This window comes from Triticum aestivum, chromosome 6B, assembly GCF_018294505.1.
Source record: "Triticum aestivum cultivar Chinese Spring chromosome 6B, IWGSC CS RefSeq v2.1, whole genome shotgun sequence".
Classification (NCBI taxonomy): domain Eukaryota; kingdom Viridiplantae; phylum Streptophyta; class Magnoliopsida; order Poales; family Poaceae; genus Triticum; species Triticum aestivum.
Window position 1 is genome coordinate 693,692,901 of NC_057810.1, and position 71,395 is coordinate 693,764,295.

At 43.6% G+C, this 71,395-nt stretch overlaps 4 protein-coding genes across 6 annotated transcripts; all 4 read right to left on the reverse strand.

Moving 5' to 3' along the window:
• Positions 1-2,953: 2,953 nt before the first annotated feature.
• LOC123139366 (poly [ADP-ribose] polymerase 2-like) lies at positions 2,954-4,558 on the reverse strand. The gene is made up of 5 exons (XM_044559176.1): positions 4,335-4,558; positions 4,131-4,239; positions 3,512-3,567; positions 3,152-3,239; positions 2,954-3,068 (listed from the first exon to the last, which is right to left on the reverse strand). Exons 1-4 carry the CDS (start codon positions 4,479-4,481, stop codon positions 3,216-3,218), a joined length of 336 nt encoding a protein of 111 aa, XP_044415111.1. The 5' UTR covers positions 4,482-4,558; the 3' UTR covers positions 2,954-3,068; positions 3,152-3,215.
• A 317-nt stretch (positions 4,559-4,875) lies between these two features.
• LOC123139651 (poly [ADP-ribose] polymerase 2-like) lies at positions 4,876-6,124 on the reverse strand. Its single transcript, XM_044559392.1, has 3 exons — positions 5,439-6,124; positions 5,270-5,351; positions 4,876-4,892 (listed from the first exon to the last, which is right to left on the reverse strand). The coding sequence occupies exons 1-3, from the start codon at positions 5,928-5,930 to the stop codon at positions 4,876-4,878; spliced, it is 591 nt and encodes a 196-aa protein (XP_044415327.1). The 5' UTR covers positions 5,931-6,124.
• A 3,399-nt stretch (positions 6,125-9,523) lies between these two features.
• On the reverse strand, positions 9,524-16,461 carry LOC123139369 (aspartic proteinase oryzasin-1). The gene is made up of 13 exons (XM_044559180.1): positions 16,023-16,461; positions 15,851-15,911; positions 15,442-15,536; positions 15,231-15,343; positions 14,797-14,965; positions 14,645-14,684; positions 14,474-14,538; positions 13,834-13,947; positions 13,683-13,747; positions 11,385-11,529; positions 11,178-11,297; positions 10,538-10,626; positions 9,524-9,762 (listed from the first exon to the last, which is right to left on the reverse strand). Exons 1-13 carry the CDS (start codon positions 16,380-16,382, stop codon positions 9,678-9,680), a joined length of 1,521 nt encoding a protein of 506 aa, XP_044415115.1. The 5' UTR covers positions 16,383-16,461; the 3' UTR covers positions 9,524-9,677.
• Positions 16,462-29,988: 13,527 nt separating this feature from the next.
• On the reverse strand, positions 29,989-31,594 carry LOC123139371 (uncharacterized protein C24B11.05). Of its 3 annotated transcripts, none has more exons than XM_044559183.1 (7): positions 31,355-31,413; positions 31,169-31,266; positions 31,047-31,084; positions 30,861-30,963; positions 30,509-30,784; positions 30,369-30,434; positions 29,989-30,285 (listed from the first exon to the last, which is right to left on the reverse strand). In XM_044559183.1, the coding sequence occupies exons 2-7, from the start codon at positions 31,259-31,261 to the stop codon at positions 30,199-30,201; spliced, it is 663 nt and encodes a 220-aa protein (XP_044415118.1). In that variant the 5' UTR covers positions 31,262-31,266; positions 31,355-31,413; the 3' UTR covers positions 29,989-30,198. The 3 variants fall into 3 exon arrangements, with proteins under 3 accessions (XP_044415118.1, XP_044415116.1, XP_044415117.1); XM_044559181.1 differs by adding an exon at positions 31,477-31,594 and having other exon boundaries at positions 30,006-30,285; positions 30,509-30,963; positions 31,355-31,419; XM_044559182.1 differs by having other exon boundaries at positions 30,010-30,285; positions 30,509-30,948; positions 31,355-31,573.
• Positions 31,595-71,395: the final 39,801 nt, after the last annotated feature.

A 71,395-nucleotide genomic window follows, 5' to 3' on the forward strand; every position in this document is an offset into this window, starting at 1 on the left:
GGATCTTGACGGTGTGGCGCAGTGCAGATTCGGCGTTCAATGTGCGAGGATGGACTCGCGCAGGAGGACGACGTTGTCTGGCGTCATGGTGGCGTCGATGGCAGAGAGACCTGGCACGGTAGATGCAACAGTACAACTCTGAAGATGGATTGGTGGCAGGTGGCTGCGGCGGCCTCATACCCGGCAGGCGTCCTGGTTGAGGAATGCGCCGGACTGGTAGGTTCCCCATACCCGGCAGGCGTCCTGGTTGGGACCTCAGGTCTGAGATGTTTAGGTTTGGCTGCAAGGTCTGTTTGGTATTAGGCCCAGACTATCAGTATCCTTTCATCAACTGGATAGGAGTAGCAATAGATGTTGCCTAGACGGTGGCTTTAGTCTTATTGTTGTATGACTTTGTAAGGTCTTGTGCGAATAATTAATAAAGTAGCCGCATGCATCCTCCAAGGCCGGGGTCCCCCTCCATTTCTAAAAAAAGCTAGAGTGGATTGACACTGTATTTCAGTAGGAGTACTCTTTTTAGTCCCTCCCGTCCTTTTTACTCTACACATACAAGAATTGACTTCAAACTTCATAAAGTTTGACCATATTTATATGAAAAAATATCAATACCTACCATATGCTGAAGTTATACAATATGAAATTTTAAGTCATGACACATCTACTGATATTGATTCCACATTGTGAATGTTGATTTTTTTTATAAAATTGGTCAAACTTTACGAGGCTTGATTTTAGACAAATCTTATATGCAAACTAAAAAGAATAGGAGGGAGTACAAGGGCCACACCGCCACATAACACCACTTGTTTTCACTGAAGAAAATGGAGTCTGAGAACACATACGCCCACCCGTGTTTATCGAGAAATCGAGAAATGCTACATACACGGGCTGCTTTTTACGGAATCAACGGAGAGGCTGAGCTGGGATTTTCTTATTGGGTAGAAATCAGGTGAAGGGCCTACCCCAACTGAGAATCAGGGGGGCGATGAGATTAGTTATAAAGCAGGTCCCGTAAAACCTCCGTAGTTAGCCCGTGCGTCTAGAATTATCGGTGTTCATCTCCGGCTCACAAAAACCGCGCTGTGAGATGGTTTTATCAGCCACTATTAACTTTCTTACTGCCAACTTCCAACCAGAAGAAGCTAACAAAGCAGCAACCTAAAGCAGCATAAGTCGAAAGTCGCGACAGATGAACTTGGCATATACAGGGGCACGCCGGGCGACCACGAGCAGGCTTCCTACAGCATCAGCCTTTGCAGAGCCTCCTAATCTCAAGTGTCCAGCCGTGCACGCGTCCAAACCGCGTGTCACTTGAGCTGATCTCTTAGACACCAGCCGTAGAGCTTGTTGCACCCTGCTTCTTTCTAGGACTGCCAAGGAATCCAACAAGCAACAGAGAAAAGACCACATTAGTAAGATCTCTCGACATGGTTCTTTGAAATTAGGCATCAATCTTTGTTTTCTAAATCGCCCGTGCTACAATGATCTGCTCTCGCGACACCATCAAATCAAATCCTACGCGTTTGGCCCCTGCCTTTTCCCAAAAAAGTGTTGGTGCCGTGGCCTTCCTCTTCCTCTCTCTCGCTGCACCTCCCTCTCGCTCTCTCTCTAACACAACAAAGAAGAAGGAGGAAGAGGAGGAAGAAAGGAGACAGCGGACACCAGAAGTTTTTCGGCGCACGTACGCCACCCGCAGCACGAACTGCGTTCCTTCTTTCCTGAGCACGTACTCAGTCCCGGCCACACGATACACAGAGACCTTCGCGGCTTTATACACGCGCTCGTACGCACGCACTCGCCCACGCCCTGCGCCCCACGCCGTACCTGGCTCGCGCTCCCGTCGCGCTCATACGCGGACGACGCGGCCACCAACGGCCTGGACGCGGTCATTCCTCCGGCTCCATCGCCAGCAGTCCAACGAACGCCCGCACACTCCCTACACCGGCTACTACGTACTCTACCTAGTCCAACTACACACACGCACTAACTACCTGCTAACTACATGCATGCACTAACTAATCTGGCCGGTGCACTCGCGCACCGACGCGCCCTGGCCGCAGCCGCGGCTTATTCGTCTAACAAAACGAGCCTCTCTTTTGATCTTACTAAACACGCATGGTTTTCACTTTCTGTGAGATTTCAATGAAATTCATTGAATTCAGTTATTTCAGTAGATACTGAAATATTTACTTTTTGGTCAAAATATTTTAGAAATTTCAGTAGTGCACAGGACTTCAATAATTTTTAAAAAATATTCAAATATTTAGTTGAATTCAAGTGAATATTTTGGTCCTTTGACCGAAATACAAACTGAAATCACCGAGATTCACTGAATTTCGGCGATTTCGGTTGCTGCTGATTTTTTCTGAAACTGAACGGCATGGATGAATAATTTCTAAAGACCCGGTAGTTTCTCTCGCACCAAATCTTCCACACCGAAGTTGCTTGTATCGAGCATACAATGGATTGTCCTAGATCACAAAATGAAACGAACTTGCAAGTCCAGAGTTTTCATGTGTGCACACCACATTTCTTTACCGATGTCTTACCTAGCTAACCGCTTGAATGGTCTTCCAGAAGACTGGTCGCAGTCTCAATCTTACCAAGAGCTTCGACCTTCGAAAGAGCAAGACAAGTGGTAATATTAGATATGAAGGTGGAATTAGTATAGGCAATATGAAATGATGAAGGTGGATTTAGTATAGGCAATACGAAACTATGATGAAGTTATGGATATGAATGCTCTTATTTTTTTTGTCAATATTCAATGCACTTCAAACTTTTATAGGAAGGACAAGCACATATTACAGTGGACAAAAGGAGACTCTGGTTCTGAATCTCTTCAGAACAATCATTGTTCTACATTATCCTTGAAAATAGCCAGAAAGATAGTATCCTATTACCATTTCCAGCTTAGCTTTTAGTTTCTCAGGAGTGTCAATGATAAATTCGCCTGCCACATAAAATTTTGTTAGAAGATCATGACTGTGGGGTGAATTAAGCAGAAAGTTTGAAACTTACGCATTTTTTTGAAACCAAAGTTGTGAGGAATCAGAGTGTAGAATTCCCTGAAACCAAGAGTAATCGAGGAATATCTCAGTAAGTAAAAGACATATTCGAAGGCACATAAAAGGAAATAATTTGGACTCACCCACTCAATTGTTCTAGCTGTATCCTGTGACTGTTAGCCTTTGAAATAGCATTAGAGATCCTCTTTAAAATGTCATAGCCCTATGGAACTATAGAAAAGTCATCATCATAAGAGAGAAAGATAAGACGAATGGAATATGAAACCAAGACCTCGATATCCAAGCTTTTACTGCATACAACACTGGATGTGCATCCAACAGAACTTTTAGATTGCACGGTAAAATGCAGCCTGATGTAAATTGTTTGCTATAGCTTGATAGATAAATAAGCCCAAGTTAATTATGTACAATGTCCCTCAACCTGTAATCTTATATCCACATTGAATTGATAATCCTCATCAGAGAAGCACCAAATAACTCACCTTCAGTATGGTAGACTTGCTTATCTTTCCAAGAGGAAGTTTATCGGCATCATAACCTAATTGGATAGCCAAAGATGAATGAATTAGTAAAAGTAAATGATACATGAGTAGTCAACAGGAATTTACAAAAACAAAAAAATAGCACTAAACAATCTAAATATACTTTTCAAATGAGTTAATCCAAGTTCTTCATTTGAGCAGATCGTGAGTATCTGCCTCTTTGGCCATGAACTATGTTCAGTCCCTTGGTGTATTCTCGATTTCTTTATATAATTAAGTCATACATTACCCACATTATACGATCTCTAAATCAAAATATTGCAGTTCAATTTATTTCAAAAACTTCATCCATATTCATGTTTGAATACTAGGTGTACTTCTATGCAAAAACAAAAATGGCACACATAAAGTTGCTATAGGCGCTCTCCATTCTTGTATTTTTTTTTGCAGGACACAACAAACATAATTCACACAGATTACAGGTGCACTAAAACCTTTTGTGGTTTTTTAAATTAAATTTTATTTGGAAGTGCTCACAAAATCCACATGTAGACTTTGAATATGCTAATACTATGATGCTCAAATCAGTTGAAAAAGCGACATTAATCAAGTAGCTTACCGGTTTCCACCATTTGCTGCTTCAGCATGTTAATATCGCGGATGACGGATATGGAATGCGCAGTTTGAGTCTCAAGCTTTGTCTCTTGATTGGCGACAAATTCTTTCTTCTGAAAAGAATAAAAAAAATACAAGACCAAAGCATTAATTAAGAAGATTTAGAAAGGTGCTAAATTAATTGCAATGAAGTCACTGACTATCTTACTGTTTCCTTGTCACCTCTACCATAGTCAATTTCAAGCCAGGTGTATTTCTTTGAGTGACACCTGAAGTTCTTGCGATTGGACCATTCATTATTAGTTTTCTGCCAAAACTTGAATTTAAATGCACAAATCGCTTCGTGTCGTGGCATGGGGCCGAGTAGCTCAGTCCGACCTCCAGAGCCTACTCTCCCATATCTGCAGTAAACCCGGAAGCTTCGACCATCGTCAGATTCTAGAATTAACAGGCACCGGTTAGTGTTTCATATAATAATATGATCGAACGATCATAAACCGAGCACATGAACCTGACTTTGGAAAGGTACATTTAACTCGATGTATGCGGTGTGTTTCAAAAAGACGATATTGGTGAATTACATGGTAGCAAAAAGCAGTGTCCAAGAAATCAGGGGGAGATTTGTGTGAGATCTCACATTAGATGAGATCAATGAGATCGATTTTTTTTTTTGGAAAAAAAATACATGTTCAAACATTCTCAAAAAATTTGTAGACACGTCAATGTTTGATGTACAACCTCAAAAAGTTTCAGCTCCTAATTTGACCTACATTAATAGAAACAAAAAAGACAAAATCGAATGTGAATAGTGTCAAAGTACTATTCACCCAAAGATGTCACTATTCACATTTTTATTTTTATTTTTTGAATCTCTAAACGTACATCGAGTTTTGAGCTGATATTTTTCAGAGTTGTAGACGTACCTACAGGGATCTTGTCAAATAATTTCAGATTTTTTCAAAATGTATAAATATGAATTTTTGAGGTTGATCTCAGGCTAATGTGAGATCTCATGCAAGTCTCTCCCGGCCCAACCATGACATTCTTGTGCATCAAATTCCTATAAATAAACTCAGATGTGCCCAACGTATCTGGAAGTACTGTATGAAATCATATAAACTCAAATTTTTGTGCGTGACAAACCTAGAGCTTGGATGATGAAGAACTTATTGTTGTTGGCCCCGACGTTGGTCTGGTTCAAGGTTGCGTCATAGATCTCATCATCCTGCGTGGAACACGAATAGCATATTTTACCCGACGTACGTACGTATGTGTTTCTGCTCTGAGCTCAAGCAGGATGATGGATGCGTACCAGTTGCAGGACGTGCCAGGACTTCTTTATGTCGTCGGGGATGTGCGGATCCAGCACCGCCGCGCCCTTCTTCGTGGTCGTCACCATCTTCGCGGCCTCGGCCTTCTTCCCATCGCTGACGCCGTCGCCGTCGCCTCTCGCTGCAAGGGCAGCGGCATCAGGGGTCGTCGAAAGCGGCGTGCCGCCTATGGCAGCTGTGGCGTCCATCTTGTTCTTGCTCGCTCTCGCGGCGAGCCCCCGCGCCGGCATGAAGAAGCTGGCATGATGAGTAGGAGGAGGGGGGAGAGGAGGGGGCCTCCTCATGTGCGGGACGCCGCCGGGGTGCAGAGTCAGGCGGCACCTGAGCATCGTGCGCAGGATCGCATGGAGATGCGCGGCCATCGTTGAGGCGTGCTTCGCAGACCCACCTACGTATACGTACCAGATGGAGCTATACCTACAGGGGCGGCAGGCAGGCCAGGATCTCTGCTTGATCTTGATGCATGCATGCATGCTCGCAGCATAGGCATCAGGAATTCAGTCAGGATGCCATGCATGGCAAGATCGGAGTAATAATAATTCCTCAATGTCCTGTTCAAAATCTAGTAAGTTGATTCTTTTTTTAGGGAAAAAATCTAGCAAAAGGCAGGATCGAGATAATGGAACAAGGGATCGGTTTTGAAAGGAGATTCTGCGTGCACGCCAGATTCGATCGAGGGCCAAGTTTCTTTTGAGTAAATTGCAGAAACCATCACTTTGAAGGCTAGGTTTGTAGAAAACACTACGTTATAAGTTTTTTTCTTCAGAAAACACCACGTCTTGTGTATTTTTTTTTTTGAAAAACCACTGATCGGCGGATCTTGCTCTGTTAAGAAAGATTATGACAGATGGGTTCTTTTTTTCGCTGACATGGCATAACGTTTTACCAAAGACAACGCTAGACGGGTAAAAAAAAGCGGAAACACTCGCAAGTTTTTTCCCGTGCTGCCAAGGCCCTTGTCCTGTCCTGCCATCACAGTTAGCCGCCAGAGGAGAGGAGCCGCCCATCCCGCGTGCGTCGCATGTAGCAGCCCGCCGGAGCTCCAACCCTCGACCTCGCCTGCCCCCCCCTCTCTCTCTCTCTCTCTCTCTCTCTCTCTTTCTCTCTCTCTCTCTCTCTCTCTCCCAGCGCTGCCACCTCCCTTCTCCGGGCGAGGGTTGCCAGGGAGAAGACAAAGCCAGCGAACTGCATGCCGGCCGCCGCCTTCCTCGGCCTCGATGGCGCCGGTCACCACCATGCGCCAGCCGCCGCTGCCTTCCTCGCCCTCGATGGCGCCGGTCACCACCATGCGCCAGCCACCGCCGTGCTCACCTCCCTACCCTGCAACACTCCTGCCTCTGCGGCCGTGCTCGCCTCTGCTCGGCCGCGCGCCCGCCGCCATGCCAGCCACGCCACCGCCGCCCTGCTCCGCCCGCGCCCGCCGCCCTGCCAGCCGCATCACCGCTGCCCTGCTCTGCTCGCCGCCGCCGCGCTCCTAGGAGGGAGATGGAGAGAGGAGGTCGCGCTCCGCGGCCACCAAAGACGGAGAAGGAGAGAGGAAGATGCGGTGTCTCGTGCGAGGGAGCGGCTGCCCGGCCTCCTATGTGTCGGCGCCGGGGGGGGGGGGGGATCTGGCGGGGGAGATGGGGATCGAAGGGAGCGAAGGGAGTGGGCTAATTGCGTTTTTTCTTTTTGATTAAGGGGTTTCAGTGTCAAAACTAAGGGCTAGTTTGTAAATTCAGAATAAAAGTGATCTGACACGAAATGTTATGCCAAGTAGGGAAAAGGGGCCCCAGTTGTCATAAGCATGCTCAGTGGAGCCAAATCCGCTGATCAGTGTTATTTGCAAAAAGATTACTGAAGATATGGTGTTTTTTGCAAAAAAAAAATATTGTAGTGTTTTTCGTAAACTAACCTTCAAACTGGTGATTTTCTGCAATTTAATCTTCAGACCAGGGATGGGTGGGGTCCACCTACACAGAAGTTTCTTTCTCGACGAAGACATCCAACATTGCTTGTTTACGTGCAAATGGGTGAAGGAAGTATGGACTGAATTGGATTTGCAGGAAATCATCTCGGATGCAGTTGCCCAGGATCGCTCAGGTTCGATTACAGTCAAGGTTCTTAGCCAAATTAAAACGGTCAGGGGGGTCTACTCACTATATAATTTATTATGGTGGCTTCTTAGTACTTGTGATGGCAACGCCGCCAACACATGAAGGGGGAAGTGATCCAAACTGCGGACAGAGCTGCTACATCGATCAGAGTTTTAGCTACAAATTTCGTTAGAGCATACACAAACAATCAGCCAGATAGAAGCCATGATCACATGTGGAAGCGTCCGCTCAGCGACGTGACTAAAATCAATGTCGACGCGGCCTTCCAAGCTGAAACTTTGTCAGGAGCAATAGGTGCGATCGCCCGCGACAGTCCAGGGAAGTTTATCGCTGCTGCAACTTGATACATCCCTCAGGTTAGCACTGTTCACTCAGCGGAGACAGCGGCAATCCGTAATGGCCTATACTTAGCGGGAAAGATCGGATGCAATAAGTTCCTAATTGAATCAGACTACTGCTTTGTGGTTGAATCAGTACAAAAACGGGATGCTCATGCTGGACTTGATACGGTCATGGTGGCAGAGCTAGCTCTGGATTTTGCTAGCGTCGATTACTCACATTGCTTCCGCGAGGCAAATGAGGTGGCATACACATTAGCGCAAAAATCCTTTAGTGATAAATCTTTTATTTTTTGGGAATCGTTTATCCCTGATTTTATTTCTCATTCCATTGTAAATGACCTGGCTATTATTTGAGAAATAAAGTTCTATTGGTTCAAAAAAGAGCTGAAAAGATTTTTCTTTTGATTTTTTTGGCTGAAAAGATTCCATCTGTGACTAGAATCGATCGGCACTATATTTCAGTAATAATTTTTGTTACATGTGCCACACAGGACACAACCCCATTTTCATATTGAAGAAAGTGGAGTCTTTTTTCCCCCATCAAATTTGGATTGTCTACCACGTGTGCCGTTAACAAACCGCGTTGTGAGATGATTTTTAGCAGCTATTATAACTTCCAACCAGAAGCTAACAAAGAGCGCTTTCCAATGCATGTATAGAGGCAATGGGATCGATACCTTTCATCTCCATTTCAACACATCTGTTGTTGAACGCTCTTTTCTTCCCCGCAGAGGCCCGTTCATGTACGCTCACCTACAGGTAAAGGGCCCATGAACTAGGATGCATTTGGTTCATGGGTTGTCCTTGGGGCAGGTATAGCCACTAAAAATCGGACGATCAGATTTGCCATACGAAAACAAATAAATTACCATGCTTTGTGTACATGATTTGCCATGTTCTACTGTGAAAATTTTCATGTAGCATTAAAAATCAACATAAAACTTGCCATGATGCAATGATTAATTGCCATGCGTTCGATCTGACCGACCTACCTAAGGGCATCAAATTTTTAGCCCTAAAAATCTGACATCAGATTTATCTTGAAGTCCCAGTTTTTGGGTGGTTACCACGTGTTAGGTTAGGAACGGAAAGAGATAGGGAAAGCCAATATTCTTAGAATATTCCACAAAATAGTGGTTGTGCCCGTACGCCAGTGTGTCGGATGAGAGTAGCCACTCTCGGTTCTGCATGATAGCCTCACACAGTGTGTTCTTCTGGCTTGTTACCTACCCATCTCATTTTTCTCTCACCGACATGTGGCAATAGTAGTGGGAGATCAAGATGAGGGCGGCCGTGACCGGAACTAAGCCAATGACACGCGACAACCTAGGTAGGTCCTTCCCTCCCCCTCTCTCTCTGCATCCACCCTCTCGGTGGCGGAAGATCAAGATGTAGGGCAACAATGACTGGCTCCAGGGTGCCTGGCGGCATAGGCAAGATGGGGCGGCAACCTAAGCAGTAGAGTAGCGTCGGCCTAAGGACAACCATGGGCGCCGACCCAAGTGCATAGGGGTGGTCTCGCATTTGAGTTCTATTTGTGATGCAAGTTCATGTTGCCTCAGTTTTCAGTTTACAATCCACCTTAGGAAGAATAGTAATAACGGAGGCATGCACACCTTGTTGGAGCAATTAATAGTAACCATGTCTATATGGATTCATTACTATATCTTGGTCAAATCAAAATATACATACTTATTAATCTCAGACCACACATGCATTACGAAGCGTCTATGAGCATGAAATTGGCCTGAAAAGCCGGATCCTCCGCAGCTCATCCAGTTATCTATGCCGCCTTCGCGAAGCCAACCTTCATTTTACCATAGTCAAAGACAGTGTGATAGGCCCCCATGAATATATCACCCAAGATCCTGCCATAAAAAGTTCTGATTGTCAGAGTTGAGAGGCGCAAGTTCCACGAGTCCCAATATTTGGAATGTTTATAACAAAACAAAAGACTAGATATAATCAAATAAGTCTCATAAATTCCTAAAAGTTTGAAATTGGCAAATATCTTTTATTAGTTCCACACTAAGTATTATTAAACCAAAAATGATCAATGCCTAAATCAATACTCAAAATCAAGCAACATGATAGTTTAATCGAAAGGGATGAGGCTTTAAAAGCCTATATTGCATTGTATTACTGAGATCCTTTTGGACATCATGTTGATAATCAGGTTTCCCTATATGAGCTACATCATGTTTAGGTGGATGAGAATGTCATTTTATCAGAATAATTCTTGGTACATGCATAACAGTTAGTTGTGGCCATGGGTGTTGCTACAGAAGGTGCAACGCTGGGATGATGGAGCTTTTCACTAAGAACCTCGAGTGTATTACCAACAAGTTTATGTCTCGATTTGGATGGAGTGTCAATGTTAGGCTTCCTAGTATTGAGAGTAATCTTGGATGGCATATTACACTCTTCTTATGTTGGCTAGTATTGTTGTCTTCTTTCCCACTTTCGGGTGAGATCATTGTTTGGCGACTTTCTAATAAATGATGTAGTAATGAAAGGTTCCATTATCCAACAAAACTAACACAATTGTATGATGAAACTTAAGTTCTACAGTTGAAAAGGATTAACATCGATCTCATATATATAGGAAAAAGCTATGAGAACATAAGACATGCATAATTTTACCAGATAGGACCACGGGGAGGAGGAATGTCCATAGCTACGAATCCACTGATGCACTTAGTAGCATCTCCCTCGCCAATCTTCAGGATGTACTAAACAATGTAAATAGTGTGGAGCCATTTTAGTTTACTATAATAGAAGGAGAGTGCAAGAAATATATAAATATGAATGCATGAGATCGATTTTCTTCAAGCACTTATAATTATTTCCAGAAGCAAGGGAATCTAATATGCATACTTTGCCATCATTTAGTTCCACTATGATCTCTATAGCTTGTTTCCTTCCAGTTGTACCGCCTCCGGTTGCACTAAATAAACAAAGTTTTAACTATGTGTACAGTACTAAACCTTGTGTGGTACCATTTCTTTGACCAAATATACATTTATAGAAGGGGGGGGGGGCACGAAGCATACAATACTACAAATATCTAAGGAAATTTCTAGAGTACATAGGTGGCCTAAGAAAATTAAGGATAAAACCAATATTATGGACCTAGGAGTAAGGTTTCAAAAAGGTAGTGGGAAAACAGAACATCTGAAATCTTTAATATAATGACACTCAATAAATTGGTGGACTTGGTACCTATTTTGAATCAAATTCAACCCAAAAATATGAAGGTAGTAATCATAGAGAAAATCAATACTTGCTCTGGTGTGAGTGCAAACTTTTTGCTGCCGATGGAGAAGGCGACGTCAGGCATGGATGCAAGTCTTTTGCAGTCCACTGATGATTCTCCCATAGGGCTAGGGATATAGCCACATAGCTACAAGGTAAGCTAATTTAGCAAAGTTTGTACAACTCAAATGTGTTATGGTGTGAATCTCATTTGTATAAGAGATAGTAAACATACCGTATTAATGTACTTCAATATAAGATCCCGTGTTTGATCCTGTGCAAGTTGGTTCTTTGCCCACATAACAGCCATCTCACAAACATGGCACATGGCATCATTTGATCTCCCGGTTTCATCATCTACCACAGTCCGAATACCAAAGCTGCCATTACGTTGCAGGAGGAAACAATGTAAACCATCGACACATAAGTAAACCAATGTGAGGTAAAAATGGCATAAAACTAACTTCATGCACACCAACATTTCTACCAACAAGATATTATATTTATTCTGTGCTAGATAACAAAATATTTTTGGTGGAATTTTGGATGGAATTTGATAGGTTGCAAAATTTGGAAATTGTGGTGAAGGAGTTGGGTATAATTTCAAAACTCATTCAGAAAAATATTTTTTAACATAAAAAGTCCTCGTACTCATCGAATTGTTTGACATTGTTGTTTGTAGTCTTAATGTAAAATCACGCGTCCTTGGCTATAGAAGATATATTTGAAGAAAATTTAAGCGTCTGATATTAAATTTGCCCCTTTTTGGAAATTGCATAGCCTGGTACTACCAATGGTATCATTCATAATGAAGTGACCACTAATTTAAAAATAATTTTACGTGTAAACATTGAATCTCTATACCAATATAGAAGGCGGAACTTGTCTTTAATGAATCAATACAAACCATCTAAGAAGATTGGTCGAATGGATGAGAAAATAACTTGAAATCTTGCACTCTATAATTACTCACTCATGAATTGCTCTCTTACTTCCACAAGTACACTTTTAATATTATAAAATAATTTTCTGTTACATCTCCTTGATGTATCAATTCCATCATTTTTAGGTTGAGTTTAAGATTTGCCTTGTTGTGCACGGTGCTCTTAGATCACTTCTCCCGACTACATATGCCAGTATATATGTCATGTGATGTATACCCCGCCTCTTGGTTACATATGCCTCAAAGTTGCACTAATTACCGTAGAATTAAGCTGATGAGCCATACAATGAAGCTATGGGAGAGAGTCATTGAGCACCACTTAAGAAGTATGACAAACGTGACCAAAAATCAGTTTGGTTTCATGCCTAGGAGATCAACCATGGAACCCATTTTCTTGGTATGATAACTCATGGAGAGATACATGGAGCAAAACAAGGACCTACATATGGTGTTCATTGACTTGGAGAAGGCCTACGATAAGATACCGCAGAATGTCATGTGGTGGGCCTTGGAGAAACACAAAGTCCCAGCAAAGTACATTACCCTCATCAAGGACATTCACGATAATGTTGTGATAAGTGTTCGAACAAGTGATGGCGACACTGATGACTTTCCGATTAAAATAGGACTGCACCAAGGGTCAGCTTTGAGCCCTTATCTTTTCGCTCTAGTGATGGATGATGCCACAAGGGATATACAAGGAGATATCCCATGGTGTATGCTCTTTGCGGACGATGTGGTGCTAGTCGATGATAGTCGGACGAGGGTTAATAGGAAGTTAGAGCTATAGAGACAAACCTTGAAATCCAATGGTCTTCGAGTACATGAGGTGTGGTTTCAGTACTAATAGGCACAAGGAGAAGGAGGTTTGCCTTGATGGGCAGGTGGTGCCTCAGAAGGACATCTTTAGATATTTGGGGTCTATGCCGCAAAAGGATGGAGATATCGATGAAGATGTCAATCATCGAACCAAAGCCGGATGGATGAAGTGGCACCAAGCTTCTGGCATTCTCTGTGATAAGAGAGTGCCACAAAAGCTAAAAGACAAGTTCTATAGAACGGCAGTTCGACCCGCAATGTTGTATGGCGCTGAGTGTTGGCCAACTAAAAGGCAATATGTTCAACAGTTAGGTGTGCCAGAGATGCACATGTTGAGATGGATGTGTGGCCACACAAAGAAGGAACGAGTCTAGAATGATGATATACATGACAGAGTTGGGGTAGCGCCGATTGAAGAGAAGCTTGTCCAACATTGTCTGAGATGGTTTGGACATATTCAGCGCAGGCCTCTAGACGCTGCAGTGCATAGCGGATAGCTTAAGCGTGCCGATAATGTTAAGAGAGGTCGGGGTAGACCAAACTTGACATGGGAGGAGTCCGTAAAGAGGGATATGAAGGACTGGAGTATCACCAGAGAATTAGCCATGGACAAGGGTGCGTGGAAGCTTGCTATCCATGTGTCAGAACCTTGAGTTGGTTGCGAGATCTTATGGGTTTCACCTCTAGCCTACCCCAACTTGTTTTTTTGAACGTGTAAACAGTAGGAGAGGTTAAAGGCTTTGTTGTTGTTCACGAGTTCACAACTCTTACCTTACACCTGGAGTTCCACCGTGAGTGCATAGACCAACAGAAGGACATATTTTTGTTGGGTCGATCTGCATGATAGACCCACACAAAATAATTTTATAAGCCCAAGATATGACTAATCAAATAAGAAAGAAACCTTTGGAAATATGCAAACCTCATTTAGCAATAGATCTAAGATCCGTTGCCCGTACTGAGAAGCAACTTCCTTGCACTCTTGGCTGAAAATCCCAGGTGCACCAATCTTTTCATTTATCTGAGTAATTATTGCCTGCATATTCGTTGTTGATTTGGTTGTCTAAGACACAAAAATATTAAACTAAAAATAGAATATGCACCCTCCCTAGTAGAAACTATGAGGCATTGATAATTATATTGCATCTGTTATGACTCAAGTGGTCTATCAGGCTCTGTTTCACTAACATTCACATTATGTAATGTACCTATTGGTGCATATTTACTTTGTAGAAGTTATTATTTTCCAAATTTATTTGGGAGTTTATATGCATTATGCTTCAGTTTGCTTTAGTGCTTACCCTTCAAGTGTAGTCATCAAAAGTTTAATAAAAAAAGCTATAAATTAAATCTATCATAGGATGCATCTTCACTTGTAGCAATACACATTCTCTACGGCAAAAAGTAAAACTTATGCCAAAATTTTGGGGCAAGGATCGTCAAAATTGGTTTACTAGAAATGCTGATTATTCAATTTATATAGCAATCAATGATCAGATGATGTAGAGCCTTTTTCCTTGCTTATGTATGTAAATAAAGATAAACAGAGCTCCAAGACATACAGTGGGACCAACAAGCAACGAAGTTCCCGAATCTGCTATAGCTGCACAGCGAGATGTACATAATCCTAATACATAGAGAGTATAAGTAAAATGGTTGTAAACACTTTTTATTTGTATAAAAGTATAGTAATCACAATAGTAGGAATTGTTATTTTTTTGGCAAGTTGGTACCTGTGGACTTTCCTCCAATCAAGACATCACCCATATCAAACTGCAACAAGTGACACGCAAAAAAAAGCAACAAGTGAGTCAAAACTTCTCGGCAACAATTAGTTTCCACTTCTTGAATGTTAAAACTACTCAACTAACTCAAAGAGACCCACCTGCCAGTATCCCTTCTTAGTAACAGGAACGTATTTATGTTCTTCCTTGTGATGCTTAGGATCGATTCCTCCAAACACAATTTCTCCCCCCTGCCCTTCACCAGCATGCCGGTTGAACCAGAACGAGAAAACAGGGCTACCAACCAGATGTTGGTTAACCATGTTGTACCTATAAATATTCTTGTGATGTCAGTGATAATGGATATGGTTATATGCCTCACATTCGAGGGTGCCAATTCCATGATACTTTACATTTTTGCAATATGGCATCAAACAAATTAGGAGAACCCTCAGTGCAATATCCAGATCTTAATAACACACCATGCATACGGCAAGCATATAAGTAATGAAATATTGATTAATATCCAATGTTGATACCATATATTACCCAACAAAGGTATAACTGGGATATTCATACAAATAGCTTTGCTCACCAGACAGGTTCAGCACCGCCCCTAGCGATTTCTTTAAATCCAAGACCGAGAATGCCATCGAACTTCCTAAACATGAAAGTAATACTTGGTTCCCTGGTAGCTTCAATGAAATCCTAGCAGAGTACCATAATACAATTAGTATACTCTGAAATGGGATGCACATTATAGATGGTTAGAGAACATAAAGAAGTGTGCACTTCTCGGCATAAACCTGATTTTTTACAACTACACCACCAACTTGCACATTGTCCTGGCTAAGATAGCCAGAAATTGCACCTGTTTCGTAACGAAGTGCGACCCTTTTTCCTGCCAAGAGGGGAATGAAAATTAGATTCATGAAAATAGAGTTAGGGTCTGGTGGCTTCATTTTTTTTTTTTGGATTTGGCTCCAGCTTTAATAATACTACTATAAAAGACCGCTACCTAATGCCCAACTGAAGGAAATACATGCATGGACAACGTGTTAGGATAGCATCAGGTTGTCCTTATCTTTTAATGATAACAAGAATATGCTTGACTTATACATTATATATAGTACTTGAACTGCAAAACGTCTTACATTTAGGAAGAGAGGACGTAATTATTTCACTGTATAAAAGAGGAAGGCGCAAGACACAAACCGTTCTTCTTGTACGTGGCGGACTTGCTGGCCTTGTAGCTCGCGTGCAGATAGCATCCAATCTGCAGCAAGGATTCACAAAAAAATGCACACTCCAAATCACTATCGTAAGTAGTAACCAAAATGTGTAAGACCCGTCCCAGATCGGAGCAAGCCAAACACTACGCACGCACCGAGAGGAAGCACTTGGAGGAGGGCACCCAGAAGTCGGCGCTGCCCGTGTCGAAGATGACGGTGAAGTTCTGCGGCGGCGTCCCGACGCCGACCTCGCCGTAGTACCGGGCGTTGAGGTGGTTCTTCAGCGCCACGGCGTGGCCCTCTGCACCTCCTGTTGTGGGCGCGGCGTCGGCGTTGTAGACGAGGCCGTGCCGCCACGCGAGGAGGCGCTGTGCGTCCTCTCCGGCGACGACAGGGCCGTCCTCGTCCACGGGCCGCTTCGTCAGCGCCACCTGAACCAGGCCCTCCGCGGGGCTGGCCAGGAGGGCGTGGAGGAGCACGCAGGACAGGAGCATGAGGTGGCCGGCGGCTGCCATGGTTGTTGCCAAGCAGGATCGACCCAGAGAGAAGTCACCACAGTCGACAGTGGTGTCCGGCCGGGGAAGGTCGGAGCTTGAGATGAATGATGGATCGCCCAGGGGCTCGATTTATGGAGTCGGTCGGTGGCTAGCAAGGAGCTACACGTGGTCATCCTCGCCGCTGGATCAGGACGCCAGGTGCTTTTGGCTACCAGAATATGTCGCATGGTGAGTACCACTCAAGAAAAAGGCTTTGTATTGTTTGTACCATTCGCCTGAAGAAACCAAAGGTAGGTATAGGTTGTTTGTCCGGGGAATGTTGCTGCTGTACGCACGCCATGGATCACACAGCCCGAGAAGAAACATGAGATGATGATGATAACAACGACAACAACAACTAGTCGATCACGCCTTCAGCTTTGTTTTTGTGGATGGGACCAAGTGTGCTTCACTTGATCACGTCTCGATCGTACGTGGCCGCCCATTTGCCACTTGACTCCGAGCCGGTTGTGTGATGCTCCATGCGGATTTTGAGATGCTTTCGGTGCACGGCTGGCGGCCGCATGGTTTTTTTCTACCCTAATTAATCAGAGAAAAGGCGGCTGGTCTTTTTTTTTTTGATTTTCTTGGACGCATGGTTAAAGAGTGACTAAAAGTATCTTTATCCCATGTTATGCCAAAATTAGCAACAAACTTGTCTCATGCGTCCCTGAACATGCATGCACCGTGATTTCCGATTGTCGTCACCCGATCTCCGCTACTCCATAGGAAAGTGCTACTAAATCAGGTGGTGGAGCTTCGAGCATCCAGACCCGCGCGCTGTGTAGTTTTGGCTTGTTTGGTAGCCTGGGTCGCATGAAAATCTTAACCCGCACGAATTTTAAAGCATCTTCAGAATAGACTCGGTCGTTTTCAGGGAGCCATGCTCTAGCGATGCAAAGGAGCCCATCTAGGTGGCTCCACCGATGCAAACATGGTGTCTCCTGATAAGTGATGTATCTCACTTTGCATGTGTTTTACTGGTTTAACTTCTAATCTCCCCCATTTAGCAGTCCATGCTCTCTTCTAATTTACACAACAATGCTCCGATACAAGATAAGATCTACTCCCATCGTCCGAAAAAACTTGTCCCAAACTTGTCCTTGAAATGGATGTATCCAACATTAACTTGGTGCGAGATACATCCATTTGAGAGACAAGCTTTTTCGGACAGAGGGAGTATATGAAAAAAAAACCACATTGATGTTGTGGTTCTATTTGTAATATCGTTCACTGTAAATGTTCAATTTTATGTTCATGTTTGGAGTGATTTTGGACTAATTTGTCAAATTCGATCGTGGCGCACGGTCAGCCGTTTGAAATTTCCTTCGATTAGTAGCTTCATCTCGTAGTTTCACACGACATTCGTGTTGCACAATTTCTGTTTCGATGATCATACATGAGTAGATCTATATCTCCCTTGTGGACTGGACAAATACATATATGTGGTATGTTTTAATTAATGACACGCCATCTAGGCTCTTCTCCCACGCCCTGTTACCCCCCGACGCCACTGTCAGAGTTGTTTCTCTTGGCCTCCTCTCCCGCATCCTACTACACTAGTGTTGTTGTCGGCGATGTTCCTCCCGTCCACCTTTCATGCGTCCTACTACACGGGCACCGCCGGCGTCGTTTCTCTTGGCCTCCTCTCCCGCGTCTTACTACACTGGCATCACCGTCAGCGTCCTTCCTCAGGACCTACTCTCCGCGTCCTACTACACTAACATCGTAGTTGCTGTCATTCCTTTGGCCTCTTGTCCAGCGTCCTACCACAATAACGATGCCATGGGCGCGCACTGCATTTCTCCTCATCGTCCTCTGCTTCGGCATCATTCCTTCGTTAGCTTGATCACGGACGTGCAGTTTACTAGTATGAATACAAGAGAAGAAAAATCCTGACTACTACTACCAAAAACAAAACTGCCCGTTGTCGGACAAAATTGGAATGGATCGTCCAGGGGCTCAATTTATATAATCGCCCAGGTGATCGCCCTCACCATTGGATCAGGACACCACGGGTGGTTTGGCGTACCAGAATATATGTCACGGGTGAATGCCACCCCACGGTTGTGTTCACGCAAGAAAAAGGCTTTGTATGATTTGTACCATTTGATCGCCCAAAGGTAGGTATAGGTTGTTTGTTCGGGGAGTGTTGCTGCTGTACGCACGCACGCACGCCATGGATTACAAAGAAATCGTGAGAAGAAACATATCAAGATGATAAGGACCACTTGTTGTGCAAAAGCGCAAAGCTACAACAACAACAGCAAATGTACTGTACCTCTTTTTTTAGTTTTAAGGGAAATGTATTGTAGCTGATCACGCCTTCAGGTCTGTTTTTGGTTTTGACCACGTCTCGATCGTACGTGGCCGCCCATTTGCCACTTCAGTCAGAGCCTGAGCCGGGCTGTGTGATGCTGCATGCATGCAGACTTTGCTTGAAAAGTACGTGCAGCTGGAGTTTTTGATTTTCTCTCCGACGCAAAACTAAGGAGGGAGGAAAAACATCTTTATCTCACATTATGCCAAAATTAGCAACAAACTTTTCTCGGCCTCGGACATTCATGATTACCCGGTCTCCAATCCTCCAGGAGAAAACTATAAAAAAAATCATCGAATTTGTATTCGAAAAAAGTTCCCAAAGGTATAAGTTTAGGTCACATAGAACATATGTTATTGAATAAATTAGTGGCCGGAGGTATGCACACAATTTTTTTTAATGAAATTCAAGTTGTGAAAACATCTTTTCTTCCTCCTTGCAACTTGTTTGAGCTTTGCCATAAGTTTCAGTAATGTAATTTTCATGCAATAGACGCCTCACTTCAGTTCATGCAATGGAAGCCTTGTGTGCAGCAATAGGAGCACTTGCAGCTCTGACCTCAACTATCAAAACTACAGAATGGAAATAGCACACTTATAATTAGTGTACTAACAAATTTAAATGCCAATTTTAGAAGAAACTAACACAAGGAGAAAGCAAACCCACGCAGGAGCTTGCTGAAGCTCTCATCTCAGTACGACGCCGCAATTGCACAAGATCCAGCGAGCAGACTCATATTTAATCAACATACAAAGGCAGCAACGTCGTCCTGTGCAGCAATCCCCAAACTCTAATAAAATCTTGTCTCTGTCTGTAGGATATAAGTTGGGTGCGAATCTGTGCTGCGTGCGATAGGGAAGGTGCCGGTGCTTTACGTAAGAGGTTATGCTCATCCTGCTGTCACTGGATAAATTCTTCCCTATGTATCTATCTATCTACCTTTCTCCAAGTTAAAAACATCTGCATTTACTTTCACCAGAGCAAATCAATACGGCAAGAGCAGGAAGCAGACTCCAGCCGTAAGGAACATGGCATTCCAGTGACAGTACGTCATTTCTCTTTTATAGTGCAATTTTTTCCAAAAGGGATCGGCGTTGCTAATACAAACATTGGGTAGGTACCATGCATTAAACAAGAAGATCGTCTCATACATATGTAATTCCAACCAGTTCAAGATGTTCTCCCGTGTCTCTTTCATATCTCGTACGCATCTGCAGGTTCCTTTCGTATTACACTCGCACTACCTGTGCCCTCGGCCGGTTGACGTCCGGGTGTGCATGCACATCACCAGCGTCAGGTTTCTATTACGCATGCAAGTAACGTAGCATGTGCATGACCACACGATTTTCTGTGCACGGACCTTGCCATGATTAGCAGATTAATTTTGACGTGGAGTTAGTCGTGGGGATGGCGCCGTTATTATCTGATCCAACCTGATTTCTCTAGTTCGTTCTATTTCCTCTTCGGTCGATAAAAAAAAGAGCACATCTAGTTGTGCCTTAGTTATTGCACATCTAAGTGGCTCAATCAAGCATAGAAAGGAAAAAGGGAAAGAAAACAGAAAATATCCACACGAATCTCCGCGTAAGATCAATGACATAGGATATAGATGTGCAATACCTATGGCACATCTAGATGTGCTTTAGAAGAACTGGAAATAAAATGCTGATTATATATCCCAAAAAGGGTTTCCCCTGGTTTATAAATAAAATCAACCAACACCAAATACATCCCGATAACCGAACAAACACACACCACCACCGCATACAACACACATACCCAATTTTGTTTCTTTCCATGAGCCTGCATGCGACGAGCACGAAGGTCATGAGAGATTAAATGACACGGTATTAGGCTTATTAATTGGTTTATTAGTTTGGTAACTTCCCAATGATGATACAGGCGGCCACACTACACTATACCCATCCCACGATCGTGTGGTTTCCCATCTTTTAGGTCTTGCCATGGACATGGACGGAACCTCTCCCTCTAATTTCGTTTCTTTCCATGAGCCTGCATGCAAGGAGCAGGAAGGGCAAGAGAGACTAAATGGCACGTTATTAGCTTAATTAGTTTAGTTTGGTAACTTCCCAACGATGATACAGGCGGCCACACTATACCCATCCCACGATCGTGTGGTTTCCCATCTTTAGCTCTTGCCATGTACCACTAGTAGAAAAAGGGCCTAATGTGACGCACATTAGTTCCGGTTTGTAACAAAACCGGCACTAATGTGATCATTAGTGCCGGTCCCAACGGCTAGGGGCGCGGAGATCATTAGTACCGGTTCGTGGAGAACCTTTAGTACCGGTTCGTGCCACGAACGGGTACTAGATAGGTAATTGCAGGCTGCGGTCAGGCTGGGGCCCTACCAGCACCTTTAGTACCGGTTCATGCCCCTGACCACTACTGGAGGTTCCTAGCTGATTCATTCTGCAGCTGTTTTTTAGTCCCACCTCGCTCCGCTAACAGAGTTTTTACCACCTTAAATATATGACTTCTCAAACTATCACAACCACTTGGTCTTCATTGAACTCTATGTGTAGGATCTGTGGCTGGAATAGGAGTCTTCGCCGGTTCTTAAATCGGGGTAGATTCCTATTGACAATTTGATTCTATACAAAAAGATCATTGATGATCAATGTATTTTTTATGTATTTCCCTGTAGCAGTAGCGCGTTTTGGCTGAAAGGCGATACTGATCAATGTATTTTTTCTGTGTTCAGATGCACAATTCAAATGCACAATCTCTTTCGAAGTACTGGATGCACTTCATGTATAAACTGGACAATCTCTTAGGAAGTATCAGGGTTTCAGACGAAAACTCATCTATTACACCGGCTATTCAATATTTTAATAACTTAGCACAACTCCGGACTTTTTCTGCGTTTAGATGCAGAATCCAAATCCACGTCATCAACTTTCAACCCTTTCTGACATAACTTACTATTTTTGATGCATTACTGATTTGTTTTCAGAGTTAAATCACCGTGAAAATGGAAAGCAGTATAAAATGAACTCTGAAAAGGTTGAAACTTAGCAAGGTATCATCATTTCACCCGCATAGCATGTGCAAAAAAGTGGAGAGGGTTACGGCAAAAACTGAATGCACTTCGTGTACAAACTGGACAATCTCTTAGGAAGTATCAGAGTTTCGCACGAAAACTCATCTGTTACACCGGCTATTCAACATTTTAATAACTTAGCACAACTCCGGACTTTTTCTACGTTCAGATGCAGAATTCAAATCCACGTCATCAACTTTCAACCATTTCTGACATAATTTGCTATTTTTGATGCATTCACTTATTTATTTTCAGAGCTAAATCACTGTGAAAGTGAAAAGCAGTATAAAATGAACTCTGAAAAGGTTGAAACTTGGCAATGTATCATCATTTCACCTGCATAGCATGTACAAAAAAGTAGAGAGAGTTACTGCAAAAACTGGATGCACTTCGTGTACAAATTGGATAATCTCTTCGAAAATATCAGAGTTTCGGACGAAAAATCATCTCTTACACCGCCTATTCAATATTTTAATAACTTAGTACAACTCCTGACTTTTTCTGCGTTCAGATGCAGAATTCAAATCCACGTCATCAACTTTCAACCCTTTCTGACATAATTTGCTATTTTCGATGCATTTACTGATTTGTTTTCAGAGCTAAATCACCGTGAAAGTGAAAAGCACCAAAAAATGAACTGAATAATCACTACAAATATGAATATAATGATAAAACACACTAATATTAAATATAAGAAACTCTAAATATAGCAAAAAACAACTCACAAATAAATAGAAGAAACTATATGAAAAAATTTATTTCCACGCTTCCCAGTGGGCCTGCTCGGCCTTGGGCGTGCATATGCAGGCGCATAAGGCCCAGCAGGCTCACAGGACAGCACGGCAAAGTTAGGCCCAGAGGCCTGCATTATATAGGAGCTCAAAGGAGTAGCCGCGGCTGGGTTTATAAACCAGTGCGGCTGCCCTTCGCTCGGCGAGGTAGGACTAAACAATGAGCACCGCGGAACGGGAGCGCACCACCTTTAGTTCCGGTACGTGGCACAAACCGGTACTAAAGGGTGGGTATTTAGTACCGGGTGGTGGCATGAACCGATACTAAAGGGGGTCGCTTCCTGCCGATTCGCCTGGCCAAATTTAACATTTAGTACAGGTTCCTGTCTCCAACCGGTACTAAAGGCCTCCCCTATATAACCACCACTTGCGAAAATTTTCAGTTATCATCTGCATCTTTGTAGTGCTCGTCCCCGCGCCGCACCTGTCGCCGTTGTCGCAGCCCCCGTCGCATCGCCCCCGTCGCGCCGCCCCCGTTGCGTGATACGTCCATTTTGCATCATGCTTTTATATCAATATTTATTGCATTATGGGCTATTATTACACGTTATGTTACAATACTTATGGCTATTCTCTCTTATTTTACAAGGTTTACCATTAAGAGGGGGAATGCCGGCAGCTGGGATTCTGGCTGGAAAAGGAGCAAATATTGGAGACCTATTCTTCACAGCTCCAAAAGTCCCGTAACTCCAAGAAAGTCATTTTTGGATTTAATAAGAATTATTGATCAAAGAAAGTACTTGAGGGGGCCCACACCCTGTCTAGGAGGGTGGGGGCGCCCCCCCTACAGGGCACGCCCCCTGTCTCCTGGGCCCCCTGATGGCCCTCCAGTGCTCATCTTCTACTATATGAGGTCTTTTACCCTGGAAAAATCATAAGGAAGCTCACGGGACGAAACTCCGCCGCCACGAGGCGGAACCTTGGCGAAACCAATCTTGGGCTCCGGCAGAGCTGGTCTGCCGGGGACACTTCCCTCCGGGAGCGGGAAATCATCACCATCATCATCACCAATGATCTTCTCATTGGGAGGGGGTCAATCTCCATCAACATCTTCACCAGCACCATCTTCTCTCCAAACCCTAGTTCATCTCTTTTATCCAATCTTGTATCAAAACCACAAATTGGTATCTGTGGGTTGCTAGTAGTGTAAATTACTCCTTGTAGTTGATGCTAATTGGTTTACTTGGTGGAAGATCATATGTTCAGATCCTTAATGCATATTAATACCCCTCTGATTATGAACATGAATATGCTTTGTGAGTAGTTATGTTTATTCCTGAGGACATGGGTGAAGTCTTGCTATTAGTAGTCATGTGAATTTGGTATTCGTCCGATATTTTGATGAGATGTATGTTGTCTCCCCTCTAGTGGTGTTATGTGAACGTCGACTACATGACACTTCACCATTATTTGGGCCTAGAGGAAGGCATTGGGAAGTAATAAGTAGATAATGGGTTGCTAGAGTGATAGAAGCTTAAACCCTAGTTTATGTGTTGCTTCCTAAGGGGCTGATTTGGATCCATATGTTTCATGCTATGGTTAGGTTTACCTTAATACTTCTTTTGTAGTTGCGGATGCTTGCAATAGGGGTTAATCATAAGTGGTATGCTTGTTCAAGTAAGGGAAGTACCCAAGCACCGGTCCACCCACATATCAAATTATCAAAGTACCAAACGCGAATCATATGAGCTTGATGAAACTAGCTTGACGATAATTCCCATGTGTCCTCGGGAGCGCTTTTCTCATTATAAGAAATTCTCCAGGCTTGTCCTTTGCTTCAAAAAGGATTGGGTCACATTGCTGCACCTTATTTACTTTCATTGCTTGTTACCCGTTACAATTTATCTTATCACAAAACTATCTATTACCTACAATTTCAGTGCTTACAGAGAATACCTTACTGAAAACCGCTTGTCATTTCCTTCTGCTCCTCGTTGGGTTCGACACTCTTACTTATCGAAAGGACTACGATAGATCCCCTATACTTGTGGGTCATCATCGCGCACCGCCCACCGGCCCCGTCGCAGCCCCCATCGCCGTCGTCCCCGTTGTCGCTGCCCCCCCTCGCTGTAAGATCGATTGTGTGCCCCGGCCGGCCCCTTGTCGCTCGCGCCGGCGGCCTCCTGTGCACACATGCACACACGCACACACACAAACACTACTAGGAAAAGGGCTATAGATGGGATGGACACTAATGGCGCACTGTACATGTGGTGCACCATTACTAAATACTAATGGCGCACCATGTGTTGGTGCGCCATTAGTGTGCAAATACTAATGGCGCACCACATCCCACGGTGCGCCATTAGTAAAAAAAATTTAAATTTTTTCAAAACTACTAATGGCGCACGGCGAGTGTGGTGCGCCATTACTATGTTGACATAGTAATGGCGCACCACACCCACCGTGCGCCATTAGTAGTTTTGAAAAAAAATAAAAAAAATAAAAAAAAATTGTTAGTAATGGCGCACCTGTGGACAGTGCGTGTGGTGCGCCATTAGTAGTTTAACTATCAATGGCGCACCACCCCACGGTGCGCCATTACTAACATGGCCCAAAAGTTCCCGAATGCACCCCCCCCCCCCCCGTGGATCGCCTTTTCAGTTTTAAAAAAATAAAAGAAAATGATGGAAATGTCAAAAAAAAATGAATTTCGACTTTATTTGCAAAATCTCTCTGGAAATTTGTAAAATGGGCAAAACTTTTGCATCCGGACTCGGATGAAAAAGTTTTTATATGAAAAATCATCTACTCGAAAAGTTACATCCAAATTTAACCGGGGGAACCCCGTTAAACATGTTTAAAATCCCCAAAAACCTAACAGAAAAAAAGTTACGGGGCTTTCAAGATCTAGAGGCAAAAAAATTCAAAAAATTTCAAACTTACTAGTGGCGCACCGTGGATGTGGTGCGCCACTAGTAACAGAAAAAAAAATTGGTTTTGAATTTTTTTTCCAAAAAATGATACGTAATATGACCGGAAAGTTTGAAATATTTTTCAAAATTTCATCATAGTCATGAACATGAACAAAGTCCTAGACATCAACAAGGTATAATAGGATTGATATGCTAGATATATCAACAAGTGCCTGTGAAGTGAGCTGGTGCTGGGGTTGGATAGAACTCTGAAGTTAAGCGCATTTGGGCTGGAGTAGTGTGGCGCACCAGCGGATGCGCCATTAGTATGCCAGATACTAATGGCGCACCACAGGTGCGCCATTAGAAAAAAAAATCTAATGGCGTGGTGCTAGTGACGCACCTGTAGTGCGCCATTAGTAGAGAAAACAGGTGCGCCACTAGCAGCCCTTTTTATAGTAGTGAAACGTACACACACAAACGCACACACACACACAAAAATGTTTAATGTCAAAATGTTAGATTATATAAATGTTAGATTATAGAATAATTAGATAATGTTAGATGAGTTAGTTTTTTATACTTTTAGTTATAGATGAATTTATATTAATGTTAGATGAATTAATATATATTAAATTTAGGTATATGAGATTTGATCATCTAATTAAAATTTAGGTATACTTTTTAGTAAGAAAATTAATAGAACTAGTTTAGTTGAATTAGTTGAATTAGTTGAACTAGTTAATTGAATTAGTTGAATTAGGAGCTATACTTTATTTAGGTTTATTTTTAGTAAGTGTGCTTAGTTTAGTTGAACTAGCTAGTTGAATTAATAGAACTAGTTTAGTTGAATTAGTTGAATTAGTTGAACTAGTTAGTTGAATTAGGAGCTATACTTTATTTAGGTATATTTTTAGTAAGTGCTTAGCTGAATTAATTAGTTGAACTAGCTAGTTGAATTAATAGAACTAATTTAGTTGAATTAGTTGAATTAGTTGAACTAGTTAGTTGAATTAGGAGCTATACTTTATTTAGGTATATTTTTAGTAAGTGCTTAGTTGAATTAATTAGTTGGATTAATTAGTTGAACTAGCTGGTTGAATTAATAGAACTAGTCTAATTAGTTGAGTTAATTGAATTACTTGAACTAGTTAGTTGAATTATGAGCTATACTTTATTTAGGTATATTTTTAGTAAGTGTTTAGTTGAATTAATTAGTTGAACTAGCTAGTTGAATTAATAGAACTAGTCTAATTAGTTGAATTAATATAACTAATAAGTGTTTAATGTTTCACCTATGAACATATATAGGAAGTGTCGTCTGACGACGAAAATGATTTTATTACGTGTGAAGATTGCGAAGACCAACGTGGCATGTGCGACAAAAATTCCCTAGTTGATGATAGGCGCTTCAGCATCAAGCTGGATAAGACCTTCGAAGTGGATACAGTAAGTCACAACGACAAGTCTTTTTTCGTAATTAAGCATGACTTATATATGCTTCATTTGCTTCAACTTATTATTTTAAATTTTCACTATTCTACTAGTGTATCCCCTGCCATGCAAATTTTTTGTCTTGGATAAGATAGGTTTCAGTCCTACCAAAACTATGGAGGTAAAGAGAGTTTACTTGAAGACCGAGCATGGTTATACCTTCAACGTCAAATTATACAATCAAGAAACCTACACCTATTTTGAATGCAAAACTTGGCAAGCACTATGCAAGGCTTATGCATTTGAGCCTGATATGTTTATCACCTTTGATATTCGTCCCAAAGATGATATTGAAGGTAATAGAGACATTTGGGTCGATGTGCAGACGCCTCCAGTTCTACCATTATGTGAGTTTCTCAACCATATTTATGTCTTTAATATTGTTTTTTTTCAAAAAAAGTTGACAACTAATTTCTATTGACAGCTTATTTCCATTCAAGCAAACTTGTCCAACGCTTGGTAGACATGACCTTCCACTGTCCCGGGGCTGAACTAAACTGTGAGGAGATAAGTCATTATGTTTCATGGCTTGAGGATCTTCATACTGTCAAGACAAATTATTTTTCTGAACTTAAAAATCTTAGTACTCAAAACGTGCGACCAATAGTGATCATATTAAACTATGGTCACATATATTTAGGAAAGATGGTAAATTTTTACTATTTTTCCTCAGTGCATCTTTTGCATACATTATTTTTTAAGCTAAACTTCATTACTAAGTATTTTACTATACGATGTTCTTCAACAGGGACTCCCGATGAATGTTCTGCCTCAGTGGATCAAGACTAAAGGTTGCGTGAGAATTTTTAGCTTACGGCCAAGACCTCCTATAATGCACTTTAGTGCATTCAAGATTAGTGAGGAATGCTTAATAGTGAAAGACTGGAGCAGAATTGTCCACGATCGCAGAGAAGTACTAGGAGGCAGCAATCAGAAGCGCGGCCCACGATTAGGAGACAGGTTCATTAGCATGCTCCAATATGATGAATCAGGAGAGCTATACATGTTCTATGCTATTTTACCTGAGAGAGAGCAGCAGGAGTGATTAGCATGCTCTTCGTGTTCTTCGTCATGAACTTAATCTCAAAGAGTGATTTGCTTTTGTGGTCTTATATATGAACACTTATAATCATGACCATGTTGAACTTGATGATATCTTTCTTTTTGGTACAAGTGAATGTTTCTTTTTTAAGCTAGCATATATTGGTGGTGATTAGATAGCGGACTATGATGGTTAAATAGTGCTAATGACGACTATGATGAGTTATTATATCATTTATGAAAGAAACCGCAGATTAGTTTCAACTAGATGAATCCTAGCTAGCTAAGTGATCAAGTATATGCCATATCCATATTACTTGATCACCTATCCATGTCCCAGTTGAAACTAATCTGCGATACTTTCACCTAATGATTTAACAACTCATTATAATGTAAAAACAATCTCTAAATTAAATTGAAAACACAAAACTAAAGGAAAAATAAAAAACAAAACCAAAACAGCCCAAACATTTAGTACCGGTTGGTGTTACCAACCGGTACTAAAGGTCTCCTGCCACCCGGCCCCGGCTCGTGCCACGTGGTGGCATTTTAGTGGCGGTTCGTGCCGAATCTGTATTAAAGCAGGGGGGGACCTTTAGTCCCCACCCTTTAGTGCCGGTTACAGAACCGGCACTAAAGCCCCTTACGAACCGGGGCTATAGCCCGGTTCTGCACTAGTGGACATACGAAACCTCTTCCTCTAATTTCGTTTCTTTCCATGAGTCTACATACGAGGAGCACAAAGGGCACGAGAGACTAAATGGCACATTATTAGCTTAATTGGTTTACTTTGGTAATAACTTCCCAACGATGATACAGGCGGCCACACTATACCCATCCCACGATCGTGTGTTTCCCGTCTTTTAGGTCTTGCCATGGACATGGACGGATCCTCTATCCCACGATCCTCTCCCTCCAATTTCATTTCTTTCCATGAGCCTGCATGCGAGGAGCACTAAGTGCATGAGAGATTAAATGGCACGCAATTAGTTTAGTTTGGTAACAACTTCCCAACAATGATAAAGGCGGCCACACTATACCCATCCGACGATCGTGTGGTTTCCCGTCTTTTACCTCTTGCCAATGACATGAACGGCGACGTGAACGTGCGGTGCTTCCCTTGGATAAATTCCTCCTTATCTCATCTCCAAGTGAGACAGCGCGTTTACGACTGTACCACAAACCTTGGCTCCTCCAGCCTATTTAAACACCGGCTCCCTCTCAAGAATTCATTTCTCATCTGGTAGTCGTGCTCTCCCTCACCATCAGCCCTTCTCCTCTTCCTCGATACTTCTCTGCATAACCATGGCCATGGAGCAAGAAATTAACTGCCTAATACTTGATGAGCTCTAGTTGTCCTTGTTTTTTTTGTTTTTTGCGGGTGTCAAGTTTCTCACGCCTGAAAATACTGCAGATCTCGACGACACGCTGTATCCCAAGTCGTCCGGCATTTCCCCCTAGTGGGGAAAACTATCGAAGGTATATATGATGTGCTACTGCCCCTGCATATTTATGCTTTTGAAAAATCTTCAGTTAATGCATGGTTTTATTCGCTGCCATTCTGTAGCTTACATGAATCAGAAGTTAGGAATGGAGATGAACAAAGTGGCCAGTCTATGCTCGCTCCTATACATAAACTATGGAACAACTCTTGCTAGCCTCCTGGTGAGAACCTCCATCGGATACTCCATCTGAATTACATCCATCGGATACTCCATCTCGCATCTCACAATTCAATTTTGTTCTCGGGCTATCGGATACCAAATGGACTATGATGACTTTCATAGGTCCTCAATCCTCGTGCCATTTTTACTCTCCCTACTGCTCTGTATCTCAAATAAATAAATAAAATCATGTTTGTGTCTAATAGCTTTGTTCATGCAAGAAGACTGCTATACGACAAGATCAAGCCCGACCCAGTTCTCAAGAACATGCTGCAGAGCATGCGCATCCGCAAGCCGGTATGTTGCCATGCCCAACAAAATTCTGAACAAAATACATGCATGCATCTCATATATTCACCAATAGCATGCATGCATGCTCTCTCTTAGATATTCACCAACAGCGACATGGACCATACCAAGATAATGCTCGAGAGGCTGGGTCTCAAGGACTGCTTTACCGGCGGTATTATCGGCTTCGAAACACTGAACAAGATAATCCTCGTGCCATTTTTACTCTCCCTACTACTCTGTATATATATCAGAGTAGAGGTTTTGTTGGTCTCCTCTCACAGTAGCTCCGGCAGCAGCACATTGATGTTATGGATGCTTGGGACAGCATGATCTGCACCGTCCACACGGTTGGACTTGCCAATCTGCGGAATAGAGATGGAGTGTTAGTCCTGTGCACCCTGTAGAAGAGCCCAAAAAGGAAGTAGAGATAATTAAGCAGACTTACCAGCACTATGCGCATACCGATATCTTTTCCAGCCTTGATGTTGCGCTCACTGTCATCGAAGAAAATCTACACATATGGGTATCATTAGCACTCGGGTCAACTATAATACAAAAAATGATGCAAGACGACAGACGTCATACCGCCTTGGAAGGGTCGACGTTGAACTTGTTTAGTGCATCCTTCATGGCTGTGGTGTTTGGCTTGCACAGCACGGGGGTCTTAGGCAGCTTGCCACCTGAACGGGCATTGTGACCGTCTATGTCGAAGATGGTAGGTGTCACGGCATTGTCCCTCGGTAGCCGCAGGTATGGCTTGTTCAGTGTTTCGAAGCAGATAATACCGTTGGTAAAGCAGTCCTTGAGACCCAGCCTCTCGAGGAATATCTTGGTATGGTCCATGTCGCTATTGGTGAATATCTGAGAGAGAGCATGCATGCATGTTGTTGGTGAATATCTGAGATGCATGCATGTATGTTGTTCAGAATTGTTGGGCATGGCAACATAGCAGCTTGCGGACGCGCATGCTCTGCAGCATGTTCTTGAGAACTGGGTCGGGCTTGATCTTGTCGTATGGCAGTCCTCTTGCATGAACAAAGCTGTTAGACACAAACAGAATTTTATTTATTTATTTGAGATACAGAGCAGTAGGGAGAGTCAATATGGCACGAGGATTGAGTACCTATGAAAGTCATCATAGTCTATTTGGTATCCGATAGCCTGAGAACAAAATTGAATTGTGAGATGCGAGATGGAGTATCCGATGGATGTAATTCAGATGGAGTATCCGATGGAGGTTCTCACCAGGAGGCTAGCAAGAGTTGTTCCATAGTTTATGTATAGGAGCGAGCATAGACTGGCCACTTTGTTCATCTCCATTCCTAACTTCTGATTCATGTAAGCTACAGAATGGCAGCGAATAAAACCATGCATTAATTGAAGATTTTTCAAAAGCATAAATATGCAGGGGCAGTAGCACATCATATATACCTTCAATAGTTTTCCCCACTAGGGGGAAATGCCGGACGACTTGGGATACAACGTGTGGTCGAGATCTGCAGTATTTTCAGTCGTGAGAAACTTGACACCCACAAAAAAAAACAAGAGCTCACCAAATATTAGGCAGTTAATTTCTTGCTCCATGGCCATGGGTATGCAGAGAAGTTTCGTGGAAGAGGAGAAGGGTTGATGGTTAGGGAGAGCACGACTACCGGATGAGAAATGAATTCTTGGGGGGGGGGGGGGTGTTTAAATAGGCTGGAGGACTAACTTTCCAACTTGATTGCCAGTGCAGGAGAACTTGGATGTCAGATCTTTCAATATTTCATCCAAATACAACTCGAACTAAGGTGCCACATAGTAAGAAAATAAATAAAGTAGTGTAATATTTAGTCATTTCAAAAAAAAATTCTCTCATTGCAACGTACAGGCAATTTGCTAGTTTTACATAAAATAAGTTTAATTATTTTATTTGAAGGCGTGATGGTAGTGGCACAACCAATGCTCGATACCCTTACTTGTTGGCTTTGTGTTGCTTGGAGGGCATGATCGAGCATTTCCATGAAGATGTCGTCCATGGACCATGGTTGATGGGGTTGTTGTGGTGTGAGAAGATGAGATTCGCTCTTGGGACAGGAGCTATCTACCAATCACTTGCCTATCTAGTCCCCACACAAAAAAAGTCGGAGCAAATTAGATGTGGATGAACAAGGAACTGATTCCTTTCCAGCACACTCCTTAATCACAACATTTTCTTTATCTTATGGCTATGAATCGCGATGGTTAATTTGAATCTGCCCTGCACCTACGATAATTGCTCAGTTACTCAAAAAAGAAAAATGCCGAATGTCACCTGACTTTGTGTGTGTGGTGAAAGCCTCCCAAACCAAGTCGCTGAAACAAAATCTAGGGGGATTCCTTCCTGTGGTGTCAACTCACGCGCGAGCCTATAAAGTAGTGCAGAGCATGTTCTGATGCAGCAGAGCAGAGCATGCACAAAAGAGAAAAGGAGACAACGAATAAAGAAAGCATCAATTTTTTTTCAGAGCCTTTTACAAAGAACAAAGAATAAAGAAAGCAGCAAAGGGAGAGCAATCAATTAACGATGTTTCCTTCCGAAAGATCAAAGATGCAATGGGAAAAGCTGCTCTAGAGATAACTAACAAAAGACTACCAAGAACAAAAAAAGCTGCATATTCCATGATACAGACAATACCATAATCTGCATGTTTTTCTTTAAAGCCTTTTAGAAAAGAATAATACCTCAGCAGGTGAATTTATTATGAGCAGCGCAGACCTTGTAAAATGGCATCTTTTTGCACACACTATGATAGAGTTTGGTATATATGTCTGGCTCTTCTTGTACTGGTTGACTGTTGTCATTTGATAAGGAATAATAAACTCAAAGAAGGTCACATCTGTTTAAGTAAAATCGTTCGAGCTCTTGCGTAGTATCTGTCACCTCTAAGCCAAGTAGTTGTGGTATATATCAACAGGTTTGTCTGACGAAAGCAACCATGGCGAACATCATCGACGTTTACTTTGTCTGCAATATCAACAAAACATGCTTTAGAGAACAAGGAAAATGGTGAGCAGTACTACTCCATCCTGTTTGCAATTGATTACAGAATACTGTGTGCATGTTCCATACAAGTAATACACCATCCAGTTTACGTTTTCTCAGTGCCCTTTATTGCAAATTAAAAGAACACTAGTAATGCTCATCATATTACTAGTGTCGTATAAAAGCATCTACACCGCACTCATAAAAATCGGAGGATACGCCTGTTGGAGTACTAATTGTTTTCGAGTGTTTGTGGTGGGTCCGACCTGTCTGTTCCGATGTGTCCCCATATTCGATTTTTATTTTTCGAGGAAGTGATTGTGGGAACAAGGCAATCCAGCTAATGGTCAAAACTCAAGCCGAATAGAGAGCGAGAGTAAAGGGGTGTCATAAGCCCCTGGTTTAGTTTGGGAGATCTGCAAAACGGCCCAGTTCCAAGGTGTGGCCATTTAGACCAGTTTCTTGCTTGCCGCGAGCTCGGAAATCTGGAAGGTGGAAGCATATTGTACATGCTTGATTTAGAATCAAGTTCCTTTGTAGCCAACATGATTTGTGAATTTCTTTACTTTCGTCATGCCGAATGATTTCTTTATTTGACCAGTTGAACCGGAAGTAACAATCACATTGGTGCTCCTGTGGCACCCTTAGCCGAACGTGCGGAGACGTAAGGGGCAAACTTATGAGCAATGCAACCCGGCTTGACCGAAGACACAAGTCAAAATTAGTGCATATAGTGGCGAGTACAATCATGGAAGGAACCGCGAGTCCGTCGGGGCGGCCCTGTTCTATTTTTTTCGGGAAGATGTTATAGCCCCTGGGTCCGTTCCGAAGAACTGTCATCACACTTCTTAGCGCGCGGCCGGATTCCACGTGATTTGTGTTGGTCATGGTCAACAAGTCAAAAATAAATATAGAAGGTTAATATAAAAACTATATTTGGGTTAGTTGTCCTTACTTCAAACTAGGACGAGTCCAATGATCGAGCTAAGTAATAGAATAAACTAAATGAAAACATAGATAGGGCTAACCATATAAGCGGCGTAGCAGGGCGGCGTTGCAGGGTTTGAGCTCCAGACGACGTGTCTTCGCTTCTCGGATCCAATATGCTCCTCCAATGAGGACTTTATTGATGTTGAACGGTTCGTCCCATGGTGCAGACATCTTGTCCTTGGCTGTTTGTCCTGATAGCGGTGAAAGACGTGGTCACCTACGTTAAATGTGTGACTCCGCACCTTATGAAACGAAGTGCATGTGGAGCCAAAAAAATTACCATTATGAAACCAAATAATTCAAGTAAGAAAAAGTCTAAAATAGCCATAAATCAATGGTTGATCTTGTTTAATACATTACTGCTCCTTTCTAGCAGGTGTACGTTGTATGATAAAAAAGGCTCTAATGAATGAAGATGTGAATTTACCCGCAAAAAAAAAAAAAAAGAATGAAGATGTGAATTTTGTACTATTATGTACAAACATAAAGATGATGAAAAACATGCATGGCATGGGGCTGGAGAATAATAGCGAGACAGGTCATGTACTGTAGCCATGTAGGCAAAAGGGAACGCGAATAAAGCTTTCATGGTCGATGTGTCGACTGCGAGACGGAGAGGCGTGGCTGCAAAGGAAAAGGGGAATGTATGTGCCAAAGCAAATCCCGCCCCAGATGAAAAGCAACAGAGATAGATGTGTGGTGCACTACTGCACGCACCCGAGGCCAAAGAAGAATCTATGTCTGTTTGGGATCGATATTTGTTGCTTGTCCCCGCAGTACTACTGTCGTTAGTGTAGTGGTAGTATTCTTACGTGCGCTTCACGGTGGCAGTTGGTCCCATCGCATCTTGGAGCAGTGGCTCCTCAAGAGATGTGATGAGATAGACCTGCTCGCCCGCTGAGTAGTGCTCACTTTATCAGTGACGAAAAAAGCTGCAGCGATGGTATATATCATGTATGCTAACTAGTACTGCTACAATCATATGTGGCGTGATTAGCAGAAACTACCATTTTAGAATTCGTTGCATTTCTCATCGCACCGAAAAAATGACAGTGGCAAAAAAAAGAATGATGCTAAACACTAATAGCTTTGATGATATCACTAACTGTTCGGGCCCGCCCGTCAGGCTGAGTTCCAAAAATATGTCATGTAGACGCTTGACCTAGTCTTCTTCATTCTCTTTTCTATCTTTGTGACATTCTAGCGAGCACATTATGTGCAGGAAAGCATGGGTGCCAAGAAGGAGGAGCTGGCGGGCGCGCCACCCGGCCAAGAAGGAGCTCGATTCAGAGCGTGCCCCGCCTCCTGCTCGTCTCGGCGAGCTACCGTGACGGCGTAGGGTGACGCATAGCAAGGAGGAGCCAGGGAAATGATGTCACGGAGCTCGACGAGGAAGGCGTTGGTGACTTCCCGATGCCTGTGCAAAGTCGAGGAATGCGAGGAGAGAGGCTGGGGCGTGACGGTGTTCGGAAAGAGACAGGGAAGAAACAACCATTCCCTCCACCTGGCCCCACTTAGAAAGTGCAGAAGCAACATCAGAGGGTGACGGGGCAGGGAGGATAGGTTAGATGGAGGCGGAGGACGGTTGATCTTCTATGACCAATAGAGTCAGACACAGAGCGTCATACTTCTTTATCTTGTGATGGTTGAGGAGTTTCTTTCTCAGAGGGCGCGGGACGCTTGCAGAGTTCGTGCCTTCCGTACCACCACAGGTGGTTCTTGGGCAGATCCCGCTCTTAAACATAAGGGAGGGATAGGGGGAAGGGCCCCTAAAAATCATATAAATAGGGTTTTTTAAATGCGGTCCCTTAGGGCCCGCTTCATTAAAAAAGGTAGAATAGAGTTGCCCAGTTAATTATCGGAAACCCAGGCGAAAACCATTACAACAGACCCACAAAGGGCACCCGGGCGACCTAGCACCAACAAGACCACACACACCGCCGAGAAGAGGACATTGTCGAGGTTGCCTGCGATGTCATCGTCATCACCTCTCCTCGAGCAGGCGACTCCGACTTCGCAGCTGACGACCCGTCAAGACCCCTCCGAATCAACAACACACAAGGACCTCGTCGTCCATAGCCAAACAATCGACCATGGACGTCGAGGACAGGCAACTCCGATTTTGCCGAAGAGCTTCACAGGAGAAAATTGCTAGCCTCGCATCGACCTAGTCCAACACAACATCCTGAGAGCACCACCCGCTGAAAAACACCCTCATGGAGTCATCGTTGCCGCAGTGACCCTGCCGGCCGCAGCTCCGACTTCTTTGTCACAAACAAAACCAACATAGGCGCACCCATTGATGCACCGGACCTTCGACACTAGAAGGACATGCCACGACCCAGCTCCGCTTTCCACCATTGTCGACGCCACATGAGTCAGAACGCCAACCACCCACATCGTCGGGCGGACACCAGCCGACCACAATGTTCTAGCGGGGTTGTAGAAAAACCACTTTCATTCGACGTTCCGGGGCGCCCGACTCGATTTAATACATTACGGCTATGTTCTAGCGGTACTACTATGTACTCCCTCCGTCCGGAAATACTTGTCATCAAAATGAATAAAAGGGGATGTATCGAGGGAGTATCGTAAAAAGCCTTAAATGAATGAAGAAGTGAAATGTGTACTAGTACATGTGCTAAAATAAAGCTGATGATGAACATGCATGGAATCAGTGCAGTGCGAGAGGAGAAGTGACATCCATAGGGCCGGAGAATAATAGCGAGACAAGCCGTGTACGCAGAAGGGAACAAGAATAAAGCTTCCATGATCGATGTGTTGATCGACTAACGGAGATGCGTAGGTGCTCACTTCATCAGTCATGGAAAAAGCAGCGGCGATGGTATGACCTGTAGCTGCCTATACTAGCTAGTGCTACTACAATCGTGTTGATTCCTGCACGGTCGGTTGTGCACATGAATTAATCAGGTCACAACAAAGAGAGATGGAGAAGGCGTGAGATACAGTCCTGCGCTCTGCACCATGGAATAATTAAGATCCATGTGCTTGGTCGGTGGCCAGCCGGGTGTTTCCTTTCTCCAACCCACTAAACTCAAACTAGTAGTACACTAAATCTTCTCTATCTTGGCAAAACTTACATTTATTGTACACCATAAAACATATTAATCACATATTGTAAAGTTTCATTGGTGCTTAAAAAACGAATATTTGCTATTACTAACTTAGAGTGCAGTCGTAGAACTGTCTACAAAATCTAGTAGAACTTTGTAAATCAGTAGTAATTTTGATTTTCTTCTTACTATCCAAGTTACTATGTCAAAACATTTCCTCTGCTGTGTTGTGTACACAGTTTTTACTATATTTTGTGCGCAAGTGTTAGTCTATATCCGAGGACATATGGTCACGCCATGAATGGTAAATTCCTACTATCAATTTCTTTAAAAAAATATTTTTTTGCGACCAAACATTGCTTACTTTCCTATCTACATGCAAATTTTCATGATGAAATCACATCCATGATTTTTCTTGCACAAAAGTAATTAAATCACAGCTCAAAAATGCTTTCAAAAACAGTTTTCTTGAAGTTAAGAAGAATTACTGATATTACCTCTCCAAGATATAGATTTTGTACACGTGTATATCCATATAGGTCTGCCTCAAGGCATCCCCCAGCTTGGTGGTGAAGCTCGTCGCAGGATCGATTCAATCAGTCCTATCAAATAAAATTTGTATGCACGTAAAGCCTCAAGGCATCCCCTAGCTTGGTGGCAAAGCTCGTCGAGGGATCGATTCCATTGGTCCTATCAAATACTTTGCCTCAAGGAATCCCCAGTTTGGTGGCGAAGATCGTCGCGGGATTGATTCCATCGGGTTGCGCCATTTCTTTTACTTTTGCAATGTTAGCCGATTTTTACACGCAAAAGAAAAGATGCAGTGGAGAGACTCGAACAAGAAAACTGGGGCTAACCTAGCCGGCGCGCGGAACTAGCCACCGCGGCATTGACGTGGGCCAGATGTCATGTCAATTTTTTGCCTCATCAAATAAACCGACATAATAATGGTTCAACGGGGAAATATAATAAACAGATGGAATACAGTTGTGCTTGGAAGAGAATTTGTGTTGCATGCGGTGCCGGTGCTTTACGTGAGATGTTATGCTCCTGCTGCTATCGTTGGATCAATAATTTTGAATAAATTCCTCTATATCTATCTATCCCAAAGTGTAACATATCTCCATTTAATGATGCAGCAAGGAACAAGACTGGAACGACAGTACGACTCTACATCTAGCACACAATGCACCAGCTAGCTGCCTATTTAATCACCTCCTCCTGTCATCTTCTTTTCATCCAATAGCGCTCTCTCTCTCTCTCTCTCTCTCTCTCTCTCTCGCAACCCTTCTCCTTGCACTACCAGAATTTACGTAGTTGCCGACGGCCTAATCTATGCCGACGGCCCCCGTCGGCATAAATGGACATATCCCGACAGCCCAGGGCTGGCCGTAGGTGTGAAAAGCCATTGGCATATATCAATCTATGTTGACGGGGGCCGTCGGCACACTAACGCCGTCGGGACCGCTCAAGATACGCCTATGGGGGGCGTCGGCATAGATGAGGCCTCCAGCATACCCCGGGCCCGCCAACCCGGTCAGCGGCGCTGTTTGACGGCATTAGAACTACGCCGACAAGGGCAAACGGCAGCCATCGGCATATATTTGCTGACATCACCGATCCGCGTCGTCTCCATGTCATCGATCCGAGGGAAAGGGGGCCCATGCCCTTTGCCACGTCATCAATCCGCGTTCTTCGCCACGTCATCGATCCATGGCATTGTAGCTCCGTGTGCACAGCTATGCCGATAGAATTTGTGCCAATTTTTATTTATTATTTTCCTTTTTTTTCACAACATAAATGTGCCTTACCTAAACAAAAAACATACCCATATGGTATATCAATTACCCCCCTCACGGACGTCGCTGCCGCCGTGTCACGGAGGGGGGAAATGGTCGACACAAATGGAATCTGGTTAGAGGGGGAATCAGGGCATAGCTATGCCACCGAAACATCACACGGGTCCTGATGCATGTGTGAAAGTGTTGTGGCATGCGTAGACGCCCGTCTTGGGGCCCTGTGGTGTGCCCCCCCTCCACGGACGGTAGTGCACTAGTAGAAAAGGGGGCAATGGTCCAGGCCGGTCTAGCCCATTAGTTCCGGTTCAATCCAGAACCGGGACCAATGGGGGCATTGGACCCGGTTCGTGAGCCCCAGGGGCCGGCCGGGCCACGTGGGCCATTGGTCCCGGTTCGTCTGGACCTATTGGTCCCGGTTGGTGGGACGAACCGGGACCAATGACCCTCGCTCCTGGCCCACCACCATTGGTCCCGGTTGGTGGCCTGAACCGGGACCAAAGGACGACCATTAGTCCCGATCCATTCCACCAACCGGGACTAAAGGGTTGGTCCTCGTTGCGACCAAAGTTTAGTCCCACCTCGCCAACTGGAGGGGAATCAGACTGGTTTATAAGCTCCTCCCTCTCTGCCTTGTTGAGCTCATCTGAAAATGAAAATAGATGCCCTAATATAGGGAATTTAGGCTAAATTCATACGAATTTCTCTTGAAATTTGTTATGAATTTAATTTGAATTTCCTCTATAAGCGCATCTATGCTCATTTCTGAGTAGCTTTTTATATAGTTTTTTTTCTTTTCTGCCATATTTATTTTTTTCTTTTTATTTCTGAGTTGTAATAAGTCATTAAAAATAAGCAGCTATGCTCATTTTTTAGTAAAGTTAAGCATAACTATTTTTTCTTCTATTTATTTTTTAATTGTAATAAGTCATTAAAAATAAGCATCTATGCTCATATTTTAGTAAAGTTAATCACAACTATTTTTTCTTCTTTTTATTTCTGAGTTGTAATAAGTCATTAAAAATAAGCATCTATGCTCCTTTTTTAGTACAGTTAATCACAACTATTTTTTGCTTCAATTCATTTATGAGTATCTATTTATATAGTTTTTTTTCATTTCTGCTATATTTATTTTTTTCTTTTTATTTCTGAGTTGTAATAAGTCATTAAAAATAAGCATCTATGCTCCTTTTTTAGTACAGTTAATCACAACTATTTTTTGCTTCAATTCATTTCTGAGTAGTTTTCTATATAGTTTTTTTCTTTTCAGCTATATTTATATTTTTTTCTTTTTATTTCTCAGTTGTAATAAGTCATTAAAAATAAGCATCTATGCTCATTTTTTAGTAAAGTTAATCATAACTATTTTTTCTTCTATTTATTTTTTAATTGTAATAAGTCATTAAAAATAAGCATCTATGCTCCTTTTTTAGTAAAGTTAATCACAACTATTTTCTTTTCTTTTTATTTTTGAGTTGTAATAAGTCATTAAAAATAAGCATCTATGCTCCTTTTTTAGTACAGTTAATCACAACTATTTTTTGCTTCAATTCATTTATGAGTAGTTCTCTATATAGTTTTTTTTCTTTTCAGCTATATTTATTTTTTCTTTTTATTTCTCAGTTGTAATAAGTCATTAAAAATAAAAAAGAGGCGCAATGCTTGTTAATTTGCTTCAAGCCTTTCGGAATAGTGTCAACTGCACTGCACATAGCTCTGTGCAGTCTACCGTATTCCTCAAGGCTTGAAGCTAACCAACGTGCAGGAGCATTGGGCCTCTTCGTCATCGTCTCTGCACTCAGGGCTTATAAACAGCTGCGAGTGCCTCTCGTTTGGCGAGGTGAGACTAAAAAAACAGCTGCAGGAAGAATCAACAAAAAAACAGCTGCAAAAAATAAAAAAGTAGTTAGACGGGTCCATTGGTACCGGTTGGTGGCTCCAACCGAGACTAATGCCACCCTTTGGTCCCGGTTGGTGGCCCTAACCGGGACCAATGCCACTCTTTAGTCCCGGTTGGTGGCACCAACCGGGACCAAAGGTCTTTGTTTCCCGCCCTTTGGGCTGCTGAAAAGAGGCCTTTGGTCCCGGTTGGTGGCACCAACTGGGACTAAAGGGGGCATTAGTCCCGGTTTGTGCCATGAACCGGGACCAAAGCCTCTGCTATATATACAGGACTTAGCGCGACTTTGATCTCTCCTGCTTCACTCCTGTCACCGCGCGTCTCCCTGCCGCCACCTCGCCGTCGTCGCCCCGCCCCGCCACGCCCCGACGCCGTCGCTGCCCCGCGCCGCCCCGCCCAGCCCCGCCCCGCGCCGTCGCTGCCCGCGCACCCCGCCCAGCCCGCCCGCGCCGCCCCGATCGACGTCGTCGCCCCGGCCCGTGCCGCCTCGACGCCGTCGCCGCCCCCGCTCCGCACCTCGCCGTCGCCGTCGCTGGCCGTACGTGAGCACCTCATCGTCGCCTTCGTCGGCCGTACGCCGGCCACCGTCATTTTTTTGTTAGATTTAATTAGATTTTTTTGTTAGGTTAGATGTGTAGTAATTTAGATATGTAGTTCATAGATTTTTTTTTGTTAGATTAGATGTGTAGTAACTAATTTGTTTATATTATGTTAGATTTTTTTGTTAGATTAATTAGATTTTTTTGTTAGATTAGATGTGTGTAGTAATTTAGATATGTAGTTCATAGATTTTTTTGTTAGATTAGATTTTTTTGTTAGATTAGATGTGTAGTAATTAATTTGTTTATATTATGTTAGATTTTTTTGTTAGATTAATTAGATTTTTTTGTTAGATTAGATGTGTGTAGTAATTTAGATATGTAGTTCATAGATTTTTTTGTTAGATTAGATATTTTTTGTTAGATTAGATGTGTAGTAATTAATTTGTTTATATTATGTTAGATTTTTTTGTTAGATTAATTAGATTTTTTTGTTAGATTAGATGTGTAGTAATTTTGATATGTAGTTCATAGATTTTTTTGTTAGATTAGATTTTTTTTGTTAGATTAGATGTGTAGTAATTAATTTTGTTCATAGAATTTTAATGATTTTTTTGTTCATAGTATTTAGAAAAAGGAAAAAAATAAGAAGTAGTTTATATATAGTTGAACTAGCTAGTTGATTTAATAAACTAATTTATTTTACTATATATAGAAGTAGTTTGTTTTTAGTAAGTACTACTTATTTATTTATAGTAAGTGCTTAGTAGTTGAACTAGATAGTTGATTTAATTAATAAAACTACTTTTATTTAACTATATATAGAAGTAGTTGCCGCATCGACGTCGGCGATGCCTATCCCGCATCCTCGTCGTCGTCGACTCGGCGGTGGAGGCCTGCTTGATCAGGGCCATGTTCGGGACTGGGCTCCGCCGGGCTGGTATTGGGAGGTGCTACCTTCCGGGGGACGTAGGTTGGTGAGGAGGCAGCCCGTTGTTGACCCGATCCTTGTTTGGTGGCGGTCGCGTGGGCCAGTGACGGTGGTGAGGCATCCGGACACCGCGGAGGTGGTACGTCACCGTGTCAGCGAGGAGGACGAGCACGTCCGTCGCTACATGGTTGCATTGGAGGGCAGATTCGACAATACCTGGCAGGTTCTTCAGGGATCTCACTGGAGCTATGATCCTGTGATGGTTCCTTATCTTTGGGTGTCCACCGCCCGCGTCGATACCCGTCGGGCGCTACGGTTCTAGTTGTATTAGTGATAATATTCGACGATGTACGGACACCAAGAGATGATGTACTTTTGCTTATAATTATTGAATGCATGCTAATTTGAATACTATACTTTATTTTATGATTTGGTTTTGCTTATTTTATGATTTGGTTTTGCTTATTGAATGCTCATATTGGATAAGTTCTCCTTCATTCCCGTGTGCTAGACAATTTGATATAATAATGCATTCGGAATGAAAGGAGGAGCTACGTACATCGATCATCGATAGTCAACCCGTGATTAATAATAATGATCTAGTTTAATATTTGAATTATGAACGTAGGCCGGAAATGTCGTACTCATCGGACGACGAAAACCGCCCGGGGGAGTGCGACTGGTGCCACGACGACCGAGGTATCTGCGACAGGTTCATTGTGCTGGACGAAGATCGTCGCTTCAGCATTAAGCTCGAGGAGACCTTCGATGTTCATACGGTACGCAACCGACGATAATAGTTTTTTTCGTAATTACTCATGACTTCAACTATTTTAATCATGACAATATTTTTCATCTTTTCCAATTCGACTAGCTTATCCCATGCTTTGCAAGACGCTATGTCTTGGAGAGGATGGGTTTTGAAGACCATGAAAGTTTCGAAACCAAAAAAATTATCCTAAGTACCCATCATGGTGTGGATTTTCAAGTAAAGTTGTACAATGCTCAGAGTGTAACCCATTTTGGTTGCAAAAATTGGGAAGCACTTTGCAAGATGTATGGTTTTGATGAGGGTATGCTTGTTACCATGGATCTTGGTGATCCTACAATCGAGCAAGAGAGACCTACGATTTTCGTCCTTGTGGATACACCTCCAATTCTTCCCCCATGTGAGCTTAACATAGTTATTAAGTAATTTATATTGTTTATTTCAAAATAGTTGACAACTTATTCTCCATTGACAGCTTATTTTCATTCTTCAAAGAATGTGCGGAAGATGGTAGACAGAACCTACTACACCGAAGGCTCCGAACTAACTTATCAGGAGAAAAATCATCTGGTCGCATTTTGTACTGATCTTGAGAATTACAATGTCTACAATCGAACTCCTCAACATTATGGTCAATACGTGCCACTAGTGCACGTGTTGAACTACGGTAACTACCATGGAGATACCCTGGTAAGATTTTTTACTATTACAACATCCGTGCATCTTTTTGCACACTTCTAAAACTAGTACATCATATCATTGCTAACTACGAAGTTATTACTATGTTTTTCAACAGATAATCCCGAATGATTGTGTGCCTCATCTGATGTATACACACGGTAGCCTTCATGTTTTGAACATACAACCAGGTCGTCCTACGAATCTCAACTGTCCATACCGGGTTTCTAAAAGAAGTGGAGACATGACAATCAAAGAATGGAAAAAATGTATGGACAGTCGTAAGGAGCTTCTTGGAAGCAACATTCAGCGAAGGGCAAAAATTGGAGACAGGATGATCGCCATTCTTCATAATGGAGAGTCAGGGTCTATATTGTTTTATGCTATTTTACCTTAAGGGTGTTTAGGTCCTACCTGATACTGATGATCATGTGTTAAGAACAATTATGTAGGGTTGGGTTCGATGACTATGAGGATGATGATCGTATGACTTATTATTAATAACGAGTAGAAGTTGTATGATGATGCATGATTAGTAGGACGAGTACTTGTTATTATATATGCTGATGTATGCGAGCATGCATGAGTTATTATATCAGCGGGTAAAATGAACATATATAGCAGCAGCGTTGGTAAACCAAGGACGAAGATATAAGAGAGGACACTTCTCTCTATTAGCTAGCTAATATAACAACCTAAAAATAACCCCCAAAACCCCTAAAGCAGCCACTTTCCAAAAAAAAACATGGACTTTTGGTCCCGGTTGGTGCCACCAACCGGGACCAAAGGCCCCCTGACTGGGCTGGGCGCACAGAGCCACGTGGAGGCACATTAGTCCCGGTTCTTGTTTGAACCGGGACTAATGGGTGGAGGTATTAGTAACGACCCATTAGTCCCGGTTCATGAACCGGGACTAAAGGCCCTCACGAACCGGGACTATTAGGTGTTTTTCTACTAGTGGTGCCGCCATCACTTGAAGGGGGGAATCGTGCGGGTGCGGTAGAACTGGAGGGAATCTAGCTAGTGGTGGGTCGGGTCCAGACCGTGTTCGGGGATGTTGCTATGGGCTGACCTATCGCAACTAGGTGGAAGAGTCCACTGGTCAAAGCCCGTCCGATGATAGTCGAACGGCTAGGTCTCCTGGTCAACTGGGATTCGGGGTGGCCTTCGGGGTGTAGCTATGCCACTGAAACATCGCACAGGTCCTAATGCATGTGTGAAAGTGATATGGCATGCATAGACGCCAGTCTTGGGGCTCCTTGGTTAGGCCTCCCTCCACGGACGGAGTGCCGCCGTCACTTAGAGGGGGGGAATCATGCGCGTCGGGTAGAACTGAAGGGAATCTAGTGGCTGGTTGGGTCCAGACCGTGTTCGGGGATGGGCTGACCTATCGCAACCAGGTGGAAGAGTCCACTGGTCAAAGCCCGTTCGGCGAAAGTCAAAGGGCTAGATCATCTGGTCAACTGGGATTCGGGGTGGCCTTCGGTGTGTAGCTATGCCACCGAAACATCGCACGGGTCCTGATGCATGTGTGAAAGCGTTGTGGCATGCGTAGACGCCCATCTTGGGGCTCTGTGGTGTGCTCCTCCCCCCTCCACGGACGACAGTGCAGTTGTCACTTGGAGGGGGGAATCATGCGCGTCGGGTAGAACCGAAGGGAATCTATTGATTGGTTGGGTCCAGACCGTGTTCGGGGATGTTGCTATGGGCTGACCTATCGCAACCTGGTGGGAGAGTCCACTGGTCAAAGCCCGTCCGGTGATAGTCAAGGGCTAGATCTCCTAGTCAACTGGGATTCGGGGTGGCCTTCGGGGTGTAGCTATGCCACCGAAACCTCGCACGGGTCCTGATGCATGTGTGGAAGTGTTGTGGCATGTGTAGACGCCCGTCTTGGGGCTCTGCGGTGTGGCCCCCATCCACGGACGACAGTGCAGCCGTCACTTGGAGGGGGGAATCATGCGCGTCGGGTAGAACCCACTACTAGAGAAAAGCTTAGTAGTGGCGTTGGTTTTTTACATACCAGTAGCGCGGGCACCCATGCTACTGCTAGGGCCCTACAACTATTATTTAACAATAGCGCGTTTCTGAACAAGCGCTACAACTAAAATACTTATTAGTAGCGCTGCTTCCTCCACCAGCGCTACTACTATCATCACGTAGTAGTAGCGCCCTATTTTCTCCCCACGCTACTACGAGGCAAATAGAAATAAAAAATAAAAAAAGCAGTCAGGTGCAATATTCATGGAAATCAAGACAAGTCCAGTGCAAATAAACTAAGTTCACAGAACCATCTCACAAACATTAACGACAGTACCACATTTAATATAACCACACAATCTCACAAACTCATATAGTAGTCAACAATGCATGGATAGATCATAGTTGATAAGTCTACTAGGTAGTCATACTAGCATATATATGGTTCAACAGCCACACGCATGCATATGAAGTTCTAGATGATGTCGATGACGACCATCATCCTCAAGCCTGGGCGGTGGGTGTTCCTGATAGTAATTAGGATTGCTTGTCCAACATGAAGATTCTTGCCAACGAGGAAGCTCTTCCACCCACCCGAGTTTAAGTGTGTGCGACCGTTCGTGTCCACGCCGTACGCACAAGTGGTGACGGAGCCCCTTGCGGTAAGGCGTATTCCAGCAGAGCCTTCTTCATCAGGCTTGATACCACAACTCTCAGATAGGCTCTTTGGCAATTTCTGAATAAGAAAAACATACCAATTAATAAGTAGCCTCACACATTCTACACGAAGCACATATGTAATCGGACTCTACACTAAACATATATATCATTGGACTCTACACTAAGTATATATATCATCGGACTCTACACTAAGTATAACAATAAAGCATATAAGATTCACTAAGCATATATATCATCGGACTCTACACTAAGTATAACAATAAAGCATATAAGATTCACTAAGCATATATATCATCGGACTCTACACTAAGTATAACAATAAAGCATATAAGATTCACTAAGCATATAAAATTCACTAAGCATATATATGATCGGACTCTACACTAAGTATAACAATAAAGCATATAAGATTCACTAAGCATATATATCATCGGACTCTACACTAAGTATAACAATAAAGCATATAATCAAATTACTCTAAAAACTACAGTAAATGCAACATACCATCATATGCCGATCAACCATGGTACTTGTCAGGCGGGTCACGAATGGCACCCCGACAAAGTTAGCACGTGGCAGAATGATGTCCCATAGGTTGCACACCTCCTCCTCGCTCAACTTCATTCTTTGAGCTACGATGGCATCACCGAGTGGGTCGTCATCATCCTCATCATCCTCATAATCTTCTGCTTTGTTGATATAAATCACGGCCAACTTGGGTCTTTCAGCTCTGAAGGAGAAGCTGATCAACTCACCACCGGTGATACGCATGTTGTCGATGAAACAGACCCATCCATCTCCTCCCACCCACGTCATCTTTCATCCTTTCTTGATATCCATAGTGTAGGGGCCCCCAGGAGCCTCAAAGGTCACAGAGTCTCCAGTCAGATTGTTGAATTCTGACCTCACATTGCATGGGACGATCTGTGTACAAAAAGCAAAATGATATATACACGATGCATTAATGCCAATAACACTAAAAACAAAATAGTAGTTACTAGTTCCATATAATTTATTACCGCCGCATGAAGAAAACTAGACTCGAAGTAGATGTCAAACAGCGTGCCAGTTGCAAGGCTGCTGGTGCACCTTGACTTGCACCGTTGACATGGTGGTGGTGGTGGTGGTGGCGCCATTTCCCTAAAGCAATATAATTAAAGGATTAACGATCCAAAAAGTAAACATAACGTTTTCATAGCTAGAGTTCACATGGCAAGCAAAATAACAACTAAAAAGTAAACATAAAGTTCAGTCCAACAATCATAAAGCTAGCAATCTAGTAAACTAATGTCCCCAACTCTTCAGATGAAGCGTCACTATCAGCATGAAATTTGCACTAAACACAAGGTTAAACAATACTAGTAGCTCAATAATCTAGAGATGTAACAAACAAATATATGGCAAAACATAACAATACTTTGATCTCATCTCATCTTCGTTAATCACAACAAAGCACACTAAATAAACTACCCCCTTCTTATCAGTAATCCTAAATCTTGATGATTTCTCACAACAAAGCACACTAAATAAGCATGAGCTTGTAGCTTTGTCTCTCACATGAACAACACCTATACAACATCCTATAGAAGGTCACTTGATACAACCCGAACCGAGCACTTACACTCCTATAGAAGCAATATCCATAACATCACATCAGAAAAGTTGAAACCGCCCAACCACAAAGCAAAAAATCAAACATGAGCCAGCCCAATCCATTAATAAGCAAAATACTAGTATGTGATGAACTACTACTCGGTCTCGGCCTCATGGCTTCACACAAAATCGACCGACACAAATGCAATATATAAATTACTGCCATGCTAGGAGTAGTTTATGGTAAGGATGAAAAAGAAAACATTAATAAGCAAAGACTTTGGCAGGTCAAGTCAAGCAAAATATTGGTACTCCTTCCTATACCACTAGACGCATCCAAATCCACTCGCTCTCTGTTTCTCACTCTCACTCCACTGCTCCCTGCTCTGCTCTCTACTCCACTCCCCGGCAACTGCAAGCCCTGCTGCTCCTCGTCTCCGCCTCGTTAGCTGGCAGCCAGCGCAGCCCCCGCCGCCTCCTCCCCTGCCCGAACCGTTGTCGCCTCCCGCACTCTTCTCATCACCGCGGCCCCCGGATCCGAACTAGCCGCACCGTGCTGCCGCCGCGCATAGCAGCAAGTACCCAACACAACCCTCGATGTTACGGGGCTACTGTGGCGCGCGCAGGAAGGAGGAGATCAAGAGGGGGACTTACGGGGTAGGAGCGTCGGAGGAGGCGAGAGGCGACCGCGTGTGGTGGCGGCGCACGGCACCGTCAACGGGGGTGAGGCGGCTGGGGACGAACCCTAACCGCGGCGGCGTCGTTGTCGGGCGGAGGGGATTGTGTGAGACGAGGGGGGTGCGGGGGCGCTCGCGGGCCGGTTTTCTTTAGCTACAGTAGTAGCACTGGTTGGAGCACCACGCTACTGCTAAGCCCACCAGCTATAGCGCCTTTTTAGAACAAACGCTACAGCTAAGTGGGCTACAGATGCTGCCCTGCGGCCCATGTAACAGTAGCGCGGCCCAAACAAACAAACGCTGCTGCTATATGTTAGTAGTAGCGTGTTTTCTACACCGCGCTACTGGTAAATACTAGTAGCATGGGGTAAAAAACCCGCTACTGGTAAACTTCTATCTATAAGCATTTTCCTAGTAGTGACCGGAGGGAATCTAGTGGTTGGTTCGGTCCAGACCGTGTTCAGGGACACTAGTAGAAAACAGGGCTATCGTTCGAGCCTGGCCAGCCCATTAGTCCCGGTTCCTCATGAACCAGGACCCATGGGGGGGGATTAGTCCCGGTTCATGAGCCCAGGGGGCTGGCCGGGGCCTCGAAGGCATTGGTCCCGGTTCGTCTGGATCCATTTGTCCCGGTTTTAGGCACGGACCAGGACCAATGGGCCGCGCTCCTGGCCCACAACCATTGGTACTGGTTCATGCCTTGAACCGGTGTAGAAGGGGTGGCTTTAGTCCCGATTCGTGCCACGAACCGGGACAAATAATTTGTCTATATATACCCATCGCCGCGGCAGAGCACTCCACAGTGCTCTGTTTTTTCAAGCCGGTGAGGGGAGGGCATTTGGGTGCTCTAGTTCACCTCCTATGCACATGAGGTGTTCGATGAAATGCCCGAGCCACACTAGTTAATCTTTCTCCTCTCGAAACTCGACCTCTGAGCTCCATTTTCTCCGAGATTTGTCTAGGTTTAGCGGTCCGTCACGTCCCGTCCCCGTCTTCACCGCCATCTATCGCCCGCGCCGATCTCGACGCCGGCACCGCCGTGGTGAGCCTCTTGTTCTTATCTTCTTTCTGAAAGAAAAAAAATCTTACTTCAGATAGATACTTGTCTAATTTTCTTACTTTTATTATTCCTTGTTATTATATAGTGCGATGGTTTTGGTATCCGCCCCCGTCGGCCCTCGTCCTGTCTATGATTCAGATGTGGTATATATATTATATTTTCATAACTATTTGGTTCATTTATTGTTTATGACAATTATGCCGACCAACGTTACATAGATTTTATTTATCTAGGAGGTTGTTAAACCGAAAATTTCAACCGACCCTATTGTCGAGAGGTTAAATTTAGTTGAAGAAGAAAACAATTACTTGAAGGAAAAAATAAGAAAAATTGAGGAGGAGAAGATGATATTGGAGTTGCATGTTGCGGATGTCGTCGATGATCACAAGATCAAGATGGATGCTATGCGGTTGAAGATTGAAAAGATTAGAAAATATGCCATTCATACCGAGGCTTGGTATCATTATGCAGTTGGATCAGTTGTTACCTTGGTCGCGATTATGATCGCATTTGTTGTTGCATTGAAATGTTTTACATAATTTCAATGTATGGTTTAATTAGATGCTCTGGAGAGCTATATGTTGTTCAATCAGAACTATGTATATACTTTGGATTTAATGTGATGATGAACTTTTATTAATGATGATATGTGGCTGAAATGATGATACCATGCCAACTTGGAACCTTTTCAGAGTTCATTTCAAATGATTTTCAATTTTATGGTCTTATAGCTCAAAATAATCAGTAAATGCATGAAAAATAACAAATGTAGTCAGAAAGGGTTGTAAATTGATGATGTGGATTTGAATGGTGCATTTTGAAGACAGAAAAATTATGGAGTTCAAATAAGTTCAAAAAAAATGAAATCCCTTTGTAACAGACGAGTTTCTGTATGAAACCATGGTACTTCGAAAGAGATTGTCCGTTTTGTACACGAAGTGCATCCAGTTTTTGCCTTAACCCTCTTTACTTTCTCGCACATGCTATGTGGGTGAAATGATGATACCATGCCAACTTGGAACCTTTTCAGAGTTCATTTCAACTACTTTTCAGTTTCATGGTCTTATAGCTCAAAATAATAAGTAAATGCATGAAAAATAACAAATGTAGTCAGAAAGGGTTGTAAATTGATAATGTGGCTTTGAATGGTGCATTTTGAAAACAGAAAAACTATGGAGTTCAAATAAGTTCAAAAAAATGAAATCCCTTTGTAACAGACGAGTTTCCGTATGAAACCCTGATACTTCGAAAGAGATTGTCCGTTTTGTACAAGAAGTGCATCCAGTTTTTGCCGTAACCCTCTATACTTTCTTGCACATGCTATGTGGGTGAAATGATGATACCATGCCAGCTTGGAACCTTTCCAGAGTTCATTTCAAATGCTTTTCAATTTCATGGTCTTATAGCTCAAAATAATCAGTAAATGCATGAAAAATAACAAATGTAGTCAGAAAGGGTTGTAAATTGATGATGTAGCTTTGAATGATGCATTTTGAAATAGAAAAACTATGAAGTTCAAATAAGTTCAAAAAAGTGAAATCCTTTTGTAACACACGAGTTTCCGTATGAAACCCTGATACTTCGAAAGAGATTGTCCGTTTTGTACACGAAGTGCATCCAGTTTTTGCCGTAACCCTCTCTACTTTCTCGCACATGATATGTGGGTGAAATGATGATACCATGCCAACTTGGAACCTTTTCAGAGTTCATTTCAAATGCTTTTCAATTTCATGGTCTTATAGCTCAAAATAATCAGTAAATGCATGAAAAATAACAAATGAAGTTAGAAAGGGTTGAAGATTGATGATGTGGCTTTGAATGGTGCGTTTTGAACACAGAAAAACTATGGAGTTCAAACAAGTTCAAAAAAATGAAATCCCTTTGTAACAGACGAGTTATCATAAAATAAATAAGTTTTGTACACGAATAATCATAAAATAAAATAAATAAGTTATTTGGAACAAAATAATATAAACTTTAATAAAATATATAAGTCAAAATAAAATAAAATAAACTTTAATAACATCAATAAAATTTATGAAACTAAAATTATCAAAGTATTTCCTGTTCAAAACATTATAAGCAACCGCTAGTATTATTGAAATTAAAATTATATAAAACTGATGCAACTAAAATTATCAACGTATTTTCTGTTCAAAATCATTAAAAGCAAAAAGAATTTTCATAAAGAACTATTTTTTGTTAGAAACTTTAATAGCAAAAAGAATTATCATAAAATAAAATAAATAAGTAACTAGAAACAAAATAAAAAAAGTATTTTGTTGTAAGTAGGAATAAAACAAAATAAATAAAGCAAAAAAGAAAACAAAAAAACTTGGAAAAAATAAAAAAAATTGCCACCTACTGGGCCACCACGGCCTGAATACGACTAGAAACCGAAAAAGTTGCCAACAACCGGGACTAAAGGGGTGCATTGGTACCGGTTGGTGGTACCAACCGGTATCAATGACCCCCCCCCCCTTTAGTCCCGGTTGGTGCCACCAACCGGGACCAAAGCCCTCTGCTTCAATTTCTTTCAATTCGTCTTCCCCGCCCGACGCCCTAGCGCTGTTCCTCGTCGCCGTTGTCGTCTCCGTCATCGCCTCTGCCCCGCACCCGAGCCCCTGCCCGCAGACCGCCCCCGCGCGCTGGCGCCCTTGCCGCCCCTGCCTCCAACGCCGTCGCCGCGCCGCCCCTGCCCTCGACCACGTTGTCGTCGGTGCCGCACCGGTCCCTGCCCCGCGCCCGAGCCCCTGCCCGCGGTCCGCCCCCGCCGTTGCCGTCGCCAGTCGCCGTCGCCAGCGCCGCCCCCGGTTAATTTTTATTTGATTAATTATGTTTTTAGGTTTTTATTAGATTTTTTTACATGTTTTTAGATTTTCATATATGTATGTATGTATTTTTTAGATATATGTATTTTTTTATGTATGTTAATATATGTATGTATGTATTTTTTTACATGTTTTTTGTATGTATGTATGTATTTTTTCAATTGTAATGATGTTTTTAAAGTATACATGTATGCAAGTTAGATTTTTAGAAAAGCTTTATCTATATATGTTCTCTGATGTAGTACATTTTAGGTTAGTTTAATTTGTAGAAATTTTTTAAATATCTAGCGAGGAAAGGAAGAAGAAGAAAAAGAATAAGAGGAAAAAGGAAAATAAGAAGAGGAAGAAAGGAGAAGAAGAGGAGAGGAAGAAGAGGAGAAATAAATAAGAAGAGGAAAAGAGAAGAAAAAGAAGAGGAGAAAAAGAAAGGAATAGAGGAGAAGAAGAAAAAAAATAGAAAATCTATTTTTTTCTTCTTCTCCTCTATTCCTTTCTTCTTCTCCTTTTTTTCTTCTTTTCTTCTTCGATTGCTTCTCTTCTATTCCTTTCTTCTTCTCCTCTTTTTATTTCTTCTTTTGTTTTCTTATTTTTATCGGGTATGTCGTTGTTGATATACCCCCTCCCGATAACTTCAACATGAGGGGGGAGGGTCGATATACCCCCTCCCCAATAACATTATTTCCCATGTATGCATGTCGTCGTTGTCGATATAACCCCCTCCCGGATAACTTCGACACGAGGGACGGTCGATATATATACCCCCTCTCGACCGTGATAACTTATACCACTGGAGCACCCCCTCCGGCCCTCTCGCTCGACCAAAACTCTAGAGGACACCCAAACCATAGGAAAAAACAATGTTGGTCTCCACCCCCCTCCCGTCGCGCCCCTACCCGACGAACTCTCTCGAGGCCACCCCAAACCCTTGAAGCGTTGCCGAGGCCACCCCAAATCCTTATTGTGATTAGCTAGCTAGTTCTACGTTTGCCACTAATATATCCATCTGTCATGTTTGAATAATAATTGATATGTTGTAAATATTTGCAGAAACTATGAAGAACCCCCGAGACGAAGCAACAAAGTGATGTTGGGGGACATAATCGCAAAAGGAAGTGATGCCATCTTGTCGTTTCTCAACGACACCGATGGTCTGGAAGGACAGGGTGAAGAAGAAGACTATGATTATGATGGCTCCGGTGACCCAATGTCCGTACAAGAAGGAGACCGATGACGGCTCCGGTGACCGAACCGAGTCCGGCCAGGTATATATATTAGTTAAGCCTGTGCTTACTAGCTAATTGATGCATTCATTGTTTTCGTATGTACACATATTAATTAACTCTCGTCTTTCTTCTTTTCTCTAGCCCTCCGGATCGAGCACAACTTCGGTAAAGAAATGAGGCCCGAAGAAAAAGTTGTGCTTGGATGAAAGGTTTGAGATCACAGCAATCGTGTGCGATGGCAAGCCGATTAAACCCATCCGGACAAGGGATGCATTTCGCGCTCAGTGCGAGGTTCTTGTTAGGGACAAGATCCCGATCAGTATCCACCAATGGTTAAAGCCTAAGAATGAAGACCCTGAGGTGTCTTATGTCCCCGATATGCAGAAAGAAGATCTTTGGACAACTCTTAAGGAAAATTTCACCCTACCGCCAAAGGAGGATCCGGAGAAACCAGTTAAAGAGCAATTGATCAAGTCTCATGCTCTTAAGAAGATGGCAGAACTATTCAGGAGGTGGAAGAATGAGCTGAAAATAGAGTTTGTCGACGAAGAAAAGACACCAGAATTCACTGGAAAGTATGAGAAGATCAGATATCACTGGCCCGCATTTGTGGCCCACAAGACATCGGAAAAGAGTAAGAAGATGTCAGCGATAAACAAGAAAAATGCTGTGAATAAGAAGCATCACCATCGCACTGGGTCAGGTGGCTACCTCAAAGCCCTACCTTTGTGGGACAAGGCTGAGAATGACCTGATTGCTAAAGGGGTTGAACCAGAGACATTGAACTGGCCAGACCGTTGCTGGACTTGATTCTTCGGGATTGGCGGAAACTTGGACCCTTTATCAAGGAAGTGCGTTTGGACGGAAGAGCAACTGCGAATACCCGTCACGAGGCTTCAGGAGTATATCGAGAAAGCACAGCAAGGGACATTCGTTCCAGACAGAGAGAAGGACGAGCTCACAATGGCCCTCAGGAATCCTGAGCACCCTGGACGGACACAAGGCATGCCAGGCTCCATTCCGTGGAAGGCTGGGTTTCCGAACGCAGGGGGTTACAAAACCCAGGAGATGAGGAAGAAAGTGGAGCATAGCCAACTACAGGCGCTGCACGAAAGGGTAAAAGGGCTATAGGAACGAGAAGCAGATCGCAGCAAACGACCTGCTGAAGCTTCCCCTGAAGCTACCCCGCCATCTCAGCAGACAAGCAGCATGGCTTCCACCGAGCAGACTCAACAGCTAGAGCATGTCTTCACGGCTCCTGCTAGCTACCCCGTGGATGCTATGACGGAGTCTCAACATTGCCACCTTATGACGCGATGGATGACATTGAAAGTCAGGGCGGCTGTTGGCTCTGTTTTACCTAATGAACCTGGCACAACCTACCACGGCCAGTCGATTCCAGAAGGATATGCTAGGGTGATGGTGGATCAAATAATGGACGGATTTGAGGACCTTGAGCTTGACCACCCTATGGGTGAAGGAGAGATTCGGCTGGGTTCTTCTCTGAAGACTCCATGCCTATGGCGGAAGGCGCTCATCAACCTTCCGAACTGGATGCCTCCGCCTCCTCCTCCTCCTCCAGCGAGTCAGAGCAATACGCCTCCTCCTCCGCCTCCTCCTCCGGCGAGTGATCAAGGCACTTAGCCTCCTTCTCTGGCGCGTGGCGGCACTCCACCTCCTTCTCCGCCTGCGCCGGCGCGCCCGAGCAGCTAGCCTCCTCCTTCTCCGCCTCGTCAACAAGGTGGATCAAGAGACTCGCCGCCGCTCCGGCTGCTCCGGCGCGTCGTAGTCCTTCTCCTCCGCCTCGTAAGAAAGGAAAGACAGCCGCAGCCGCTCCGTCTGCTCCGGCATCTAGCAGCACAACCAGAGCCGGGAGGCAATACAAATTCGGTCCTTCTCTCAAGACTCCAGAGAAGTTACCATACGAGAGGACCGTGGAGGAAAACACGCAGATCGTGCAAGCCGAAGTGAAGAACTTCTTTGAATGGGTGAAAGCAAAGAAACATCCACCTCCAAAGGAGAAGATAGATCCGGTAAAAGCGAAGCCTACTCTGGCTGCCCTGAAGAAACCACCAAAGTCTCCGATGAAAGGCAACTATGAGCGCATTCTTACAAAGTCATTTATGGAAGCGTCGCGGTTGGGAAGTACTATCAGTGGTCAACGACAAGCTTGGAAAAAAGTTGCCCAGCTCGGCGAACAAGCGAACCAATCGTTCCCCCTACTCCAGGTGTCTAACGATATCGTTGCTAATGTTCCGGGCGGGATGGTGCCCGGTTATAATAATCTTGAAGATTACCTGCCCGACGATGTACATTATGATTTCTTGGAGGTGGACGAACACAAATACGTGTACGGGAAGCCTCTCGTCAAAGATGAAAGACCTCGACCAACGATGATGTTCAGATTCCATGATTGGTACATAAAAACCTGCAGAGAGTCTGAGGGGACGAATATTTTGACGCTGAGAGTCAGAGAGGAGCATGACCTCGTTGAAATTGAACGGTTGAATGTTTCATTTGAGGAGTTCTTCACATTTTTCAATCTAAAGACCCTCGATAAATTAATGATCTCTTGCTACTGCCTATAAGTAGTACTACTTTTGTCATTAAGTCTCTATATATAGGTCAGCTCTTTCAGTTTATTTTTAATTATCCTCACTATATTATGCAGATTGAAGATCGCCGAATTGAAGAAAAGACAAATCGGTGATATTGGGTTCATTAACACAAATCTCATAGATGCATATATGGTTAAATTTTAGGTCAGAGATACCGAGGCCAAGCTGCTACAATCATTTGTATTAAATCAAAACAAAGCTATAATACTCTTCCCTTACGAATTCAAGTGAGTGTTACTGTCTTGTGTATATTCGGTTTCCCTTATTAGTCGAGGTTATAGTAATGTAATTGATGAGTTATGCATGTGTGCGCAACTTCCACTATATTCTTCTAGAGATTAAACTTGAGCAGGGACTAGTAACCGTCTTACACTCGAGACGAAAAGATCCCAAGAAGTATGCGAACATGACTGAAATTCTAGAGAAGTAAGTTAAATCGATCATTATCGCACCATATCGGCAACTTCTTGTTCATTTCCTGATATCAAGTAATTGTTTTCTTTGTCTGGCAGGGTTTGGAAAAAATTCACCTCAAAAACTTCGGGACTGCCGAAGAAGCTGCAATTTAGACACCTGAAAGTAAGTACTATAGTAGCATGTTCCACGCATCTCCTAGTGATTCAAGCGCTAGTTTCATCAATACCATTTAGCATGCTTGCTAATTATCAGTTTGATTGACCTCTATTTCTTATAAAGTGGTTGTGGCAGGAACAAGGGAATGATTACTGTGGATACTACATTTGTGAGTCCATCCGCCACACGACCTGTGAGCGGGGCTACTCTGACAAACAATATGAAGTGCGTAAATAATAATATTCACAATTTTATTTTATTACCATCATTTGTGTTCAGATTCATTTATTCATATATATGTATTGACCCCCTTCTTCAAATTAGATATTTCGGATGCGGGATGAACTCCTACCACCAGATCATATGCGAGGAATTCAAGAGGAATTGGCGGCATTCTTTCTTGACCGCGTGATCGTTAAATATGGAGAATACCATGTGGACCCTAATCAGCTCATTTTTAATTAGGAGATTATATTGTAAGAGATACTTATATTGTATATATGAAGCCAGTACGTAGCGTCGGATAGATATACGAGAACTTGTTGTTCGACCAATCTCTCAGAGAAGGAGAGGTGGTCGATATCACTTCTCTCCGTATGCATATGTTCATGACGATCTTCTGTTTCCTTCATTTGCTTACTAGCTAGCACGTCTAGTCCTCTCTATACGTATAGTACGTAGCGTCGAACAAGCACGGAGATAAGAGAGGACACTTCTCTCTATTAATTAGCTAGCTAACACAATATATGAAACACCTAAATTAACCCCCCAAAACCCCCAACCCCCCCCCCCCCTCAAAAAAAAAACCCAGCACCTGAAATGCTGACGCGTGGATGCCTATTGGTCCCGGTTGGTGCCACCAACCGGGACCAAAGAGCCTCCTGCCTGGGCTCGCCGCACCGGCCACATGGAGGCTCATCTGTCCCGGTTTATGTAAGAACCGAGACTAAAGGTCTAGGACATTAGTACCGACACTTTAGACCCGGTTCAAAAACCGGGACAAATGGCCCTTACGAACCGGGACAATAGGTTCTTTTTCTACTAGTGGGATGTTGTTATGGGCTGACCTATCGCAACCAGGTGGAAGAGTCCACTGGTCAAAGCCCGTCCGGCGATAGTCAAAGGGCTAGATCTCATGTAGTTAGAAACAAATAGAATAGAGCTGACATGTCTGATAGGGACAGAGGAACCATAACCCATGATGACTCGTGAAGTGGTGGCAGTGGGGTAGGAAGATGACAAGTTACCAAGGTTGTACGCCATGTGAGCGGTCGCACCGGTGTCCACGAACCAGTCACGACCGGCACCATATGAGCTCGAAGGTGGGGCGGTCTGGAGAACCGTCAGCAGTGCGGGATTCCACAGATATGGCGCCCGGTAACCCGACGGGACTAAGGTGTGGAGATGCGTGCAAGCCAAATAGGGTTATGTGGCACTTTCGTAGAAGTATATCAATTAGTTATCGTCCAAATAAAGAGGAGAGGAGAATATTTATAATGACGCTTCTGTCACACACAAGGTATCACACTTCCATGGCTCAGTTATCACGGCGGCGCTAGCAATGTTTGCGGCCGGTGGCGGACATCGCTTTACCTATGCCGCTCTTTTCCTCTCATATCTGGCTCGAACGGCAGAGTATGCAGCGGCAGAGCCAATGTAGAAACATTGGGTTCAAGTGAACTCAACGGATTTTCTCCGTCGTGTTCAAAGTTGTGAAAGAGTCTTGGATTGGGGGCATTGGCCACCATCCTTGAATCAAGTTGCGAAAGATTTGTTTAAACAAGCTTAGACTAGATTCCTTTATCAAGCTCCGCCACAGCATACGCAGCGTTACGTGTCAGTGGGGCGCCAAAGGTTTAATTGGTTACTAAATACAAACTTTGGGTACGCACCATTAAGCAAAGCAGATAGTAACATACGTGGTGAAGGTTCTCACACGCACGAAAACACTGCAGATCTCCACGACACGCTCTACCCACTCTCATTCGGGATATTTCCTATTGTTGGAGCGAACATAGAAGGTATATATGGTGTCCTACTGCCTCTGACCCGCGTGCGCTTATGTTTATGTTTTTGAATTTCTTTAAGATAATGCATGTTTATTATTCGCTGCCATGCATTTTGTAGATTCCATGAGGCAAAAGCTAGGCATCGAAAGGTCCAAGGTTTCCACCGTATGCCCTCTGATGTATAAAAAATACTGCACTAAGCTGGATGGCCTCCGGGTGAGCATATACGCAACCTCCATCACTCATTTCAATTGAATTACTCTTTTTTTCCTCACATCTCACAACACAGTTTTCTTCTCAGTCCATCGGATATGACATTTATATTACAACGACTTTTACAGGTATACACATACAGGAGCGCACTAATTAAACACCCTTCCTCAATCCTCATACCAATTTGACTCTCTAGTGCTCTTCTCTAACATCCGCTTTGTCCTGCTTCTCAAATAAATAAATCATGTTTGTGTCCGACAGGTTTGTCCATGGGAGTGAACTGCCCTACAAGAACATCAAGCATGATGATCTTCTCAGGCACAGGCTCAAGAACATGCGCATCTATAAACTCGTACTTTTTCATGCAACCAGTTCTCAAGAGGCTGGGTCTGGAGGTCTGCTTTGATGGGATCATCTGCTTCGAGACTCTGAACAAGTAGTGCCTGACGCGGACAAGGCCCCCACCCCTGAGATCTTTGACATCGTCAAACACTTGGCCCGGTCAGGTGCCCCCGTCCAGTGCAAGCCAAAAATCAAGGCCATGAAGACAACCCTAGAAATGTTCATCGTCGACCCCTCCAAGGCGGTATATCTGTCGTCTTGCAACATTTCGGTCGATTTGTATTCTACTTGACCGTGTGCTGACCAGAGGTGGATCAGTATTGTTGGATAAATTCTGGAATACTGACAAAAGGTGTGGTCAGTATTCTGGAATTTATCCAACACTCTGGTCAGTATTCAGGAACCGACTCTCTCTAAGGTTATTGAGGGAATTTGTTACAATATTTTCAATGAGTTTTTTCAATGGAATGTGAATATCTTATTAATAAATAGGAATTAAAAGTGAAGATAATGTGATTTCTATTGTATAGTTCTCATGCACTATTGCATATTGAGATGAGCATTTTCCTAAGCATGTGCATATTCCCATGCATGGTTGCATGTTGCGAGAAATATATTTAAGGGTACAACCTATTTTGTTATATAGGAAACAAAATTAAATATGCACACCAAAAATTGTGGAAATGATGATGCATCTATTATTTTGCTCTTTTTAGGCAAAATATTTATTAGCCGTGAAACAAGTTGGCACACCAAAACTCAGACCGATATGTCGGTATAGCCGTATAGGTGATAATCTTGCATCAAAATTATGAGCACTGGGCAAGCTTAGTGGGAGGAGGGGAGGCAACTGCACCCCCCCCCCCCCACCCACCCACACACACACACAACAAAAAAGACTTGTGTTTGTAGAACTACAGTAATGGTACCCGCAAAAAAGGCTATAATAATTGTGTGTTTTACTCTTCATAAAACTTTTTGTACTATATTCTAAATCGATACACCTCTCCCTCGTGGCAGATGGTCAAGCATGCGATGCACTAGGTAACTGCTCGCCTATTTAAACACCCCCTCGTTGGAATTCATCTTCTTCTCATCCGATAGTTCTCTCCCTCTCCAACGACCCTCCTCCTCGATAGTTCACTCTCTCTCCATCTGTATACCCACACCCAATTGTGTGGCATCCGTTTGTACATGTCATAGAGCAAACGTTTGACTGCCTCCTCTTTGGTAGGCTCTAGTCCTTGTTTTTGTTTCTCCTTATTACGAGTGCCAAGGTTCTCAACTTTTGATCATGTTGTGCTGCCGCGAGTGAAAACAATGTAGACCTCGACGACACTCCCTACCCGTTCAACTTTGGGATATTTCCTCTGGTTGGAAAGAACATAGAAGGTATATATGGTTTCCTACTACCCCACGTACACTTCCGTTTATGTTTTTTGAATTTCTTCAAGTTAATGCATGTTTATTATTCGCTGCCATGCATTCTGTAGATTACACGACGGAGAGTAAATTGCAGAAAACAACCACTTTGAAGGCTAGGTTTGCAGAAAACATTACATTACATTTCTTTTGCAGAAAACACCACGTCTTATGTAATCATTTTGCAAAAACCATTGATGGATGGATCTAGCCCTGTTAAGTGAGAGGATGACAGGTGCGCCCTATATTTTGGATACATGGTGTAACGGCTCCAGTCAGACGGCGTTAGACGGGACACGGGCCGACCTGTCAGTTGGGTCTTCTCTTCCAATTCTTCTTTCTTCCTCAGTCCTTTCTGTCAAAAAGAGAAAAATCCTCCATTTCCTCATTTCCCCCTTTCTCACTCCTCCTCTGGCCGAGCCCCCTCCTGCGCTCTTCTTCCCCGGCTCCGGACACGAACTCCCTCCTCGGCGCCGAGCTCGCCCGCCACGGTGCGCCGATGAACAGAGGGATTTCAGCAACGCAAGGTGAGCCCTTGCACGTGCACATCGTCCTGCTGCATCGTGGGATTTCGGCGACGCCACGGGTTCCCTAATGCTTCCCGCGGGCTCCATGACAATGCCCACGTGGCCATGCCGTCCACCGACGTCACCGGTGCGCTCGGCAGCCCCTGCGGCTCCTCTCCCTCCCTCTACGTATTCCTCCCAGTCGACTGGATCGGCCCTGAGTTGCAGCCGCCCGAACAACAATGCCACGGGCGAGCGCCATGGATGCTGCCCCTTGCCCGCACAGCCACGCCGCCCGCTGATGACCATCTCCCTGGCCACTGCCCAAGCATCCATGGCTTGCTGCGCCACAGCCACTCCTCCTAGATCTTGATGGCACGCCGAGACACAACATCGTAGTGCTTCTCTGCTCACGTGCTTGGGCCGGCCAGATCCGTGGAGCTGATTGCTTTTCTGGTTTTGATTGAAGGGTGTCCTTGTAAAATTACAGGGACTGGTTTGTAAATCATCATTGAACGCCGTTTGATTGGAGCCGTTACGCCGCATATGTAAAAAACGGGGCCCACCTATCATAATCTCACTTAATAGGGCCAGATCCGCTGATCGGCAGTTTTTGCAAAATGATTACACAAGACGTGGTGTTTTCCGCAAAAGAAATTTACCGTTATATTTTCTACAATCTAGCCTTCGAAGTGGTGGTTTTCTGCAATTTACTTCATAACGGACAAGCTAGGGATTAAAAAGAGCAAGGTTTTCATCGTATGCCCGCTGCTCTATAAGAAACTATGGCACTACAATTGTTGGCCTCAAGGTGAACATATACGCAACTTGTTGAAAAATGGTCCAAAAATGGCTCTATAAGAAACTATGGCACTACAAGTTGGTCCAAACGTGGTGCATGATGAAGATATTTCTCAAGCGATGTAAAATGGTCCTCCGTTTCTAAACGTGCTGCATGATGTAAAGACTAGCCATCGGCCATTCACTGTGCGGGCCGGGCGGCAGGAGGACAAGAGAAAAATAAATGGATCAATTGAGTGGCGTTTTGGTCTTTGATTGTTGACGCAAAGCTGGCACGGGGCAAATAATCAAGAGGCGACGAGGGTTGGAGCAACATATCCATTCCACTGAAAGGAGGGGCAAATGATCATCGGGTATGTTTGGTTGGCACCTCAAATTCACCCTACAATTTTTTTGGCAGCCTATGATACTTTTGACTTGTCAGTTGCCTATGGAATCTTGCCAACTCTCCCTACACCCCCTTCACGAATATACTCAATTTTTTGGCCAACAAAGGAGTGAAGAATAGCCAGCCACCTGAGCAAGTGAAGAATTGGGGGCCAGTGCAAGCACAAAGGAAAAGTAGGAGGGTTGATGTAGGTGAGAAGACCATGCTGGAAATTGTAGTCAACAAAAAGAAGATGCTCAACCTGGAGATGGAGAAGCACAAATATAAAGGTACACTCTTGAAAAATTCCTTTGAGTATTTTTCTGATCCTAATTTCATTAACACTGCTAGAAAAGTGGGTATTGAAATAGATAGACCTAATGTAGATAAAATAGAGCAAAAAAAGAGTATTGACAAAACCAAAGAGCCTGTGGGCCTTCTGGTGTGGTTGATACCCTTATAAATGATGCCATTTTTAAGGTAGATGATCTTAATAGCTCTCCTCATACACCTGAAGGGTGTAATGATGAGACACATAATGGGATAGATTATAGCAATCTGTGGACCAAAGGGTCAAAATATGGACGGGGCAAGCACACCCTAAGAAAACTTTGTTTAGATGAATTGCCTTTTTTGGAACATCAGGGGAATTACTGCCCAGGTAGGAAATCATGCATAGAAGATGTTCTCAATAAAGTCAAACCTGGTATCATAGCTTTCCAAGAAACTAAGAAAGAGATGCTTTCTTCCTCATTCTTGAAAAGTACTAGTAACAATAGAAACTTTGGGTGGCACCACCTACCTGCAGAAGGCTCTGCTGGTGGCATCCTGGTAGGAGTGGATGAAGACATCTTTGAGATTAATAGTTGGCTCTCTCAAATACTTTGTCTCCTGCACACTTACAATTAAAACTAGTAAGACCAAATGTAGAGTAATTGGAGTTTATGGATCACCCTATGAAGAAGGTAAAGATGATTTCATTTCGGAGCTTCACAGCTTATTCATAGATGAACTTCTGCCTACCCTTATAGGTGGAGACTTTAACCTAGTCAGGTACCAAAAAGATAAGAGTAAATGGCAATATCAACCATCACTGGAGTGATAAGTTTAATGCTTGGGTAGAGATATGGAGCCTGTTAGAAATTAAGGTGTCTAGTAGAAGATTCACATGGGCTAATAACCCAAAAAAATTGGTTATGTCCACCATTGATAGAATCTTCTGTACCAAAGATTTTGATGCCTTGTTCCCACTAGGCAGCTCCCAAGCTCTCCCCAGGATTGGAAGTGACCACACCCCTTTGCTGTGTGACTCTGGGCTGAGTAGTTCCCCTAAACCCACCAGTTTCAAATTTGAAAAGTGGTGGTTGCTGAAGGAAGAGTTTAGGGATTTGGTCATCAAGAACTGGACAACTCCTGTCAAGAAGAAAAAAGCTATAGACATCTGGCAGGAGAAAACCAGGAGATTTAGAAGGTTTGCTAGAGGGTGGAGTATGAATATAGAAGCTGGGATTAGGAAGCATAAAGCCCACCTCACACATGAATTTGATGCCCTAGATGTTAAGGCAGAAACAGAGCAGTTATCTGACTCTGAGATTGATAGGATGAAAATGGTGATGCAAGAGCTTCACCATATTTGGCTTAAAGATGAAGTGAAAGCCAAACAAAAATCTAGGGATAAAGATATTCTTGAAGGAGATAGGAATACTAAATACTTTCAGGCTGTAGCTAATCAAAGGAGGAGGAAAACACAGATCCATGCTCTTGATGGCCCTAATGGCACTGTCACAGAGACCAAGGACATGCTAGACATTGCCTCCTCCTTCTATAAGGATCTCTTTAAGAAAGAGAGTAGAAATGGGTTTAGCTTGAGGAATGACTTTTTCTCTGAAGATGAAAAAATTAAACTAGAAGACAATAGCTTTCTTCAAGCCCCTTTTACTGAAGATGAGGTAAAGGAAGCCATTTTTAGATCTTACTTAGATGGGGCTCCAGGCCCTGATGGGCTTTCCTTTCTCTTCTTACAACAGTTTTGGGAGGTGTTGAAACCAGATATTATGGCCCTCTTCAAGGATTTTTATGAGGGGGACCTAGACATCTATAGACTTAACTTTGCCATGATTACCCTTGTTCTAAAGAACAAGATGCTTCTAACATGAAGAAGTTCAGGCTTATTAGTTTGCTTAACTGCATTTTAAAGTATTCACCAAGGTCTTAACTAATAGATTAGCTAGGTTGATGAATTTCCTCACCTCCAGTAACCAATCTGCCTTCATTAAGGGCATATACATTCTAGAAAGTGTAGTGACTGCACATGAGGTGTTGCACTCCACTGTACATACTGGCAATGCTGGGTTGGTGATCAAATTAGACTATGAGAAAGCCTTTGACAAGATGAACCTTGATTTTCTCTATGAGATTCTAGAAAAGAGAGGGGTTGATTCTAAATGGATTAACTGGATTAAGCAGATCACCCAAATGGGATCAATTAGGGTGAAAATTAATGGGGTGGACAGAGATTTCTTCACTACTGGCAAAGGGCTGAGACAAGGAGACCCCTTCTCCCCATTTTTGTTTAACCTGGTTATAGATGTTTTGACCAGGATGCTGGCTAAAGCAGCCTCTCATAGCTTAGTGAGTGGATTGTGCTCTGATCTCATACCTGGAGGGGTCATCTGTCTACAATATGCAGATGACACCATTCTCTTTGTAGACAACTCTGAAGATAGGGTTACTATTGGAAATATGCCCTAGAGGCAATAATAAAAGGATTATTATTATATTTCCTTGTTCATGATAATTGTCTTTTATTCATGCTATAATTGTATTATCCGGAAATCGTAATACACATGTGAATACATAGACCACAATATGTCCCTAGTAAGCCTCTAGTTGACTAGCTTGTTGGTCAACAGATAGTCATGGTTTCCTGACTATGGACATTAGATGTCGTTGACAACGGGATCACATCATTAGGAGAATGATGTGATGGACAAGACCCATTCCTAAGCATAGCACAAGATCGTGTAGTTCGTTTTGCTAGAGCTTTTCCAATGTCAAGTATCTCTTCCTTAGACCATGAGATCGTGTAACTCCCGGATACCGTAGGAGTGCTTTGGGTGTACCAAACGTCACAACATAACTGGGTGACTATAAAGGTGCACTACAGGTATCTCCGAAAGTGTCTTTTGGGTTGATACGGATCGAGACTGGGATTTGTCACTCCGTATGACGGAGAGGTATCACTGGGCCCACTCAGTAGTGCATCATCATAATGAGCTCAAAGTGACCAAGTGTCTGGTCACGGGATCATGCATTACGGTACGAGTAAAGTGACTTGCCGGTAACGAGACTGAACGAGGTATTGGGATACCGACGATCGAGTCTCGGGCAAGTAACATACCGTCTGACAAAGGGAATAGTATACGGGGTTGCTTGAACCCTCGACATCGTGGTTCATCCGATGAGATCATCGAGGAGTATGTGGGAGCCAACATGGGTATCCAGATCCCGCTGTTGGTTATTGACCGGAGAGCCGTCTCGGTCATGTCTGCATGTCTCCCGAACCCGTAGGGTCTACACACTTAAGGTTCGGTGACGCTAGGGTTGTATGAATATGAGTATGCAGCAAACCGAATGTTGTTCGGAGTCCCGGATGAGATCCCGGACATCACGAGGAGTTCCGGAATGGTCCGGAGGTAAAGAGAACTATATAGGAAGTGCTGTTTCGGCTATCGGGAAAGTTTCAGGGTCACCCGGTATTGTACCGGGACCACCGGAAGGGTCCCGGGGGTCCACCGGGTGGGGCCACCTATCCCGGAGGGCCCCGTGGGCTGAAGTGGGATGGGAACCAGCCCCTAGTGGGCTGGTGCGCCCCCCCTTGGGCCCCCCTGCGCCTAGGGTTGGAAACCTTAGGTGGGGGGGGGGGGGCACACCACTTGCCTTTGGGGGCACTCCACCCCCCTTGGCCGGCGCCCCCCTTGGGAGATTGATCTCCCAGGGCCGGCGCCCCCCTGGGGGCCTATATAAAGGAGGGCAGGGGGAGGGCAGCCGCACCCAAGTCTTGGCGCCTCCCCCCCCCTGCTACACCTCGTCCTCCTCCCGCAGCAGCTTGGCGAAGCCCTGCCGGAGTTCTGCTGCATCCACCACCACGCCGTCATGCTACTGGATCATCATCAATCTCTCCTTCCCCCTTGCTGGATCAAGACGGAGGAGACGTCATGCTGACCGTACGTGTGTTGAACGCGGAGGTGCCGTCCGTTCGGCGCTAGGATCTCCGGTGATAGGATCACGACGAGAACGACTACTTCAACCCCGTTCTTTTGAACGCTTCCGCTCGCGGTCTACAAAGTGGTATGTAGATGCATCTCCCCTTTCACTCGTTGCTTAGATGAACTCATAGATGGATCTTGGTGAAACCGTAGGAAAAATTTTATTTTCTGCAATGTTCCCCAACAGAGTGGCATCATGAGCTAGGTCTATGCGTAGTTCTCTATTGCACGAGTAGAACACAATTTTGTTATGGGCGTAGATCTTGTCAACTTGCTTGCCGCTACTAGTCTTTTCTTGCTTCAGCGGTATTGTGGGATGAAGCGGCCCGGACCGACCTTACACGTACGCTTACGTGAGACAGGTTCCACCGACTGACATGCACTAGTTGCATAAGGTGGCTAGCGGGTGTCTGGCTCTCCTACTTTAGTTGGAGCGGATTAGATGAAAAGGGTCCTTATGAAGGGTAAATAGAAGTTGATAAAATCACGTTGTGGTTATTCGTAGGTAAGAAAATGTTCTTGCTAGAACCCAATTGCAGCCACGTAAAAGATGCAATAATAATTAGAGGACGTCTAACTTGTTTTTGCAGCAGTTGTCATGTGATGTGATATGGCCAGAAGTTGTGATGAATGATGAATGATATATTGTGATGTATGAGATCATGTTCTTGTAATAGGAATCACGACTTGCATGTCGATGAGTATGACAACCGGCAGGAGCCATAGGAGTTGTCTTCATTTTTTGTATGACCTGCGTGTCATTGAAGAACACCATGTAAATTACTTTACTTTATTGCTAAACGCGTTAGCCATAGAAGTAGAAGTAGTCGTTGGCGTGACAACTTCATGAAGACACAATGATGGAGATCATGATGATGGAGATCATGGTGTCATGCCGGTGACGAAAATGATCATGGAGCCCCGAAGATGGAGATCGAAGGAGCTATATGATATTGGCCATATCATGTCACTACTATATAATTGCATGTGATGTTTATTATGTTTTATGCATCTTGTTTACTTAGAATGGCGGTAGTAAATAAGATGATCCCTTATAATAATTTCAAGAAAGTGTTCCCCCTAACTGTGCACCGTTGCTAAAGTTCGTCGTTTCGAAGCACCACGTGATGATCGGGTGTGATAGATCCTTACGTTCACATACAACGGGTGTAAGACAGATTTACACATGCAGAACACTTAGGGTTAACTTGACGAGCCTAGCATGTGTAGACATGGCCTCGGAACACAGAGACCGAAAGGTCGAACATGAGTCGTATAGAAGATACGATCAACATGGAGATGTTCACCGATGATGACTAGTCCGTCTCACATGATGATCGGACACGGCCTAGTCGGCTCGGATCGTGTAACACTTAGATGACTAGAGGGATGTCTAATCTAAGTGGGAGTTCATTAAATAATTTGATTAGATGAACTTAATTATCATGAACTTAGTCTAAAACTTTTGCAAAATATGTCTTGTAGATCAAATGGCCAACGCTCATGTCAACATGAACTTCAACGCATTCCTAGAGAAAACCAAGCTGAAAGATGATGGCAGCAACTATTCAGACTGGGTCCGGAACCTGAGGATCATCCTCATAGCAGCCAAGAAAGATTATGTCCTAGATGCACCGCTAGGTGAAGCACCCATCCCAGAGAACCAAGACGTTATGAACACTTGGCAATCACGTGCTGATGATTACTCCCTCGTTCAGTGCGGCATGCTTTACAGCTTAGAACCGGGGCTCCAAAAGCGTTTTGAGAAGCACGGAGCATATGAGATGTTCGAGGAGCTGAAAATGGTTTTCCAAGCTCATGCCCGGGTCGAGAGATATGAAGTCTCCGACAAGTTCTATAGTTGTAAGATGGAGGAAAACAGTTCTGTCAGTGAGCACATACTCAAAATGTCTGGGTTGCACAACCGCCTGTCCCAGTTGGAGATCAACCTCCCGGAAGAGGAGGTCATTGGCAGAATCCTTCAGTCGCTCCCACCGAGCTACAAGAGCTTTGTGTTGAACTACAATATGCAGGGGATGGTGAAGACCATTCCTGAAGTATTCTCAATGCTGAAGTCAGCAGAGGTTGAAATCAAGAAAGAACATCAAGTGTTGATGGTCAATAAGACCACTAAGTTCAAGAAGGGCAAGGGTAAGAAGAACTTCAAGAAGGATGGCAAAGATGTTGCCGCGCCCGGTAAGCCAGTTGTCGGGAAGAAGTCAAAGAATGGACCCAAGCCTGAGACTGAGTGCTTTTATTGCAAGGGGAAGGGTCACTGGAAGCGGAACTGCCCCAAATACTTAGCGGACAAGAAGGCCGGCAACACTAAAGGTATATTTGATATACATGTAATTGATGTGTACCTTACCAGTACTCGTAGTAACTCCTGGGTATTTGATACCGGTGCCGTTTCTCACATTTGTAACTCACAGCAGGAGCTGCGGAATAAGCGGAGACTGGCGAAGGACGAGGTGACGATGCGCGTCGGGAATGGTTCCAAGGTCGATGTGATCGCCGTCGGCACGCTGCCTCTACATTTACCTACGGGATTAGTTTTAAACCTCAATAATTGTTATTTAGTGCCAAGTTTGAGCATGAACATTGTATCTGGATCTCGTTTAATACGAGATGGCTACTCATTTAAATCCGAGAATAATGGTTGTTCTATTTATATGAGAGATATGTTTTATGGTCATGCCCCGATGGTCAATGGTTTATTCTTAATGAATCTCGAACGTAATGTTACACATATTCATAGTGTGAATACCAAAAGATGTAAAGTTGATAACGATAGTCCCACATACTTGTGGCACTGCCGCCTTGATCACATTGGTGTCAAGCGCATGAAGAAGCTCCATACTGATGGACTTTTAGAGTCTCTCGATTATGAATCATTTGACACATGCGAACCATGCCTCATGGGCAAAATGACCAAGACTCCGTTCTCCGGAACAATGAAGCGAGCAACCAACTTGTTGGAAATCATACATACCGATGTGTGCGGTCCAATGAGCGTTGAGGCTCGCGGAGGATATCGTTATGTTCTCACTCTCACTAATGACTTGAGTAGATATGGGTATGTCTACTTGATGAAACACAAGTCCGAGACCTTTGAAAAGTTTAAGAAATTTCAGAATAAAGTAGAGAATCAACGTGACCGAAAGATAAAATTCTTACGATCGGATCGTGGAGAAGAATATTTAAGTCACGAATTTGGTACACACTTAAGAAAATGTGGAATCGTTTCACAACTCACGCCGCCTGGAACACCTCAGCATAACGATGTGTCCGAACATCGTAATCGCACTCTATTAGATATGGTGCGATCTATGATGTCTCTTACCGATTTACCGCTATCATTTTGGGGATACGCTCTAGAGACAGCTACATTCACTTTAAATAGGGCACCGTCTAAATCTGTTGAGACGACACCGTATGAATTATGGTTTGGGAGGAAACCTAAGCTGTCGTTTCTAAAAGTTTGGGGATGCGATGCTTATGTCAAGAAACTTCAACTTGAAAAGCTCGAACCCAAGTCGGAAAAATGCGTCTTCATAGGATACCCTAAGGAAACCATTGGGTATACCTTCTACTTAAGATCTGAGGGCAAGATCTTTGTTGCCAAGAACGAATCCTTTCTGGAAAAAGAGTTTCTCTCGAAAGGAGTAAGTGGGAGGAAAGTAGAACTCGATCAAGTACTACCTCTTAAACCGGAAAGTAGTGCAGCTCAGGAAAACGTTCATGTGGTGCCTACACCGACTAGAGAGGAAATTAATGATGATGATCAAGGTACTTCTGATCAAGTTGCTACTGAACTTCGTAGGTCCACAAGGACACGTTCCACACCAGAGTGGTATGGCAACCCTGTCCTGGAAATCATGTTGTTAGACAACGGTGAACCTTCGAACTATGAAGAAGCGATAGCGGGCCCAGATTCCAACAAATGGCTAGAAGCCATGCAATCCGAGATAGAATCCATGTATGAAAACAAAGTATGGACTTTGACTGACTTGCCCGATGATCGGCGAGCGATAGAAAACAAATGGATCTTTAAGAAGAAGACGGACGCGGATGGTAATGTCACCATCTATAAAGCTCGACTTGTCGCTAAGGGTTATCGACAAGTTCAAGGGATTGACTACGATGAGACTTTCTCTCCCGTAGCGAAGCTTAAGTCCGTCCGAATCATGTTAGCAATTGCCACATACTGTGATTATGAGATATGGTAGATGGACGTCAAAACGGCATTCCTTAACGGTTATCTTAAGGAAGAGTTGTATATGATGCAGCCAGAAGGTTTTGTCGATCCTAAGAATGCTAACAAAGTGTGCAAGCTCCAGCGATCCATTTATGGGCTGGTGCAAGCATCTCGGAGTTGGAACATTCGCTTTGATGAGATGATCAAAGCGTTTGGGTTTATGCAGACTTATGGAGAAGCCTGTGTTTACAAGAAAGTGAGTGGGAGCTCTGTAGCATTTCTCATATTATATGTAGATGACATACTTTTGATGGGAAATGATATGGAATTCTTGGACAGCATTAAGGCCTACTCGAATAAGTGTTTTTCAATGAAGGGCCTTGGAGAAGCTGCTTACATATTAGGCATCAAGATCTATAGGGATAGATCGAG

Bases quoted from the DNA above. Each gene is read 5' to 3' on its own strand.
- LOC123139369 (XM_044559180.1), bottom strand. From the start codon at position 16,382: ATGGCAGCCGCCGGCCACCTCATGCTCCTGTCCTGCGTGCTCCTCCAC. The intron at 15,912-16,022 runs GTGCGTGCGTAG...TCCTTGCTGCAG, and splicing joins CCTCCAAGTGCTTCCTCTCG to ATTGGATGCTATCTGCACGC. The intron at 11,530-13,682 runs GTAAGAGTTGTG...ACGTAATGGCAG, and splicing joins GGTGGAACTCCAGGTGTAAG to CTTTGGTATTCGGACTGTGG.
- LOC123139366 (XM_044559176.1), bottom strand. From the start codon at position 4,481: ATGCCACGACACGAAGCGATTTGTGCATTTAAATTCAAGTTTTGGCAG. The intron at 3,568-4,130 runs GTAAGCTACTTG...CTATCCAATTAG, and splicing joins GCAGCAAATGGTGGAAACCG to GTTATGATGCCGATAAACTT. The intron at 3,240-3,511 runs GTGAGTTATTTG...ACTTTTCTATAG, and splicing joins GCAAGTCTACCATACTGAAG to TTCCATAGGGCTATGACATT.
- LOC123139651 (XM_044559392.1), bottom strand. From the start codon at position 5,930: ATGCATGCATGCATCAAGATCAAGCAGAGATCCTGGCCTGCCTGCCGC. The intron at 5,352-5,438 runs GTACGCATCCAT...TGTTCCACGCAG, and splicing joins CCTGGCACGTCCTGCAACTG to GATGATGAGATCTATGACGC.
- LOC123139371 (XM_044559183.1), bottom strand. From the start codon at position 31,261: ATGAATCAGAAGTTAGGAATGGAGATGAACAAAGTGGCCAGTCTATGC. The intron at 31,085-31,168 runs GTGAGAACCTCC...TTTTGTTCTCAG, and splicing joins CAACTCTTGCTAGCCTCCTG to GCTATCGGATACCAAATAGA. The intron at 30,785-30,860 runs GCCCAACAATTC...GCTCTCTCTCAG, and splicing joins GCAAGCTGCTATGTTGCCAT to ATATTCACCAATAGCGACAT.